This window comes from Thamnophis sirtalis, unplaced genomic scaffold (assembly GCF_051295495.1).
Source record: "Thamnophis sirtalis isolate CommonGarterSnake01/CBP01778 unplaced genomic scaffold, rThaSir2_p1.2 scaffold_8, whole genome shotgun sequence".
NCBI classification, from domain to species: Eukaryota; Metazoa; Chordata; class Lepidosauria; order Squamata; family Natricidae; genus Thamnophis; species Thamnophis sirtalis.
The window spans coordinates 35643089-35715177 of NW_028261388.1; the positions used below are offsets into that span (position 1 = coordinate 35643089).

Genomic DNA, 72089 nt, shown 5'->3' on the forward strand with positions numbered 1-72089 from the left:
AGTCTTGTCATAAGCCAAAGTAGGAGAGAAAAACATTAAACTTATAATTCTACTATTTGTGCACTGACTGACTGATGAACTAAATGGGTTTTTCCATCACCTTTAAAAAAATGTTGGCCTGAGGACCCAGATCAGTTTGTGTTCTGATACCAGTAAATTTGGAATTGAATCTGATTAGGTAATCTTTTTATAAAATCTATTGATATTACTGTCCATATAAAAAAGCTCCTTGTAATGGGTTTTATTCATTATAAAAACTACAAGTATACCTTGATCTGAAGTTTCATGAAATAGTAACTGTTTTCGGTGAATGCTGTTTCCTTTTTAAAAAGATATGCATTCAAAGTGGTCAGTCATAGAGGAGATCAACCCTGACTGGTCTTTAGAAGGCCAGATCCTGAAGATGAAACTCAAATACTTTGGCCACCTAATGAGAAGGAAGGACTCACTAGAGAAGAGTCTAATGCTGGGAAAGATTATGGGCAGAAGAAGAATGGGACAACAGAGAACGAGGTGGCTGCATATAGTCACTGAAGCAGGAGGCATGAGCTTAAATGGACTCCAGTGGATGGTAGAGGACAGGAAGGCCTGGAGGAACGTTGTCCATGGGGTCGCGATGGGTCAGGCATGACTTTGCAACTAACAACAACAACAACAACAACATGCATTTCCTCCTTTAAATGCATTATATTGTAAAGGAATTCTAAATTCTCAACAATCTTGAATTAGACCAAGTAACAATAGGTATCTAAAGATCTACCTGCTACTACTTTGTTTCCTATAATTCTTAATGGGAAGCTATGCTCGAGTAATATCTGGAACACATTATGTCACTTATGTGTAGCTTAAGGTGACCAGACGTCCCGCTTTTGGCGGGACACACCCGCCTTCCAATGCATTTTCCCGCGTCCCGCCCGCCTTTTTAAAAGGCACGCTTTTTTTGGCGCTCGCAGCTCCCGCCCATCAGCTGCTAGCTTGCTGGGCTGGCTCATCGTTCTGTTCTCTATCCTACCAGATGAGCCAGCCCAGCAAGCTAGCAGCTGATGGGCGGGAGCTGCGAGCGCCAAAAAAAGCGTGCTTTTAGCCTTTTACCTACTACCTACAAATTTAAGCCAGCCCAGCCTCCCGCTCACTGATTGGATTGGCCTGGACTCCAGCCAATCAGTGAGCTGGCTGGGATGGGAAATTTTCAGCACGCTTGCGCGAGTTTCCATTTCCTTTCTACAAAAGACGAAAGAGGTTGCAGCTGCGCTGACTGGTGAGTAATCTAATTCTAATCGAATTTTCCGCTCGCCGCAGCAGGAGGAGAGGGTGGGGGCAGCTGCAGCCGCCCGCGGCCGGTTCAGGGGCTCCCACCGCCCGGCAGAAGCCCCTGAACCGCGTGCGGGCGGCTGCCCCCTCCTCCTCCCTGTCCTCCTGCGGCCGCGAGGAGTAGTCCGTTCGTGCAGAAATTGCCCGCCCCGGCTGAGTGAATTGGGATCGCCTACGGCCGTGAGGAAACCTCGCGGCCGCAGGCGATCCCAATTGAATTCACTCAGCCGGGGCGGGCAATTTCTGCACGAACGGACTATTCCTCGTGGCCGCAGGCGATCCCAATTCACTCAGCCGGGGCGGGCAATTCGTGCAGAAATTGCCCGCCCTGGCTGAGTGAATTGGGATCGCCTGCGGCCGCGAGGAATCCATTTGTGCAGGGGTCCTCGCGGCCGCAGGCGATCCCAATTAAATTCACTCTGTGCGGGCGGCAGGCGCTGCGCCCACGAGGAGCTGCCTCTTCGTGAATGGGATCGCCGCCTCCGAGAGCATGGGCGCAGCGGCTGCCGCCCGCACAGAACGTCGTGCGGGGGTCCCGCTGCCCAGCAGAAGCCCCGGGACCCAGTGCAAATTCGCTGCGCGAGGTGAAACGGCCGGCAGCAGCCTCGCTCTCCTGCCGCGGCTTCTGTTTCAGTCGCGCAGAAAACTTCCATTCGCTTCCCGGGCTTGTGCCACCCGGCAGAAGCCCCGGGACCCAGTGGAAATTCTCTGCGTGAGGTGAAACGGCCGGCAGCAGCCTCGCTCTCCTGCCGCGGCTTCTGTTTCAGTCGCGCAGAAAACTTCCATTCGCTTCTCGGGCTTGTGCCACCCGGCAGAAGCCCCGGGACCCAGTGGAAATTCTCTGCGCGAGGTGAAACGGCCGGCAGCAGCCTCGCTCTCCTGCCGCGGCTTCTGTTTCAGTCGCGCAGAAAACTTCCATTCGCTTCCCGGGCTTGTGCCACCCGGCAGAAGCCCCGGGACCCAGTGGAAATTCTCTGTGCGAGGTGAAACGGCCGGCAGCAGCCTCGCTCTCCTGCCGCGGCTTCTGTTTCAGTCGCGCAGAAAACTTCCATTCGCTTCCCGGGCTTGTGCCACCCGGCAGAAGCCCCGGGACCCAGTGGAAATTCTCTGCGCGAGGTGAAACGGCCGGCAGCAGCCTCGCTCTCCTGCCGCGGCTTCTGTTTCAGTCGCGCAGAAAACTTCCATTCGCTTCCCGGGCTTGTGCCACCTGGCAGAAGCCCCGGGACCCAGTGGAAATTCTCTGCGCGAGGTGAAACGGCCGGCAGCAGCCTCGCTCTCCTGCCGCAGCTTCTGTTTCAGTCGCGCAGAAAACTTCCATTCGCTTCTCGGGCTTGTGCCACCCGGCAGAAGCCCCGGGACCCAGTGGAAATTCTCTGCGCGAGGTGAAACGGCCGGCAGCAGCCTCGCTCTCCTGCCGCGGCTTCTGTTTCAGTCGCGCAGAAAACTTCCATTCGCTTCCCGGGCTTGTGCCACCCGGCAGAAGCCCCGGGACCCAGTGGAAATTCTCTGCGCGAGGTGAAATGGCTGGCAGCAGCCTCGCTCTCCTGCCGCGGCTTCTGTTTCAGTCACGCAGAAAACTTCCATTCGCTTCCCGGGCTTGTGCCACCCGGCAGAAGCCCCGGGACCCAGTGGAAATTCTCTGCGCGAGGTGAAATGGCTGGCAGCAGCCTCGCTCTCCTGCCGCGGCTTCTGTTTCAGTCGCGCAGAAAACTTCCATTCGCTTCCCGGGCTTGTGCCACCCGGCAGAAGCCCCGGGACCCAGTGGAAATTCTCTGCGCGAGGTGAAACGGCCGGCAGCAGCCTCGCTCTCCTGCCGCGGCTTCTGTTTCAGTCGCGCAGAAAACTTCCATTCGCTTCCCGGGCTTGTGCCACCCGGCAGAAGCCCCGGGACCCAGTGGAAATTCTCTGCGCGAGGTGAAACGGCCGGCAGCAGCCTCGCTCTCCTGCCGCGGCTTCTGTTTCAGTCGCGCAGAAAACTTCCATTCGCTTCCCGGGCTTGTGCCGCCCGGGACCCAGTGGAAATTCTCTGTGCGAGGTGAAACGGCTGGCAGCAGCCTCGCTCTCCTGCGGCCAGCGTCCGTTTCAGTCGCTTCCCTTGTCCGTCTTGATTGCTGGAAGCAGTAACAAACGGCGCGTCCGCTTCGCATCGCCCTGACAACCACCCCAGCCGGCGGCTACCGGGCCTCGCTGGAGTCAATTGCAAAACTGCGTTCAGCGCTTTGAGGACCTGAGGCATCTTGGGAAATGTAGTTCCCTATCAGAAAGAATGGAGTACCTGCGAATTTGTAACAACATAATATAACTTCGCAGGTTACGAAAATCTCGTTTGATTTGCACACTGTTTTTTAAAAGTTAGATAAAGAAATTATGCTGTGAAAGCGACTAGATAGCCCCCCCTCCCCTTCCTGTGTGCGAGAAAGGGAAGGAGAGGAAGGAAGGAGGGAGGGGGGAGGAAAAGAAGAAGGGAGGGGGGGAGAAGATGGAAGGGGAAAAGATGGATGGAAGGAGAAAGAATGGAAGGAGAAGGAGGAAGATGGAAGAAGAAAGGAAGAAAAAGAAGAAGGGAGGGAGAAGGAAGGAGGTAGGAAGAAAAGGGGAAGAGAGGGAAAGAGCAGAAAGACAAAGAGGATGAAGTTGATAGGCAAGAGGAAGGGCGAAGGAAGGGAAAAAAGAGGGAGAGAGTGGAAAGAATAAAGGATGTAACTAGAAAGGAAAGAAGGAGGGAGGAAAGGGGAAGACAGGGAAAGAGCAGAAAGACAGAGAAGGTGAAGGTAGATAGGCAGAAGGAAGGAAGAAGCAAGAAATAGGAAAGGGAAGGAGAAAGGAACAAAAGCAAAGAGGAAGGGAGAAATGGAAAGAGCAGAAAGACAGAGAAGGTAGATAGGCAAAAGAAATGAAGCTGAAAGAATGGAAGGAGGAAGGAAGAGAAAAAAGGAAGAAGGGAGTGAGTGAGGAAAGGAGATGATGGAAGGAGAAAGGAAGGAAGAGAGGGAAAGAGCAGAAGATGGATATGTTGGCATGAAAGGGATCCGGGCACAATCTCACCTGTTCCAAGTAAAGTTGCCTTTTGCAATTGGCTACCGGTAATCCTCGACTTACGACCAGGATTGATCCCCCAATTTCTGTTGCTAAGGGAGACGTTTGTTAAATGATTTTTGCCTCATTTTGCGACCTTTTATTGCCACGTTAAGTGAATCATGGTGGTTGTTAAGTCAGGAACATGGCTGTTTAGTGACCAAAATTACAATGGCATTGAAAAAAGTGACTGATGACCATTTTTCACACTTAGCGACCATTTTCACACTTAGCGACCATTGTGGCATCCTCATGGTTACGCGATCAAAATGTTGATGTTTGGCAACAGATTCGTATTTCTGATGATAGTTTGAAATGGTGACAGTATAAATTATTGCTGGTGTAATACTTAACAATGGTTTTTAAGGATTTCTTTTATTTATAGAATACCTTTTTATTATTTTGGGGGGATTTTTACTTTTAAATTGTTTATAAAATGTATTTACTACAAGAAATGTTCCTTTTTGCAAATGTGATCTTTGCAAATCTTTGTGATGCAATATGTTCAAACCAGGTTTATGTGTCTCAAAGTGGCTGCTATTCTATGGGCAGGCCAGGTTGGTGCAAGGCAGCTTTGCCAGATTTTGTGTGTTTCACCCTCATTGAATTTTATATCGTATAAAGAATGGAAGGAGGAAGGAAGAGAAAAAAGGAGGAAGGGAGTGAGTGAGGAAAGAAGAGGATGGAAGGAGGGAGGAAGGAAGGAAGAGAGGGAAAGAGCAGAAGACAGATAAGGTGAAGGTAGATAAGCAAGAGGAATGAAGGAAGAAGTGAGGAGTCTCGAGGAGGGGGAAAACATTTAGTGACCAAAGTTACAATGGCATTGAAAAAAGTGACTGATGACCATTTTTCACACTTAGCGACCGTTGCGACCATTTTTCACACTTAGCGACCATTGCAGCATCCTCATGGTCATGTGATCCAAATTTTGTTTGGCAACAGATTCGTATTTATTCTGGTTTCAGTGTCCTGGGGTGACCTTTTGACAAAAAAAATTTTTTTAATCAACCCCCCCCCCCCCCCCCGGTCAAGGGTGTCCCTCTTTTCCAATCTGAAAATCTGGTCACCTTAGTGTAGCTGATTATACAAAGGTCACAATACTTCTAGGTAGTTAGATAGATAGTGAAAAAAAATGCCAGGTTTACATATTATTTAAACCAAAATTCATTATATCAGCCATAAATGATTAGCTAATCCCAGTCCCAAACCAAACAATCTATGGTACTTTACGAAAAAAACACACACATACCACCCTCTCTCTTTTTGATATTACAATCTGAACTCAAACTCTTCAGTCCAAATGAGAAAATATTAAAAGTGTATTTTAGAAATCAGGTAAGGGACAGCAGCAGAGGTGGGTCCTACCAGTTCGGACTGATTTGGCCAAACTGGTAGTAACTTGGCAGTCTGAGTCTCTGAAACCAGCAGTGACCCAGTCCTGCCACTCCCCAAACTGGTTCTCCTATGCCAGTGCCATCTTGTTTTTTGGTTCTGTGCATGCTCAGAACAATTTTAATTGCACAAATTAAAGTGAGCGCACACAGGCAAAAATTTTGCGCACACCAAATGGGCAGTAATGCCAGCAGCAACTCACCCCGGGACAGAAGAATATTTTTTAAAAAATAATTAACATATAACTGAACCCAGCACTTGGTAATAATGTATTTAATACTAGGGTTCACCTGTAAGTGAAACCAGTCAAGGCCCAAGAGAGATGGGAAGGGGTTCTGAACCACTAGGACTTGCAGGAAGCAACATTTTCCCCCGTACTGCACCCACACCCCATAGCAGCCCAGGGTTGGAATATTAGTCCCCTGGTAGTCCCTGAGCAACGTGTCCGTGGGAGAAAGCTGCGACTTGGGGACTCGTGGGCACAGACGGGAGAAAGTCGCCCAGGATAGGAGAGACCGGGAGGAGCCCGAGTCAACTTCCATAAGGCAGGGAGACCCTCAATGGAAAAGGTGATGGTGATTTTCCGCGTACCAGCCGAGGCCTGGCTGACCGACACTGCAGGAGTGGCAGGGATGTCTTCAGCCAGGGCGTAGCAGTCATAGCGGCGGGCTTGCTGGCGGTGGGGCGGCTGGTTTCTGAGCGGCGCAGGAGGACCGTAGACAGGGAGATGCTGGTTGGCTTGCACTGGAGGTGGCAGGTGGCCCGGCAGACCTGTGCCAGGTGGCCTTTCTTGCCGCAGTGGCGGCACACAGAGGTATTGAAAGGGCAGGATGCCTGGGCGTGGTTGCCTCTGCAACTGAGCCAGGCGGCGGCCGCCGCCGCAGTGCAAGCTGGAGAAGGCTGAGGATGCTGGGGAATGGCCCTCAGGCGATCGACCTAGTCATCACAGAACGGGTCAGGCAAGGGAACCAGTTCGTCAATGAGGCAGGTCGAAGGTGAAGGAGGTGGCGGAGGCGGAGGGGTTGGTGCAGGCAGAGCAGGCACTGGCGGCAGAGCAGGCACTGGTGGCAGGGCAGGCGTGGGAGGCAGGTAGCGGGCCATCTCCATGGTTGACAGCTCCGTGAGCTCTGCGGTCCGCACCTCTTCGACGGCTATCGTCAGCGTGATGTCTGTTTTTGCGAGGAGGCGCTGCCTGAGGAAGATGTCCTTCAGGCCGCAGATGAACTGCTCAGTCAGATTGTCTTCCAGGTCGGGAAAGTCGCATTGTAAAGCGGCGACCCGTAGCACCTGGAGGAACTGGTTGATCGAGTCAGCCGTCTTCTGGACACACCGGCGGAAGGCGAACCGGCGCATAATTTTGGAAGGCATTGGGGCGTAATGAGCCTTGAGCCCCGCCATCAGCTCGTCCCACGTCAAATTGTAGACGGGCCGCAGGGCCGCAAAGGAGCGAGCCATCGCAAATATTTCGGGCCCACAGACGCAGGAAGAACCTGCACTTTCTGGCCTGTGAATACCCTTGCCATTTGTTTGTGATTAAAAAACATTCGAACCGCTCCAAGAAAGCAGGCCAGGATTCACCAGCCGTCCCGAAGGGAGCAAAAGCGGGTATCCCAGCCATGGCGATATGCCGTTGAGGCATAGCGAGGCATGAAGAAGATTTCCCGGCAAGGCGGGGCACCTAATAGTTGTTTGCTTGCCCCGTAGGTTGAACTCAGAGCCCGTGATCCCAACGGCTCGTCGCCAGTGTTAAGTTCTCTGAAAGAACCAGGCGGGAGGCGTCTGAGGTAAATGGTAAGTCAACCAACGTTTATTAACAGGCAATGTGAAACAACAGAAGTAGACCGGCACCCCCTCCCTGTCTGACAGCTATTTATACGGAGCTGTCAGACAGGGAGCCAATAGCCGCGCGTTTGACAGCCCGGCAACCGCAGCTCACGCCTGATTGGCTCCGGCGCGCTTGCCTGTTGCCGAGCTGTCAGTCATAAGTCCGAGGACTTTACAGAACACATTTTATGTTTATTAGTATCACAAAATAAGATGCCAAGTAAAAAATAAATAGCTCAGATCTTTTTCTTTTGCTTCTCATCATTCTGACAAAAGGCTATTTACTTTGAAGAACTCTGTCAATGAAGAAGCAAATTTTGTGATAATCTCCTGAATAGAATGTAATAATCTTTATTTAGAGATACAAGATGAATGGAGTGTGGGTAAATGTTTTGGTTTTCTTTGTACAATTATCTTTCCAGGAATCAGCTGCTCTTTTGGCCTCCCTTTCTTTAATTAATACTCTAGGGAAGAAATCATGGGGGAATAACTCCTGTTGAGCTTTGTTCAGATTAGAAGTATAAGCATCCAGGGAAGTGTCAGAGTGATGGAAAAACTAAATAGTGATTCCAATGATATTGTCTTCCAGCACTTCCGTCAGTAAAGTTAAAAACATCAACAAGAACTTTTCAAGAAAAATTCTCAAGCATCTTGTGAGTAAAATCAACAAGCTGAAAATGGCTGGAGAACTACTCATACTGCATTTTTGAAGGAAGAACCTGATTCTTATTTTTTATTTTAGTTTATTTAGTTTGTCAAAACATGTACAAGATAACAGGTATAAGTATAAACATGGACATGAACAAAGGAAATGAGTACAAATAATAATACAAATGGGGCAGTAGGACAGGGATGGAAGGCACGCTGTTCCGCTTATGCATGCCTCTTTGACAGACCTCTTAAGAATCGGGTCAGGTCCACGGTAGACAGTTTAAGATTGAAGCAGTGGTGGTTTGAGGATGTAATAACAGAGTCAGGTAGAGTATTCTAGGCATTGACAACTCTGTTGCTGAAGTCGTATTTTCTGCAATCGAGTTTGGAATGGTTTACTTTGAGTTTATATCAATTGTTTGCTCTTGTATTATTAAAGTTGAAGCTAAAGTGGTCATTGACAGGTAATGTTGTAACAGACAATTTTGTGTACTGTGCTTAGATCATAGCACAGGCGGTGCAGTTCCAGATTGTCCAAGGCCAAAATTTTGAGCCTAGTGGCATAGGGAATTCTATTGTGAGTAGAGGAGTGGAATATTCTTCCTGTAAAGTATCTCTGGACCCGCTCAATCATATTAATGTCCGATATATAGTGTGGATTCCAGGCAGACCAGCTGTTTTCGAGAATTGGTCTGGCAAAGATTTTGTATGCCCTAGTTAACAGTACTGTGTTACCAGAGAAGAAGCTTCGCAAAATTAGGTTAACAACTCTTAATGCCTTTTTGGCAATGCTGTTACAATGAGCTCTGGGGCTTAGATCATTTGAGATGATCCTAGGTCCTTGACAGAGTGAGGGTTGTCTATGAGGTCATATCTGCCCAGCTTGTGTTTGGTGTTTTGATTTTTGTTGCCATTGTGTAGGACAGAGCATTTGTTAGATGAGATTTGGAGTTACCAATTGTTCAACTATTCTGACACATAGTCAAGATCACTTTGTAAGGTAGCAGCATTATCAGTTGTGTTAAACAGTTTTGCCTCATAGAACAATAGTATAGGACAATAGTAGCTACTATTAATTTGCCTTCCTTATGCTTTGAATCAAGAAATATGATCAATAAAATGGTTAATTTCATATTTAAAAATAGAAACGTTTCATGGGAAATCATAGTATGCACTAGGACTGAAATTACAATTTGGGCATAACATCTATGTAAAGTTGGTTTGAAAATCTAATAAAATCAGTCAATGCCAATATGGTGTTCTGGATTAGTTTTGCTACCATCTTTATTTATTTATTCAAATATCTGAGTGAATACTAACTATTGTTTCCTGTGTCACCAATCCAGTAAATTTTCTTTTGTTCTGAGTTAGACTCTCTTGTCTATTTCAGTGTTTCTGCATTTGCAATTAAAGTGAAAATATGTAAAATATTTTTAATATAGTTTTACAAATTTAATATTGCATTTCTCTGGTCCTACAACTGTTTGAAAAGAAAGATCCTGCATGTTTCTCTGCTCAAAATCCAATTTTAAGATTACAATACAGAAGCATATTAAGATTAATTTACCATATCATTGATTTTTCAAGGGTCCAGCACTAGCTTCCACAATTCCTGACAATCAAACAATTATACATTTCTGTTCTGAACCCACCCACCCACCCCCCCAGCCTGTGAATAAACCAGACACAGGGTTGGCTGTTTGCCACTGTTCAATTAGTGAGATAACGAATCCTTTGGCTGAGGGCCCAGGTAACTCACATTCAATAGAGTAGCTCTGCAGCAACCCAGATAGTTCAAACGAAGCAACACAGATAGTCCAAATGAACAGACACTACTAGAATACACAGATAGATTTTCTTAACTACTAATTCGAACGGTTGTTTCCTGCAAATGTCCCCTCCCAACGCTTCACCTATAATCTTGGGAGGAGCTAATCAACAACCACTTGTGCAACCACTCATCTTCTGTGAGTCTGCGTACGGAGTTGCTGCTTCTGTTTCTCCAGGGCAGACTCATATGGTTCCAAGTTATCTGAGTCCATCAGCAGCTCAACCGGATCCTGCTGGGCCACAACACACTTTCATGTTATCTAAACAATATATTAAATGAAGAGCAAATTAAAATCTCAAAATCAATTACTAATCTCTTAGCTGACATTGAACAAGGCTTTACTGCAATGGGAAATAGCAAATATTGATATGAATTCTAAATTGCTGCCATTGGGTCTGAAAATCAGTACAATAGAAATATGACTAATGTTTTCCTTCATAGGAAGAATGTGCATTCTAACAGTCTCCCTGATTTGGCAGATTCAGAAATATTATAATAAATGTTTAAAAGTTTATTGGAAAACATCTTGTGCAACATTAGAGACTGATCAGTGATGATTAACCTTTTCGTCACTGAGTGCCGAAACAGGAACACATTTACATGCCGGAGCACCGGAACCCAGTAGAGAGCAGCTGGCCAGTGCACATGCATGTGGTGGCCAGCTGCTCTTCCAGGTTCCAGCGCGCGCATGCCCACAGAGACATAGAACCCAGAAGGGCAGCTGGCGATGGCCCACATGCCACGTGTGCCATAGGTTTGCCATCACGTATCTATATCATTGCCCTGTGTGAATTACTCTTCAAATTCCAGAAAATATGTATAAAATTGTGGCTTTAGAAAATTAGCACTAATGAAGGGATCAGGCACCAAGCCCTAGTTTTAGTCACAGGAATGAGAGGGCATCAGAATTTACTCTGATCAGGCTTCAGTGTCTAAGGTTCATAATAAATCTTAGCCCACCTACTTCACATGATTACATTTAGTCCCTAGACCAGTTTCCATCAGAAGTGTCACAGTTTTGCAATATAAAGATCTACATTGTAATGAGAAAAAAGCCAAACAAAATTGTTTATTGTCAACAATACCATCTGTATGAGAATGCAAATGCCTCTTATTATGAGAGTTGGAGTTGACAAAGCAGGAAATAACCCTGGAATCAAACAGGATTAGTCTTTAAACACAAACCACAGATCAAATTTGAGCAGTGTGGAAAAAACAACAACCCAAAGTTGCAATTAATTAATTATAAAGCTTCGGAGAACATGGCAGAAAGAATTTTAGAATTTAAATCTTGGAATAAAACATGTAATGTATAGAACAGACTTGCTGTCTTGTTGAGATGGTTGCTCATCTTTTTTAAAGTTGATATTATTTCCAGTAAAGAAAGAGGACAGTGTCTTGACACTTATACATACAAGGATTTTTTCCATTTCTTTTCTTCCAATCATTTCCAAAAATTAATTAATTCTTCACCCAGACATTGAACTGACTGAATGTTTACATCACTACCAACTCCAGTTTGACAACTATTGACTTTTGGCTTAATTCTCACAGCTCCTTCTCCTGACTCTTGTGAATCAGACTTTCAAGTCAGTGAAAGTAGATATATTTGTGATTATGAAAACATGTTTAGGGTTCTAAGAAATGGTGCCATAGGAATTGGCTTATTGACAATGCATTGAATTACAATTCACTTGTATTAACTTAAACATTATTTGAAAGGCTTAAAATCTGTTTCTTACTGCTGAAGAAGCCACCCAGTGGTGCAGTGGCTTAATGGTGCTAGAACTGGCGGCCAGAAATGGTCTGTAACTCTGGCAATTCAAGCCTGGCTCTGCAAGATGGAATGAGCTGCTGTTGCTCGTTCCCTGGCTTCTGCCCACCCAGCAGTTTGAAAGCCTGCAATATGGTAAGTAGATAAATGGGTATCACTTTGGTGATGAAAACCTAAATGCACTTGTGTATGCAAGAGTGAGGAAACCAACACTGGATCTGGCTGGACACAAGGCAACATGAGGCGAGGCTAGGCAAGACCAGTGATGAACTCTGGAAGAGCCAGCATTTGAGTGCCACTAATTAGTTGATGTAAACTAGTTCACTCCCTGCAGGGCACCAAGGATAGGTGCACAAGTGCCGATCAGAATGAATAGTAATCTAGGCTGTCAGGACTGCATTGTGTAGATTTCCCTGATACTATATGACATACGCTAAATAAATAACTACTGAATACAACATCTTCAATGACCACAATATTCTTTCCAGATAATAGAGTAGCTTTTTCCATACAGGTTGGATATTAGTTTCAAAATATCCCAGTCATGGAAATTAGGCATGTTTGAATTAAATAATAGGTTGGAGAGAGATCTGGATGTACTCTATATTTAGGGCACCGAAAAGAATAAATTTCCCCCCTACTAAATAGTGAGAAAAAATGTATAGAAATAAACTGATTAAAAAAAACAGAAAATAGATATTATTCCCTGCCTTCTACTGAATCAAGATGTCAATAGAGAAGCAGAATTAACTTGCTTTTAGTCCAAGGAAGAGAAGGCTGACAACTTGTTGTCAGTTTGTTCAAAGCTGACTTAAAAGGACAATGGCAATCAGTGAATTAACCTGATCACATAGAGATCAAATAAAGGATTAATTTAAGAAATAAAATGCAGAGTTCAGGTGTAGAAGGAAACTGCATTGACAATTTGGGCAGAAAATCTTTTTTCCCTATCTGATCAACTATCATTACCATTCAGAATCTTATAGCCTTTTCTTTCACAGATAGAGATTGTTAAACCACCATTCTAATCAGCACTACCAGGATTGTCTGAGAAATAGAGTTAAGACACAATTTCACAAACTTTATCAGTTCATGGTACCTTTAGTGTCTTTGTAATTTTTTTCAGGGCACCCCACAGTTCCTAACCTGCACTATAGTGCCAGGGACCTGCAAGCAAACTCACAGGATATTTTAATTTTAAAGGGAAACACATTGACCCTTGATATCTGTCAGAAATTTTGGTGATCCTTTAATGCTGTTTTTTATCATTGGTTTGTCTAGCACTATAAAATAAAAATAAGACAGGTTAAGGGTCTGTGTTAAGACTCATAGTTATAGTCGAGGTGACTGACTTCCAAATAGATTGTGTTATTTTATAAATGTGATTTATATATGTTCTTTTTTATCATTAGTTGTAGATTAAAATTAGATGACTGTACGTATAAATTATACTAGGCCTGAACATATCATAATATATAGCGATTAGAATCTAAAGATGAATGTTAAACGAATTTAACTCAGTCATAATTTGCTTTCCAAAGGGTAGAGAAAATTATCAAATGTGCAGGAAATCCTCCAAAGTATCATATACTCTTATAAAGTGGACTACGCGACCCCTCCAGGTGGGATACCTGTAAAGTCAGCTACAATCCAGGGTACTTTTGAGAATCTTTTAGCTGACCGAATTAGTGGTGGGATAAAAAAAAAATCACTACTGGTTCTGTGGGCGTGGCTTGGTGGGTGTGGCTTGGTGTGCCTGGCAGGGGAAGGATACTGCAAAATTTCCATCCCTCCCTACTCCAGGGGAAGATTACTGCAAAATTCCCAATTTCCCCCGATCAGCTGGGACTCGGGAGGCAGTGAATAGATGGGGCAGGGTCAGTCAGAGGTGGTATTTACAGGTTCTTCGAACTATTCAAAATTTCCACTACTGGATCTCCAGAACTGGTCAGAACCTGCTGAGTACCACCTCTGGACCTCATGCAGAATAATGAATTAAAAAAACCTGTGGGACCCAGTGGAGAGAGAATTAGAGAAGAGAAGAAATTACCTAGAATTACTCTCTCTCTCTCTCTCTTTCTCTCTCTCCCTCCCTCCCTCCCTCTCTCCCCCTCTCTCTCTCTCTTTCTCTCCCTCTGCCTTGTTTTGCATATTCAGTTTCTAGTTAACTGCAGATATATGGTTATGTATTTTGGATGTATGATAGTGATTAAATAAATAGATGTAGGGAAAAAGAAGAATGCTCTATGAGTAGATGTTTAAGATAATAGAAGCTGTGAAATTCAACCTTTTTTTAAAAAAAAACACCTATCGTTTCATAGTATTTCCATTTCAAAGTATACTCCTTTCTCCCCCATTTCAGTGAGAAGCTGTGTTTCTGTCAAGCATGTTTAGAGCACATCTGTCTGCAAGGGAATAATTTCTTGCCTCAAGCAGGAACAGCTCTTGCCAAATTCTCAGAAAAAGCTTTCTTTGAAAACAGCTGAAACTGTCCCTGGAGTTCAAGATCTCTTTTATTGTGTTGCTATCTGACCTCCTGGGATCTTCTTAGATTCATCTTAACAAACTGTTCAAATAGAATTATATGACAATCAATGTAAGTATCCTTGTCCACCCAGCTCTAACCCATCCTCCCACTGCCCCTCATCTAGTTCCTAAATCGAAGATAAAATAGAAGAATTGGTAAGCATTTTTTTTCAAAAGCATTCATGGTTATTACTCTGGATGTAAAAGTATGTACAGAATATAAGTAAAGAAGTTCTGTTGTTATTCTCTAAAAGTGGGCAAAGTTAATATATACAGCCTGGCTTTTTTAGGATTTTCCCCCACCCCCTCCAGATGTAAAGTGGATGATATTATAGTGCCATCTATTGGCAATTCTTCAGTACTGTTTTCTGGGAAGCAGTGGCACATGCTGTGAATTTCAAAAGGTAATAAATACATTGTCGTGATATTGAATATTTGCAGGCTATTTTTGTTGTGGCATTTTAAAATGGCTTTAAATGCAGTGAATGGAGGAAAGCTTTAAAAAGTCCAATTACACACTGTTAACAATATATAGAGAAAAATAATGTTTTATGGTTAGAAACTACAGAATTGATTCTCAAATCCTCACGCTGTGGTTATAGTAGGACCACATGGCTATATGAAATAAAATTATAGCCACAATATACAAGTAGTCCTCAATTTACAACAGTTTGCTTAGTGATCATTTGAAATTACAACAGCACCGAAAAAGTGACATGACCATTTTTCACGCTTATGATTGTTGCAGCATTCCCATGGTCATGTGGTTTACATTCGGATCCTCGACAACTGGTTCATATTTATGAGGGTTGCAGTATCTTGGGGGTCGTGCTGCAACCTTCTGACCAGCAAAGTCAATGGGGAAGTCAGATTCACTTAACAACCGTGTTACTAATTTAACAATTGCAGTGATTCACTTAACAAATGTGGTAAAAAGTCATAAAATGGGTCAAAACTCTCTTAACTAATTTCTCACTTAGCAACATAAATTTTGGGCTCACTTGTGGTCATGAGTCGAGGACTACCTGTACAACCTAGTAAGATTTTTAAACAAAAGGAAATAAAGTTTTTTATTTATTTGTTTGTTTATTTATTTATTTATTTATTTATTTATTTATTGTCACTTCTTATACTTATACAGTAGGTATTAGAAAATGTTGTTATTAGAACATGTAGACATGAATGTTAGCAATAAACTCTGTTTACCAAAACACTAAATGCTGAATTAATGACTGAATAGGACCCACTGTAGGAGCCTACTGACTGTCCAGGTAATTTATTGTTAGTGGGGATCATCTAAATTATAATCTGAATAATTACTAGATCCTTCTTTCACAGAACATTTCCATATCAATTCCATTTTCACTCCCTAAATTTGCAGAACTAATGTAAAGGTGAACTCTGATTGTGAAGCCTTTCTAATTAGACAGATGAGAAAAGCTAATTCATGCCAAAAAATGTTAACATTGTTAAGGTTAGTTGCAGAATGCAGGAAATAAGAGATAGTTAGTCTTTGCCCTTAGCCATCCTTAAATCCGAAGTACATGAATAAAATGTCATGTTGTGGAGGAGGGATAAAATAAATGGAAATGAAAATAAATCTATTTTGGAGAGGAAACATAAACTAACCAAAATCACCAAAACTTCCATTTTTGACAAGGGAAGAGAGAGAGAGAGAGAGAGAGAGAGAGAGAGAGAGAGAGAGAGAGAGAGAGAGAGAGAGAGAGAGAGAGAGAGAGAAGGGGGTGGAGGAATGTGATGTTCTTCTGAGTTCTGTACATCAGAAATCCCCAGATGTTTTGGGAAGCAGATCTATTCCTTGTTACATCCTTTATTCCAGTGGCCCCCAACCCTTTGGACACCAGGGATTGGTTCCATGGAGAGAGGTTTTCCCCTGGACTGGGTATATGTGTGGTTTCACGTGCTGCCTGCATCCCATGGATGGGTTTCACTTGTTTGCATGAACCAATTTCTGGCATACCATGGCCCAGTGCCAATCCAGTGACCAGGGGTTGGGGGAGCCTACTTTATTCCATTACATGGAAACAATTAAACAAACTCTTGTTTCACTGATAATCAATTCATCATTTATAAGAAAGGGACAATAAAAAAGATCTTTTGGAACTTGAGATTTGCATAGATTTTGCAAGCTCATAAGGAAATGCAATGCCAAGAGAGAGAGGGAATTCACACAAAATCTGCATTCTCTCTTATATGACAGATACCGCTACACTTTCATGATTGTTGCAAAGAAATGTTGGACAAAAAGATAATCACTAGCACTGAGGTTGTCACCTAGTTTGAGTGATGAAACATTTGCAAAAAAAATAATAATCTGCAACCAAGCTCAGAGAGCACCAAGAACCACTCAAAAAGATAATACTGGCAATCCAAAATGTATTTTGCAAAATTCCCCTTTGCTCATTTCTTTTATCTCACATCCTCTGCCTTGTAGCTTAAGCAAGATAAATTATTCTTCTCTTATCTTCACTGACTTGTAAATTCCCAGTGGTATGACAAGTGTCAGCATATATGGTCCACTCAAAGCCAATGCAGAAGAATAATGGTTTTCAGCATGCCTCTCGGAGGATAGGAACTTGTGACCTCCGAACTACTGAGACTGATAGATCAAACCACTTGTGCTCATGGCATATATCATGTTGTGTGTATGCTGTCATGTCCAATTGTGATGAATAGTTATAGGATCAATAGAACTGTGATGAAGCTATTTTTCTAGTGAGTCATGTAGATAGGGTATATATGCTGACTTCTTGCTCTCTTCTAGATAAGAGAGAAGGGGTACGGGGAGGAGATCTGAAGAAAGCAATACAGAAAACAGACAATTGTGTCAAAGAATTAATACTAGTGATAATGGTTTAAAATAGGCCAGCAGGTCAAAGATTCCCTATTTCTTTGTAATAAGGCCTTAGATTGTTTAAAGCACTTCACACTTGCTATCTCAACTTTCTTTCAACAACTCATAAAAACAAAAGTTCTTCCAGATTTGATCCCAAACCTATGCAGTTGTTCAGGTATTATATTACCTCTGCTCCACAAAAGTAGATCAGTGTAAAGAGTAAAGAATCCCTAATAATCACGTTTGTACACTATTGATAAGACATCCTAAAACTTTGAAGAAAATGGACTTCATTATAGTTTCCTGGTAAAGTTTTGATTTAATTACTGCTATGAATAGTCAGATTCATCTACGCAAAGTTGTCTAGTTTAGATCTCACTGTAGAATCAGGTATCTAATGCTGAATTTCTAGCCCATAAATGAAGAATGAGGGAAGGAGCACCAATAATGATCAAACACCCACTGTTATCACACATATTATATCACTAATCAGTCTACATATTTTTCAATGAGTTTTAAATTCTACTGTCAATTGTCCGTGGTTGCTATGGAATGTTTTACGGAGAACTGAATTCTTAAACTCGGCATGCCCATAATATTTGGGCAGTAGGACAAGTTAATATAGCATGTTTTATTCTTTTTTTAAAGGCAAAATACATTTACATTTTTAAAACACCCTCTGTGGGTGGTTTCATTTCCTGTATGTATATTTCTTATAAACCCTGCGAAAAAGAAAGTATAAAAAGCGTACTCACTGTTGAAGGAATGAAACTGTCCGTTGTTGAATACTGAGACAGACTGTTATTAACAGTATTTATTTTTTTATACAATTGGAAGATGGGATTTCAGATGTCTTATTTACTCATCCTAGCATGTATCCTCAGTGGTAAGTTGTTTCCATAAACAACTGGTTTTATGAATCTGTTTTTTTTCAGTTCCTTGTTAGAGCACAAGGCAGTGTACATGGTTATTGCTTTTGTTTAAATACAAAATTATATTGGCTCAAAGTTGCTGGATCTTTGTTCTTATAAGGTGTTTGTTCTTCTAAGAACCAAAGTAGTTTACCGGTAGTTCCATTATGGGTTTTCTAAAAAGTGAAGAATTAAAAGTTTGTTGGTACTATGGGATTAAACTATAAATGTTCTTAATTAAAGATTGAAATCATTATCAGCTCATTAGTGGACAACCGAATAAGCGAAGGAAACCTAGACTCAAGAGACAATCAGGAAATCCTGTCTGTAGGCTTGTCTGGGAAATCTAAAGGAGTTTGGGAGAAAAAGAAACACACACACACACACACACACACACACACACACAAAATTACTTCACACACACACACACAGGCAAAATTACTTCTGAATTAAAAAGAAGCTACATGGAGAAGTTCAGGAAGTCATCAGAATCAAGCTTGATCTTGGGGAGTATTTACTTCAAGTATTCAAGTATTCAGTAAATACTTGAATTATTTGTTCTTTTTGGTGCCCCTCTCAATGCAGCTTCTGCCCTAAATGTTAGAGAACATGACTTTCAAAAGAATATGAACTGTCCATCTGTGTTAACTGCAATATTGTAGTGAAGCTTACATGATGTCTCCTTCCCGCAATACAGTTTAATTGAGCATGAACAGGATCTGACCTAAATCAATGCAAGAAAAATGTTTGTGATGCTAACAGTCTGACTATCTCCTGCTCATGTATGAGAAGACAAGCAGGTAGTGTAACCGGATGATTTTCTAAATAGGATATTAGCAGGGGTAGGCTTCAAAAATTTCAGCAATGGGTTCTCTGCCCGGTTGCTGGGTGGGCATGGACATTATGGCGATGGTGGGCGTGGCCTAGTTGCCTCCTGCACCATGATGTGGGGGGGCGTTTTCGTCTTCCCCAGGTTCCGGAGGCTTTCCTTGAGCATCTGGGAGAGCAAAATCTGCCTTCTCCAGGCTCTGGAGGCCCTCCAGAGGCTGCCTGATTCCAGCTTTCCGGAACTTTCAGGAGGCCCATTTTTCCCCTCTCTAGGCCTCTGCGCGGGCCCTGCACTTACCTCACACCCAAAATGGGCCGTGTGGAGACTCCTGGGAGGGGATGGGGGGGGGCAGCTAGGGGTAGGATTTGGAGGTTCTCCAAACCGGCCATAACATTATCTACAGGTTCTCCAAACCCTGGCAAACCTGTAGCAGCCCATCTCTGGATATTAGCCTAAATACAAACCAAACAGTCAGACGTCTGCCAGCCAGCATTAACAACTTTGGCCTGATAATAGAACATTCTAACTTGAAAAAGAAAGTGCAAAGAGTGGCAACACATTTTAAAATTTAAAAAGCTATTAAGAAAAGTTACCTATTAAAATATTTATTCTTAATGCCCTGTGTGTTGCACTTTGATCATCCCTATGAAGCAAAGATACTTACAAGGAAGAATTGCCTGTGCCAAACTTTGTCAAAAGTAGAGCAGCTTCCTAAAACAAAGATGCTGAACAAAAGACATCATTCTTTGAATTTCTAGGCCTCTATATACTGCTCTTTTTATATCTTTTTGTTTAGAAATATACACCTGCTTGTTTAAATTTCCAGTCAAGGTCTGGTCCCATCAAGTTAGAGCTCAGAATAAAGCAGAATTTTATATTAAGACTCCAAAGCCAGTTTGGTTTAATTAAAAGAGACTAGACTAGAAGGCAGGAGGTTGTGAGTTCTGGTCCTGATTTAGACTGTAGGCAGGTTGCGTGACTTTCAGCCACTGATTCTTTCTCAGTCTAAACTCACCTCCCAGGATTGTTGTTGTTTGGAAAATAAGAGGAAGAAGAAGTGTTAGGTAACTGCATTGATCTATTTATACAAATAACAAAGGTGGCATTAAAAAAAATATGGAGGAAAAATCCTATTATTCCAGGGCTGCATGCAATTCTTTCAAAGATCTTGGTTGTGGCTCCAGAGGGACTGCCATCAAAGTTAAAGTCTAATGTGATAGAACAGGGGGGTGGGGGGAGAGGATTTTAATGAATTGTACTGAATTTTTAATTTTCAGTTTTTGTCAGGTTTCCACCCATTGTTGTCAGTGCAATCTTTCATAACATGGGGTATTTTAGGTCCTGGATTAGAAGTAGGGTAATCCATGTTTAAAAGTATGTTTAAGGTACCCATGTTTAAAGATATGGGACGTGGTGGCTCAGTGGCTAAGACACTGAGCTTCTCGATCAGAAAGGTCAGCAGTTTGGCAGTTTGAATCCCTAGTGCTGCATAATGGAGTGAGCTCCCGTTACTTGTCCTAGCTTCTGTCAACCTAGCACATAAAAATGCAAGTAGAAAAATAGGGACTACTTTGGTGGGAAGGTAACAGTGCTCTGTGCCCCTTCGGCATTTAGTCATGCCGGCCACATGACCATGGAGATATCTTTGGACAGCACTGGCTCTTTGGCTTTGAAACGGAGATGAGCACTGCCCCCTAGAGTCGGGAACGACTAACACATATGTGCAAAGGGAACCTTTACCTTTAATCTATGTTTTGGTCACACTTTTACCTCGTAACTGGGTCATTGTAACTTTGGGCCATTGTCATTTATAGTTATTTTTTTCTATACAGAGCCAAAAACTTCAATATACTTACTTATAAATATTATATGATATTTACTTATAACTGTTTTAAATTATAAATCATAAACAAGGATATGGAGCATTTTTTTTCAATGAGAGCATCAAACAGGGGAAGGCTAAGTTAATGCAATGACTATTATACATGACTGCAATAATATTCCCACTGTATTGATTTGTAGGATGTTCTGCGGTTATAATTACAAATGAAGAAACTGTCTCTGCTTTGGCTGGTAGCAATGTGACTCTAAAATGCAGCATCTTGCAAGGAAAAGAAACCCATGTAACACAGATTCAGTGGTCTAAGACTGTTGATGGTCTATCAAGAATAATAGCTGTATATAACCCTCTCTATGGTACAAAATATTCTGAAGCGGCCTATAGCAATTCAGCAAGTTTTGAGAAAGGGTCCAATGATTGCTCAACCAACTTTGGCAGGACTTCCGAACAGGTTAATTCTGTAGGAAACAATCTAGAATGCAACCACTGGATTCTACAACTGAAGAATGTCACTCCTGAATTCTCTGGCTCCTATGAATGTATCTTTACCACATTTCCAATTGGAACAAGTAGCTCAAAAATACGCCTTTTAGTTAAGAAAAAAGGTAAGTACAGTAATAGATTTTTTTAAAATGAAAGAAAAATATAAACAAAAGCAATGTAGAGTAACTCTAAATTGTGAGGGAAAATCTGCATGTGGCCCTCAAAGTTGCCATTAGATAAGTCAAATTATCAATGTATTCTTAGCATTTTTTATTTTTTTATATATTTCATTGCTGCTGATTTTCATTTTCCTTAAAGTTCACTTGACGTCTTGTGACTGGTCTCAGTAAATGCAACACTTGGATACTAAAAAATTTCAAGCTCTACTCGTTTATTATTTTTATGGTCCTATTGCTTGCATGTGTGTTTGTGTTACAACTGTTTTGTTGTAAATGATATAAGCTGATAAGGATTGGAAATGATTCTTATGCAGAAACTATAGAAAAAATGCTACAAATGTGGTGGGACATTAAGACAAAACTGGGGCCAGGGGTCTAGTATTAAATAGTTAGAATGCAGTACTGCAGCATAATACAGCTGACTGCTGGTGCCTAGCAGTTCGGCAGTTCGATTTCCACTGGGTCAAGATTGACTCAGCCTTCCATCCTTCTGAGGACATAAAATGAAGGCCCAGATTGTTGGGGCAAAATGCTGACTCTGTAAACTGCTTAGAGGGGGCTCTAAAGTACGTATATAAGTCTAAGTGCTATTGCTATTAAGCAAAAGAGTTCTTACAGTCTGGCAATATCATGTGGTAGTGGGAATGTTGTAAAATTTAAGATCAAAATTTATAGTCATTATAACCAGGCATCCAATTAGATAATTGGGTAAAATGGCTATTACGAATATCCCCAGGAATATCAACTCTAGTTCTCACCTTCATGTCATCAGCAAAAAGATGAACCTTACCTCAAAATCCTTCTGTTATATATCACTTATAAACACACTGATCAGAACAGGACCTAGGACTGAGCCTTGTGGTACACTACTTGTGACTGGTCTCTGTTCAGACAGTGCCCCATTAAGTGCCCCACTGGGATTTACTCCTGACCTAACTGCTAGTGCTTATCCATTGGATCACCCAGTAGTTAAGCCCTAGGCTGTACAGCCTTTGTACGAACTCGTTATGTGGAACTGTATCAAAAGTTTTGCTAAAATAAAGACAGTTTAAGGCCACAGCACCACTTTCGTCCAATACATTTGGGACATAGTTAAAAAAGTCAATCAGATTAGTCTGACAATTTTAATTGAGGAACCATATACCATAACCAAGACAGTTCTACACACCAAATGGAAACAACACCTGTCTATCTCAGAGCTAAGGGTTTTTAAAAAAAATCTAAATATAGTAGAGCTGAGGTAATCTGAATACTATGGCAGATGTTTTTCCAGAAGTTACTTGCTACAACAGAGAAGACGTGCTCCCTAGTTAAATTTGCTTATGAAATGAGACACAAATGTAAAAAGTTTCCAGAAGTTGTGAATGCCCCAACACTGGAAGTCTTTAAGAAGAGCCATTTGTCTGAAATGGTATAGGGTTTCCTGTCTAGGCAGGGGGTTGGACTAGAAGACCTCCAAGGTCCCTTTCAACTCTGCTGTTGTATTTGTATAAGCTTTAGATTATTTAGGATAACCATAGAAGAATACATGGACTAGTCCAGAGTTGTTTTTCACACAACATTATTCTTTTGTGATAGGTCCTTTATTTGATATTGTTGTTGGTTTTCTAGACTTGGTTGTTCAGTTCTTCCACTGTGTTTGTGAGGTGGTATGTTTCTCTGCCATTTTTCTTTTGCTTTGTTCTGTCAATGTTAATTGTGTGCATAATTTATTAGAAGTATTGAGATAATTTGGTACATTTTTAATGTTTTTAGGATCTCTCTTTCTTCTACCCTGATGATTCTATGCTCATTTGACCAGGAGTGTAATACATTTTATTGCTTCTCATCAATTGGTCAGTTGTTTTGAGTGATGCTCTAAGTATACAAATAATTCTAGTGGTTGTCATTCTCTGTGTTGTAATTTAGTCCTCACTGGAGAATGTTCTGTTCTGAAGTAGTTAAGGGATGGCTGAAGATATTTACCTCCCAGTCTAGTTCAGTTTCATCTTTTCCTATTCAGGCTGGCTTCAAAAATTGATTTACAGTTTTGTTTTTCTTTATTTCAATTTGTTTTTGTATATTAGTTTTGATGGTGGCTGTTAATGTCTTGATGAGTTCTATAGATGTTCATTTTAATTTGTACTTTAAGTTATTGATAGTGTGCTGTTATTTATGCAGTCTAAGATGACCATCTGCTCTCAACGGATGTTCCGGTATTTAGTCTGTTTATTTTATTTCCTTTCATGCTGCTAGTTTATGAGAAGTCTGTTTCTTATGCTAGTAGGCAGGACTATGCTAATAGGCATTCATTTAGAAAAAAAAGATAAATGCAATTTTGTTTGTAATATGTATACATTATGCTGTGATTGCCAGAAACAGCTTGATTGATTAGTGTCTATGAAGATTTTCAGTCATCCAGGTCATGGTTGTCCCAAAGATGCTTTTTTAAGAGGCAACTGGACTTTCAGTCAGAGTTGAAGAAACTTCTTGGATGAGAAGCAAAACATCTTCAAAGAAAAACAAAAAAGTCCTCTTGAAAAAGCACCTTTGGGACAAGCTTGATAGATTATAAAAAAGAACATCAAGTTGATGCCAAAAGCTGGGCAAAGATTCTAGTGGGATTGATAAGTGCTCCAAATATACTGTTGTGGCCTACCAGCAGCCAGCAGAGTTGGCAGCAGACTCAGACAGTGATGAGGTTGGTGAGGAACATGGACCAGTCCTGGAGGCTGGGGAAGGCTCAGACGAAGGCTCTGTGTCGGAGGCAGAGATGTGGCTGAGGCTGTCTGGCAGTGATCAGGTGTCTACAGCGCTAGATGAGGCAGAGGAACAGCTAGAGCCTCTTCCCAGTGTGCACATACACAGAGCGGCCAGAAGAAAAGAACAACTCAGAAATCAGGGTAGACTTGGGAGTAAAGTCACAGGTAGAAGGTGATTGGCCCCTCCCATAGGAAATAAAAGAGGAGTGAAAGGGGAGTGGTCTTTTGCAGGAAACAATTCATTTGTTCAGTCATTAGATTCATTTCAGGAGTGTGATGATCTGTCCCTGAATCTCAGAGACTCTGTGCCCAGTCTTTCCTTGCACAGCACCTCATTTGGAAAATATTTACATGGCAGCTTTCCAAGATAGATAAGGTCTGTGGTCATAAATATTCTTTGAAAGAATCTGACTTCCCACTTGACTGCTTGTCAGAAGATCACAAACCCCAGAACACTGCAACTGTCATAAATACATGCCAGTTGCCAAGCATCCAAATTTTGATCAAGTGACCACAGGTTTGCTGCAATTGTCATACTTTTGAAAAATGGTCATAACTCATTCTTTTCAGTGCCATTATAACTTCAAACAATCCCTAAAGGAATGGTTGTAAATCAAGGACTACCTGTATGCCCATCTGGATTAATATCCATCACCAGATTTTTATGGACTGATAACTAGCCAAATGTAAAGGGAGAAAGCATTACTATAAAGTCAACAACAAATAAAGACAACCACAAGATTTATATGACATTATGAAAATGCAAGGCTTTTTAAATATTGAGTCATTTAAGCAAGCACTTCCTAACTTTAATGTAAGCCAGTGGTCTTCATTATTTTCCATTTGTCTGCCTGGAATGTTTACTAACTAGATGAGGTTTCTTTATAGGTTTCTAAACTTATTTTGCTTCCAAACCAGTTTAGCACAAAAGCTGGATCAAGCTTAAGTAGCTTTTCGATAATACTGTTAGGCATAGAAATTCTCTGATTATTATTTTTTAAATCATCTGTTTCTTATACAGTTTAATGAAAGAGAATTATCTTTGAAATTCCTTTGAAAGAGGACATGAATTTCAGAGGATACTACCTTTGCACTATTTTATTACTGTATGTAATAAGAATGTTTTCCCTTTTAGATGTATACACTCCCCTAGACTTTCCATTCAGTCCCAGGGGAAGACATTATAAGCAACATTACTGTCACCACAAAAGGGGAAATCCTACTTTTGATATCTTATTGAAGAAACTTTCTTTCCACTTAATTTCTTTAACTGCCAATTTGGTTGGGGGGGGTGAAATATTGTGTGTACTAACAACAAGAAGCATAAAATTGGAAGCAAATATTTCTTATAATTTTACAAATATGCTAGAGGAAGGGAAGGGATTTTTGACATTGCCCAAGTTCATTCCTATAATACTAACTAGACTCAAGGCCAGGGGCTGGATCCGGCTTGCAGGATACTTAGATCTGGCCAATGGGGCCAGGCTGGAAATAGCAAAGGACCAGCGTGCAGTGCTTCTGGCAGCAAAAACAGGCTCCTGGCCTCCTGCAACCTTCTTCCAGTGAAAATAGAGCTCGGGAGGGCAGAGAATTGCAGGAGGCCATGGCAGCAGAAAACGGAGCTTGGGAACCCCTTTTCACTGGCAGAGCGCTCAGGCCACCACGGGTGCCCCCAACAGTAGTGATGTCAAGCTGGCCATGTCGCCCTGGCCCACTCCCCCCCCCCAAGAACATACACAACCCCGATGCAGCTCTCAATGAAATCAAGTTTGACATCCATGAACTAGACAAAACTAGAGTTACTCTAAGTATAATATCTGAATAGTGTTTTGGGTTCTAATGCTGTTTAATAAACTCTGCCTTCTATGAACTGTTTTCCATCTCTCAAAAAAGATCTATTCTTATTTCAGAGAACTATTCTTTTATATTCCTAATGAAGATGAATGTATTAAATAATAGGACTTGCAGAATTTTACATGCACTGTACATTGGAATTGTGTACATATTCTTCTTATTTTTTTTCCTGCTTGATAAAGATTACAAGAATTCTGTGTTACAAGCTTTACATAACCAGACCTTAGAAATTCCATGTGTGAACAGTATGCCTCGTTATATAAACCTGACACATTCTTCTGTAACATGGTTATTGGTAAGTAACGATTTCTCAATTAAATAATAAGGGTAGACCTAAGACCAAAGTGGCTTCCCCAACCCTGTCAGAATATATGTTATTTATTATTTTGCTTTTTAAAATGGCTGGGAAATTATTATTAAAACTTAGTTTGCTCTGAAGGCTGTGACTTTGGAAATCTGTAATCTTGAGGATCTCATGTTCCTCACAGATTACCCATGTTCTGGTAACAGTAATTTTAAACTGCAGTTATGTGTTATGGCAGGAATAAATATGCTTACTGAAAATATTTTATATAAATTATCTAGCATGCATATTAAGTGCTATATGGACATGGCTGTTCCTAACAGATTTTTATTTTGAAATATCCAAATTTATATAACTTCTTCATTGAATCTGCTTGGAATTTAAGGGTTTTTTTTTAACCTTCCCAATTATTTAAATGGTCCAAAAAGTCCAGCTCCATTATTAGCATATAATCATACCACTGCCATGATCTAGTCATCCAAATGGGGAAGAGGATGCCAACAGCTTCAAAAAAAAAAAAAAAAAAACCCAGGGCAATAAAGTCCCATCCTTTGTTTTAATGTGCATCAAACATGCATCATACTTACATAAAAATGGATGGAACTTCAGTTACTTTGGTCATACCTGCTAATCTGACACATAATATTTGCCCCCTGCCCCAGATGCCCCTGTGCATGAGCTGGCAATTGTATAATTTCTGCCTTTCCCGGGTAAGTATTTTTGGGTGTAAACACTGGAATATTTTATTCTTGCATTGCAGTTCTGCAAATTTCCACTTTATCCCAATACAGTTTTAATATTTACATGAAATTGCTGAATCAAATCATTCTGGCATTAGGTTTGATTTGTCCTTTGAACTTTTAGAACTTTAGTAGTGCAAAATATGTCTGGGAACTTTCAAACTGGGGCCAAATATTAATATTAGTCATCACTTTGGCCTCTACAGCTTCTGAAGCTTGAGATTTTGGAAACTGTTAGATCACCACTGACTATTTTGTGTTTGTGTGGTCTCTGGGTTTGTGGGCACGCTCACAGAGATACTCACACTGAGACTCAGGTTCTCAAGGAAAAAATCTTTCTGCATTGCTTTAGTCAGAGATGGCACTATTGTTAGAGAAGCTTGCTATTTTATTTCTATTTCTAAGTAAACATTCTTTATAATTGCTGCTGAGAAGGAGATATTAAAAAGAAAAAAAATGTTTTCTTTTTTCATTCTGCAGTCCCAGATCTATTTTCTATCAGAATTAGGCAACAAAAGGGATATGAAATGAAATTTATAACAGAAAGGGACTGTTCTTGACACAGATTGTGAAATATACAGTAGATGATGGGAAAGAGAGATGGGCTACCTAATAGCCAGTAGCTCTTATAAGGAAGGAAGGAAGGAAGAATCAGTGATTCACCTATCCCAATTGTACAATTGCTATTACATCAGCATCTTCTATTACATTAAAAAGAAAGAAATGATGATAATTCATGCTTTTTCTTGGCAATGCATCATATCTCCCATTTCTAGCAGAAAGAAAATGGAAATGAAGAGATCCTAATCACGAAACCATCCTATTACCTTCAAGGCTATACAGCCCCTCTCACGGTGTACAAGGACAGAATCCAAATGAGTTCCAAAAATGCGTTATTGATTTCTCCGGTGACAATTATTGATGATGGCAAGAAGTTTGTCTGTTCGATTGCCGCTCTCTCCGGAAGAATTCAGGAAAGTGCCACTCAAGTGAAAATATTTGGTGAGGAGGGGCTACTGTAATGGACTAAAAACATAATCTAAAACCTTTTTTTTTCAAGTGTTACTTGAAAAAAAGTAACTTGATTCCTTTAAATGCTTATTTGCTTGAGTAACTATTTAACATTTTTTCTATTTTGTGCAAAGGAACTTCTGTGTCACAAATTGGTAGCAGACCACAACATGTTTCTTATTCATGATGTCATGTAATCACCTAAGACCACCGCCCTATATATCCATCTGTTAGGCTTCTTCTGAGGCCTAAAGACATCTTTTCTGAAAGGCTTCATAATTGGGATTGTAGCCTACACATGCATGTGTTCTCATAGAATACGATATAGATGCACAGGTTGTGACAAATGTACCACCTATGATCTTTCCCCAGCATTTCTAAGACTTCCAGAATTTCCACCAAGCATCCAACATTTTCTATTCATGGGGGGTGGGGGTGGGATTTATTAGCATTTTAAAGGTAAAACGAATGCCTCAAGAAAGGCCTTAAAGTACTCATTTGACTCCATAATGCCTTCTCTAAGTCGGCTAATCTTCTCCTTTTAAAATCAAGTTCTATTTTTAGGTGGCAGCTGATTGTATGAAATGTGTAGATCTGTGGCATAGTGTTTATACAGGTGTTTATAATCCACACAATAATTTTGTAAACAAGACAAGGGAGTAACTGTTTAGTGAACGGCCAGAAAGTATAAATCCACCTCAGCTTTTATGTATATATATATAAAAAAGCGTTTGAGCTATGTTGTCTGCTTCTAGAGATTTTCAGTTCTCGTGAATGACTTCATTCTCAGTGACAAAATAAACAATTAATTCCTATTCATAAAAGCAAAACAAAAAATATATTGGGTATAAAATTAAAGGTTTAATTTATCAATTTAATTTAATTTGTTTTTCAGGGCTCCATCCTAAGCCCAATGGTGCCAATGTCTTTAAAAATCAGCTGGTAGATGGGATGAAAAAGATGTTTATAAAATCTGCAGATGACACCAAGCTAGGGATACTGTCTAATAACTTAAGAACAAAATCACAATTCAAATGATTCTCAAAAGCTTGAATATTGGATCAAATGCAACAGGATTATGTTAGATTTGGCCCAATAATAGATTTAGGTTTTTGAATCACAAGTATAAAAAATGTACATAGTTCAAGTACATGAAAATCCATTGGTGGCAGTGCATATAATGAATATCTCATATGGACCACTAGCTTAATATGAGCTAGCTAAATAGGCCAAGTTAATCTGGGGATGTATTTATGGAAGCAGTGCATCCAGATTTTGTACAGTTCAGTTCTACTCTGCCTGCCCCCAAGTTAAGCAAGATGCCAGCTTTTAAGTGGAAAGAAAAAGTCAATCCTGGCACATTGCCCTGTTTTCCTAGGATACTAATTGCTGATAACTAATCTAGGACTTCAATAGGTTAGATCAGTGGTTCCCAAACTTGGCAACTTTAAGACTTGTGGACTTCAACTCCCAGTTGCCAAGTTTGGGAACCACTGGGTTAGATTACAATTGGATTACTGTGTCCAACTCTGGGCAAAAGCTGAAACAAGTTCCGAGGAAATCTACCAATATATTAAGAGATTTGGAAACCAAGCCTTATGAGAAACAGTTGAAAAAGGATTAGGGCATTTTTAACTTGTAATAAAACAAAATGAATAAGGAACATTACAGTGCTTTAGATAACTTTATCTAAAAAGCTTCCATGAGCAAGAGGATGCATATTATTTGTGTGCTATAAATGTCTTTTAATATTATTATCTATTTCTGATTTTATTCTCACAGTGATTAAGAACTTTATGTTGATTTTTATTGGTCCTATTACTTGTTTTTGTTTTCTGTTAGCCATCATTTGAATATTACAATGTTGCTCCATCTGATACACATCTTGAAGAATTTGATCGTGACAACAGTGTATCTTGATTAATTTACCCAGTAAATACAGATGCAACAGTTGGGGTTTTTTGAAGAGGGAAGTAATTTATTCATAGACAGAGAAGGATAAGCAGTACAGTGTTTTGATTATATCTTAACAATTCTTTCAATCGACTTCCAGAATGAATTCAATTAGCTCATACAAATTGAAACCAGAGGTTAATCATATAGATCACTACTAACAAATGGAGCTAAGCCTGTAGCCAAATTGAGCTTAGCTTTGTTTTTATGAACAATGATTGCACAGGTTAACCCCCCAAAAAATATATTAGGCAAATGGAGTGTTATGGTGTACCCGGGAACTTAGAGGAAGAAGGAAGAAATAGAAACAAACTGAAATTGGAAGGAAAAAAGGAAAAATGCTGTCAACACTTACCCCTTGTTGGTATTCTTCATTTTGAATTGAAAAATCATAGCTATATAAAAGAGGAAGGACAACCATGCAAATATCTGAGCCTTCCATAAAGGCTTTAGCAATATTAGGAATTTCATTTTTGGATAGTTCTTTCTTGGGACTGTTGACAGTGCAATCATTCAGATATAAAATTTGTAACATGTTTACTAACCTAAAGCATGTACCAAATATATTGAGTGGTTCTCCTTCCAAGGGGAGCAATAAATGGGCTTCCAGTTTACAAAAAATTGGGAAGCAACACACCAAGAAATATCCATTAGTGGGCAGCCACTAATTCAGCAATAACTTTCTAGTCCAATGCAGATGTCAACATATACTGTAGTTAACTCTAATAGATACTACAAATTCATTATAACTTTTATAACAACTTTTAGTGGAGGCTGAGATACAAGCTCTGGGAAATCTTGCAAAAGTATAGAAACCAATGGTCTTGATGAGCCATCAGGGTGGATTAATGTGGTTGGAAGTTAATAATATATAAACCATCTGCAGCTAAGAAGAATATGAGGCAATCATATTTATTGTGTGAAGTCATTTCGTTTCAGTTTGAACAGAGGCACTGTGATTTATAAATCATGGTTTATGGCCTAGAGATAGTATCTAAAGTTCTACAAGAGACATTTTTCCTCATAACTCCACAAAAACATGTAATGCAAACTTTAAACAGCTAGATCTTTTTTCCTCTCCTTGCAAGGTGGAGAGATTGGAGAGGAAGGGATTATAAGAAAGCAAGCATGCACATAATGGGAAAAACACTAGCTGGTTGCCTAGTGTGTTCACAGCTGCCTGTGCTAGCAAATTCCTTTCAGTATGTATTCCCCATTGTATGCTGCTTACTCTCTTCTTTCCTGCCCAATGAATGTAAATTAAACATTACTTTTTTAAAATTTTATTTATAGGCCGCCCAATCCAGGAGGACTCCGGGAGGCTTACAGAGAGGGGGAAAAAGGAAAATAAAATAAAATAAAAAATAAAATAGACAAGTTAAAAAACAACACAGATACATTCATTTCAGTCAGGGCTGGACCTCAACAATGAAGTCAACAGCCCCAGGCCTGCCGGAATAGCCAGGTCTTGACAGCTTTTCTGAAGGCCATGAGAGTGGGTGAGGTCCGGATTTCTGGGGGTAGTTCATTCCAGAGGGTCGGGGCAGCCACAGAGAAGGCTCTCCTCCGGGGATCCGCCAGCCGACATTGTCTGGCTGACAGCATATGAAGGAGGCCCACCCTGTGGGATCTTACTGGCCATTGGGAGGAGTGTGGCAGTAGGCGGTCTTGCAGGTATGCTGGTCCTAAGCCATGCAGGGCTTTAAAGGTAATAACCAACATCTTGAATTGCGTCCAGAGACCAATAGGTAGCCAGTGTAGCTCACTGAGGATAGATGTAACATGGGTGTATCTAGGTACACCCAATATCGCTTGTGCGGCTGCATTCTGGACTAGTTGCAGTCTCTGAATGCTTTTCAAGGGTAGCCCCATGTAGAGCGCGTTGCAGTAATCCAGCCTTGAGGTGACTAGGGCATGAGTGATGGTCTGGAGTGCCTCCCGATCCAAGTAGGGCCGCAATTGATGCACCAGGTGAACCTGGGCAAAGGCTCCCCTGGTCACAGCCAACAGATGGTGTTCCACTGTCAGCTGTGAATCCAGGAGGACCCCTAAATTGCGTGCCCTCTCTGAGGGGTGTAGGTTTTTGCCCCCAGGATCAAGGATGAACTAACTGGGCTGTCCTTCGTGGGGAACATCCATAGCCATTCGGTTTTGTCAGGATTGAGCACGAGTTTGTTTACCCCCATCCAGATCCTAACAGCCTACTTCCATTCTTGCTAATTATCTCAGAACTTGGGTGAGGATTCCAAAGGTAAAAAAGAAAAAAATTAAATAAAATAATAAGTACAATCACTGTCATGTGATTTCCACTTAGTAACTGCATCAATTATCAAATGCATTGAGGATTATCCGTATTGCTGTGCCTATATCACTCTTTTCACTTTTATGTTTTGTTCTTTTCTTTCTACCCCAATCTGTACAACCCAAAGTGGCCTACAGGATACTGCTAGCAAGAGTAGAAACATAAAACGTATCATTCAAGAGAGAGTCTTGAAAAAGCCAACAATCAATTAAATTACCAAAACATCCTACAAGAGGTCTACAACCCATTCTAAGCCAGGCCTCAGAATGGAGCCAGATTTTAAGGTCTCTTTTAAAAAGGACCAGAGCGATGATAATTTTTACATCATCATAGATAGCTGCAAATACCTATCTTGATTTAATATTCTCAGTACCAATTAATGCAAGCATTATAGTTTTGTGATCTCTCTCTCTCTCTCTTCTTTCTTTCTTTTTCTTTCTTTCCTTCTTCAAACTGGAAACATACTTAAATTTTTTTAAAAACCAAGATTAGGTTCTGAATGCCAGTTTTAATGTCACTGAATTCCCTTTAAGTTTGTGATATAAATAGGGGATAAATTGCAGACTAAAAAATGGCTGTATGAAAAGCAGACCCAATGGAATAAAGAGCTAAGAAGTAGACCAACAATTCATTAATTTCACTTTGGATAAAGAGAGTAATTGAGATCACCCAGAACAGCCTCAGACAGCTGCTCCTTGTGAGCAGATTACAAGACTGTGATTAGTGTCTTTGAAAGGATGCGAATCCCATCGAGCTATGGCTAGCTGATGAGAGCTAAATAGCTTGAAATAGATCTATACTTGTCTCCCTTTATTTATTTATCAGCACAAATAAAACACAAATATAACAAAGGCAACAGTAAAAATATTGTGTTTCTGTTGTGATGGACTCTTGTGACAAGCCGATTGACAGAGAATGGAAGCAGTTAGCTTCCTCCCATAATTGGAGCATACCAGGGGTTGTGTCTTTAAATAAATAATATATATATATATATATATATATATATATATATATATATATATATATATATATATATATATATATATATATATATATATATATATATATATATATATATATATATATATGTACAAATAGATTTAAAAGTACAAATAGATGCTAGGCATCCAAAGCAATAATACAATAAGACATGGAAACCACATGATAGACTGATTAGAGATATTTTTGAAATTTACTAAAATAATGTATATTAAATCAAACAGGATATGAAAGAAATCCAGATATCGCATACTCTTTAGTTATAGATTTCATCTATGTTCTATTATTTGGAACACAAATTGATATTTTCAACTATAAAATAAACTACTGTTTTTTGTACAGAAAGTCTTTGTGCTGAATTAAATCCTGTATAATTTGTCTTTTCCCCCCCTTCGGTGCTGCAGCAAAACCAGAAATCTCTATTGTGTTCCATACAGATTCCAAAGGAAAGGTGGGTTAATTTATCTAAATGTTTGTGTTATTTTATATTATGCCTTGAAAGAAGCAAAAATTAGTTTTAAAAGTTTTAAACGAATTTACAAGTAAATTGAGAATTTGTATATTTTGCATAATAATTTTTATGTTTTTCTGAAACTTGCCCTCTAATTTCTTAATAGTTTCTTCCATTGGGGGAAAAAGTTACTGTTTTTCTTTCTCAATCTTAGGATGTTTTTGAAATTTGATGTTTTGAAATTTGATGTGCAAGAAAAGTCAAGAATTTGTATTTGGCTGAGAAAAGAAAATAGGAAGAAATAGAAGTCCTTCATCTAGTAGTGCCCTAAAAAGAAAAAAGTGAAAGAGAGGACTCTTATAAGATGGTTGCAAAGCTTCCTTGAATATGTTTTCTTCCTATCTGAAAACAGCCTCTTTAAATGGCCACCAATGTATTTAAGAAATATTTTCTGAGTTTGAATAATAGCCAGAAAATAGTGGAAAATTATTTTTTTGTTTGCTTGTTTGCTTCCTAAAACAGACTTATAATGCTATAGGTAATCGGAAGAATGGTATAATATTCTTGGGAGATGTGTCCTATTTCTGATAGAATTGGGCTGATAAGAACTCTTTCTAATTTACCCCTAAATTCTTCTTTGTAGAATTCTGAGCTAAGCATCTATAAAATAATTCTCCAGAGGTAGCTGTGACTGATATTTTAAATTCTGCTTTAGTATCCAATGAAAGTTTGTTATTCTTTTCTCACACTCTTCTTAACCATTGTCTTCATGAAGAACTTCAGTATCTATGAAGATAAATGTAATTGTTTATATAGTCCAGGGATTGAAATGTGGTTTTAAATTATGTAAAACTAATGGAAGTATTTTTGTGCTCCAATAACTATATTTTGTACCTCATATATCTCAACAAAATATTGCACAGATTTAGTAAGCATGTCTGTTACAGTTTTCTTGATATTTCATCTTTACCTAAGCAGTAACATCTTACTTGATAAAGAACGAGACTCTTGTGATTTTAAGCTGTCAGCAGGAGCCAAACCACATGGTAGACAGAACCACAGTAATGTTTTTAATTTCCTTCCTGTTATAACTATTTAAATATGGTATTTATGTGGCTTGGTTATACATCCAATTCTGCATGCTATAGTCAAGAGGATTGTGGAACAGGTGTTCAGATTTAATATCTGCAAATTTTTGTGTCATTCTAACTAGTACTCTTCATTATTATATATTTATGTATGTCTGAAAACATTATACATTGTCATCAATCATTACAGCAGAATTGATTGTGGTGAATAAACTTCAGAAGGGAAATAGAAGTGGAGGTAACCAGATGGAGATGGATGAACAGGATAATAATATTCTAGCCTTCCAAACTTGTTGGGATTACAAACTACTTTTCATTGATTTTTTTTAAAAAAAAAGCAAGTCCATGTCTTGGATACAAACAATTTAAGCATTACAATAAAAGCTATTATGCAATGGTTAAAAAAATACCCTTTAAAAATCCTTAAAATAATAAAACAGCTCAAACTCCAATATCAAACAATTCCCAAAAAATCAAATAGTAGTTATAAGTACCCCGAATTAACCAAAGTGGTGTGACCATGAAGTCAGCTCAAATGAGATTTTCTTTATCAGGGGGATTAACCCAGATAATCAAATTTAAGACAAGGTGAAAACAATTATACTATTTGTTTGAACTGCTGATTCGATTTCTATTTATTTTCACTCAGGCACGCTTCACATGTGTGATAAAGAAGGCATATCCAAAGCCAAAACTTATGTGGTACATGGGTGGAAACATTCTGAATGAAAAATCTGAAGGTAATGCAAAATAAATGTTCTAACTGCAACTAGTATAAAACAAATGCCCAACATTAAATGTAGATGTCAAATTCTTCAGGAATAGTATGGGAAATTATAATCCTTCTATTGGTTATCTCTTCCAATCAGTGTGGTTATTGGAAGGGGCAAGGAATACTGTAATATAAAACCTTTTGAAAAGCTGAAATTTCCATACTTCTTTTTTAGAACATATCAATTTTTTTATTTGGGGGGATTATAAATTTCTAAATATTTGTAATCTTTGGATGCATTTGCTATATACTTCCTGCTTGTTAAGGCATTTTACAAATAAAAATAATATATTATCTTGATTATGTAATTAAGCATTTTACAGCTTGTTTTCAGGAACTTATTTACTTAAGAAGGAACATAAGGGAAAACCTGTCCTTTTTTATCATTTTTTTTCTTTCAAAGGTTTATTAATTGAAAATAAAAATATAAACCGGGTAGGAAGTTTTTATGAAAAAACATCATTTTTGTCACTATGGAATATAACTCATTCAACTGTTAATCAGCCCTTCAAATGCATGTCTGCATACTACTTCGCTAGAAATGACAGATGGACATTTTCTTCTAAAGAAATACTTATTCCTTATGGTAAGTCACTTTGGGAAATTAGGGGCCATTTATAATCCAAGTGGTGTCTCGTGCATATATGTTCAGTCAAACACACTTTTGGCAGTGTGAACTCTGCAGAAACAAATAAAAATGCATGCTTCATAGAAAGTATAGTGCATGTGTTTCATCCCATTAAGGGAATTGTTGCATATTCAGCAGCTCCACATTGTTCATTCTGTAACTGAACTGGCAACTATGTGAAGCTGAATTTGAAGAAAGTTTTAATTCTAGAGACCAACAGTCTACTGCAATTTATTTTGCAGTCACTAGCAATCTCAGTCATGCACTTTAAGCCATTGCTCATAGTTATTATTTCATCCCAGCACTTTGTGCAATATCTAAATGTTGAATAGTCTCAATATGTGCTATGTTTGAAAATGCAAATGCAGTTGAGGACATAAGAAAATTTCAAACTTTTCCCCATGTTCCCTAACCTCCGTATTTATAGCTGGAAATCTAAAGGAGGAATGATTAAGTAATTGGCTTGACTTTACATTCATCTCTTTATGTAGAAGTTTTATAGAATAACAGACTTGGAAGGGACCTTCAAGGTCTTCTAGTCCAACCCCCTGCTTAGGCAGGAAACCCTACACCACTTCAGACAAATGGATGTTCTTAAGAACATCCAGTGTTGGAGCATTCACAACTTCTGAAGGCAAGTTGTTCCATTGATGTAATCCAGGGCTTATAAATCAGGTTCTCTTAATTGCACGAGTAGCTGTAGCTACTGTATATTACAGCTTCTCTTCGGGTCTCTATCTGAATGCAAACAGATTGAATGCAAACAGATTGGGAAGAAAGAGCAGCTGTGCTATTGTGCACTTTCTTTTTTTCAAGCCCTTTTGAACTTTCCATGAGTTCAAGATCTGAATAGGTAATTTTTATGAATCTCGTGCATTATAAACTTCCTTGCTCATCTGGTGAGTTTCAAAGAAGGCAAAGTGAATTAGCAGTTGTCCCATTAGATAATTTTTAAAGACTGCCCAGATGGCTTTTACTTATAATTCAGCCTGACTTCAAATTAGGTTCCAATATACAATTTATTTAATTGCCATTCTCTTGTTTGAATACAGCTAAAGATAAATTTAAACAAATACAGTTGTTTTATCTGTAACTCAGGTGTTAGGCACTGGTCAAATGGTACTTGGTATCAATTTAAAAATATATGTAATGTTTTTAATATTTTGTCCTAGTAAGTTACACTACTCTGTGTAATAATAGTGTTTCCCGAAAAGCCATCAAGATTTTCTTATTGCCATAATTTAAAAATTCATAATATTTCTGGGTTTCTTTGAAGAGTAAAGTAATTCTCCATTCCTTCAATTCTATTTTCATTTCATTATCTTATCTATCAGTAGGAACATTATATTTGGAATGAAAGCCTATGATTTGTGATACTTTATTGGTTTCTATTATTTTATTTTATTTACTTAAAACATTTATATAAACACCCATCTTATTACCAACAATATCATGATGCTGTTGTTAAGGATTATCCATTCTCTCAACTGGTTATTTTAAACAGGAGTTCAGAATACATCACTGGCATATTCAGAATTCATTAGTCACATTACTGCCATTTCAGATTCAACCACAGAAAGTAAGTAGCTGTTTATAGATTTCTATGAAATATTATCTGTTCTTTAAACATTTGACAAAATAATGGTATAAATGTCAACACCAAAATAAAATGCGGTTATGAAAAGCATTTAAACAGTTGCAAGTATTATGTTGCATTATTTTATTTTAAAAAATCGAAAGAAAAAGTTGTGATATCTTTATTAAAAAAATGTGTAGAATATATCTATATATTTGCCTCATGTCTATATGGCAAATATACATATGTCTACAAATATGCAAAACATAGGCACATATGTTACTACTTGCATAATTAAAATGTTGGTATAAAGTCATGTTTATGTCATTGTTTTGTCAGTTTAAAGAATTTCCAAAGTTCATTTTTTAAAGCTGTTTTTAAAGCTCTTTTATTTCATCCACTGTATTTCAAGCCATGGTTATTTTAATCAGGGTTACAGCCTACGATTTCTGATGCCTCAGGAATAACGCTAGTACCAGATTCCGCTTCAGAAAGTAAGTTCAATATAAATATTATGTGGGGTTTTTTCTCCAACATACATCCACAATAAAAATTCAGTCATACGTGAATCTTGTTGTCTCAACACTTCTACTGTTCATTTATTCATTTTTGTTAGCTTTATTGCTTCAGGGGAAAGTATCTAACACTTTACTATTTATGGTGAAAATTCCCAAAAGCGCATAAAGAATGGGGCAATCTTTATATCGCTGGAATCTGTGAGACAAATCCTTATCTCACATAGGTCCTGTTTTCCAGGACTTGCATATAAGAGAAGGCAGGTACAACAAACATTTGTCCTCACTATGCCTCTTCTTTCATTTTTATATTACCACGTAGCACAGCATTTCTAGGCAAAAAATAGGAACTATATCTGTTGTTTTTATAATCCTTCCAAATACACTTATAGTACTTCTAAAGTAATTTTGTGTCATTATACAGCTTTTGGTAAATGAGCAATAATGATGCAATAACTAATAGTCACATCAAGTTTTATTATACCTTTCAAAGTTCTAAAAGAAAGTATAACTTGTTTTGTTTTTGTAATCTTTTTTTCCTTCCAGACAAGTCACAGAATCCACTTCTTTCTCAAATTTTCTAATATTTCTAATTGCTGTGTGGAGTGGAGTGAAATGAGGTGGGGTGGAGTAAGGTGGGGAGAAGAGAAGAGGGGTGGGGAGGGGAGGAGAGGAGACGAAAGGAAAAGAAAGGAGAACAGAATTTCTTGCAAGAACTGTCATGGTCCAGTTAGAGTATACAGTATAGTTATATAGTATGTTTGCTGACCATTTGCTTACGCTGGCTCAAACTTTCTTGTAGGGTAATCACTACTTAGCATAATTTAATTTGGTGGACAATGGAGACAAAGCTATTGAACAACCTCCTCCTCCTTCTAACTGTATTTTTAAAGGTTATAAATTAACCTTTATTAGAAACATAATGGGCATCAGTAAGATTCAAAACATACTTTTAACTGTGGATATTAAAATAAAATGTATAGAATATTATTATTTTTATTTAGTTTATATTCATCCTGCATGTGTAAAATGTTACGTATATGGATTAGATTTGATAAGAAGCGTATACTGTAGATTTCAAATCCAATCAAGCATAGTGGATTAGCTGTATCAAGAAGTAGAAAAAATAATTTTATATAATTTCATACTGTGTTCTCCTGTTAGAATCAAGCCAACAAAACATTGAATAAGAAATTTAAAGACAATTTGTCTTCTACAGAACACTCTCATTCTACTAAAACCTTGCGAAGTGATACTACTACAAAGTTATTCAGTGACTTCACAGTACCCCAAAGTAAGTGATGAACGGTTCTTAAATTATTTGTATTTGGCATGGAAAGTAGAAACATAAGAGATTTCAAAAATTGTGGCTGACTTATCAAAGATTTTATTTTTTAAAAAAATCAACTTTATATACTTCTATATGTCCTTTAACCACACCAAGAGCTGCCATGATGCAGTGGTTAGAATGCAGTATTGCAAGCTAATTCTGCTAATTACCAGCAGTTTGATTCTCACTGGCTCAAGGTTGACTCAGCCTTCCATTCTTCCAAGGTCAGTAAAATTAGGATCCAGATTGTTGGGGAAAATATGCTGACTCTGTAAACTGCATAGAGAAGATCATAAAGCACTCTGAAGGGTTATATAAGTCAAAGTAGTATTACTATTGCTATATATGAGAGTTATTAGGAGACCCTTTCTGAATAATGTGAAGTTGGCTCTTGTGTTTCTTTATAGTACTGAATATGAAGTCTGCATTTTAGTTTTACTTCTGCTAGTGGCCTCCTGGTCAATAAAACATTGAATATTCATATTGAACAGGGAATTTAAGGGCAATTTGTCTTCTACAGAAATCTTGCATTCTACCAAAACCCTGCAAAGTAGTACTACTACTATGTTGCTCCGTGACTCCACAGTACCACAAAGTAAGTTATAAGACTTTCTAAATTATTTGTATTTAGTGTGGGAAAGGTAGTGTCATATTTATTCAAAACAAAGGAATAATTATGGCTTAGAACATGCAGAAGTAGAAATATCATTTTATATAATTTCATATTATTCAATAGTTATTATGAGCCAGGGTGACAAAGTTGTTAGAGTGCAGTACTGCAGGCTACTTCTGCTGACTGCCATCTGACTGCAATTTGGCAATTCAAATCTCAGCCTCCCATCCTTCAGAGGTGGGTAAAATGAGGAGCCAGATTGTTGGGGACAATATGCTGACTCTGTGAACCACTTAAAGAGGGCTGCAAAGCAATGCGAAGCTGTATATAAGTCTAAGTGCTACTGCTATTACTATCAGGAAAAGCTTTCAAGAAAATAGGTTAAATTTCTTCCTTTAGTATTCCATTTATAATGTGAAATTTGCATTATCCAAATGAAGTCTACATTTTAGTTTTACTTCTTCTGGTAGCATCTAGCTAACAAAGCACTGAATCATCACATTTTACAAGGAATTTAAAGACAATATGTCTTCTACAGAATCCTTGCAACCCCGGCAAAATGATACTGTTATTACGTTGTTCGGTGAGACCATGGTACCTCAAAGTAAGTTTTAAACATTTAAAAAAATTATTTGTATTCAATGTGGGAAAAACAAAACCATATTTATTTCGAATCCTAGACATAATCGTAGTTTAGCTCCATAAAAAGTAGAAATATCCACTTTATATAGGAAAGTTATTCTCATTAGGAAAACTTTTCCAAATAATATGGAGTGCTAGATTTATTTCTTTACAGGTATTTCCTGCAAATGAAGGGTTCACTTTTTTGTGATCATCCAAGTATTGATCTATTGATTGCAACAGGAACTGGTCAACTATTACCCAAGCCTAACATTATGGGCTAAGAGAGTGTGACTGGCCCAAAATTATGCAGCTGGTTTTCATGACAAAAGCACGACTAGAACTCGTGGTCTCCTGGTTTCTAGCTGGCTATGATATTGAACTTAGAGTTCCCACTCAATGGATTCTTTAGCATCCATAATAAAATATATGTAGAAATTTGGTTAAATATCAGGATATTGAATTAATAAAAACAAGAATGTTCTTCAAGAGGATTTACTTGGAATGCAATTTACTTGAAGCAGAAAAGCAATATTAGCAATAAATAATCAATATAACTGTTAAACCCATGGACTGTTTATACCTGATCTCACTTTATCAAAGCAATTAGTTTGTTTCTTAACTTAATATAGTTTTTGAACCTGGATTACATATTGGGCTGCCTGAATGCTACCTAGTATAGAAGAATATAATGCTAATGCCAAATTATATATTGGAGTCTAGAGATTCCATAAATACATTTGACTGGGTAGCAACAAAAGTATCCATTCTATAATCAAGGAACAAACTCAGATTAGAAAAAGTTGTTTCTTGATATGCATCATCAACAACCACAACCACAACAACAACAACAACAACAATAATAATAATAATAATGATAGTTATAATGCCTTGGTTTGTCATAGTATCAGGGAAGCCTAGAGACAAAACTGCCTTTTCTTCCCAGGGCTAAATCTTCACCGACCATGGCATACAGCTATATTTCCTTAGATAATCTGATTTTTATTGCTGCTAAGAAAAGTTCTTATTGAGAAGCGTATAAGCAGTGACCTGAGGTTTCATGCCTTCTGCCCACAATTACCACCCTCTTAATGTGATCATTTCCCATGTCTAACATTTTTAAAGGGTTGCTGCTTGTTTAGACTGGAGAGGCTTACTTGATTTATAAGCTGTGAAAAGGTAGCCCCTGTGGCAAGTCATTCTGTTTTCACATGCATAGCACACACACACACACAACTAGAATCAAGCAAAGCAATATTGATTAATCATTTTCAAATTACTTTTGACATATATTTCTGAATCTTAAAGTTGTAGGAGGTAGCTCAAGGTTCTTGTGGGAATTTCTGGTAGGAATCCTACTCTTACCACAGTGCTGTCCATCAATCTGAAGCTGTGTGGGAAATCACCACCTGAAATAGAATTGCTATTCCACACACTCTCTGTGTGTATATATATATATGTGAGTCAAAATATTGCAATTGAATTTGAACTGGACAAATGTACCACCCTATCAAAATAGGGAGTGGGGGGAATAACGAAAATTGAAGGAATCAAGATTCTTATGGACATAACATCAAGAGTCTGAATGAAGATGGTTGCTACAAATATGAGAGCATCTTTCAAGGTGACAACATCAAGCACGTTGAAGTCAAAAGGAAGGATCAGAAGTAAATATGTCATGAAAATTAAAAAGATCTTAAGCCCAAATTCATGGAGGAAATACCTGAATAAGAAGACTAGAAAGTAATGACAATGAATTGAATTATGCCGGTCATGTAGCACCTGCTACATGATAAACCTCAGACTAAACAATTATCAATAAGAAAGACAAAATTTTTTGGATAGTGGAATTTACAGTACCTGGAGGTAGCAAAATTGAAGAGAACAAATTGGCAAAAAAAATCACAAAATACAAAGATCTGCACACTGAAGTACAACTGTTGTAGCATAAGAAAACAAAACACAATCAGCATTGACAAAATCATCATCAATCAATTGCAAAAGGCAGCTTTACTTGGAACAGCTTACATCCTGCAACAGTATATGCAACAACAAACAACACAGCTGCCTATCCTAAGTCTTTAGGAAGGACTCAATAGGTGAATAAAAACATCAAATTCAATCTAAACCTCTGATTGTGCGACCAATTATAATATCCCATCTTTTATTAATGGTTGATTGCACAGTCAGCCAGATGTATAGTAATCATTACTACTATAATAATACTGGTAAACTGGCTAAAATAATAAAGAATGCATGCTTGTCTGTTTTTAAGGAAACCTGTCCATCAGAAGAGTGACTGAACTAATCACAATGAATAGCCCTGCTCATTCATACACTGTAAAAGATGGCCTTAATACCAGTAAGTTATTGCTCCAATTGTAAAGGAGTCTTTATGAAAGGAGAAGCAGGGCAAAAAGGTTGCTGCAGATGGTTTTGGCAAGATTGATCTACAGGGAGGAAGGGAGGTACTGTATATTAATCAATTTCCATGTCATAATCAAGATTGAAAAGATTTATTTTGTAAGAGCTCTGACATGTATCACCCTACCTGTACCTGCCACTAAATAATGAAAAGCTAAAGATGTGGTTGTCCATATTCTGAACAGAATGATTGAGAGAATTTATGGTTGCCGTGGAAGCCGATGTGTTAATCCTTGTTAGGATCATTGCGAGATGTTCAGCATTGCTTATACAGCAGTTTAGAGTTTAGACACTTTCATGCTTGGAAATCATTTTCACATCTAAGCCAATGACTAAAGTCTTTAAGAAGGGAGGAGGATAGACGGGCTGTACTTCCAGAAATTATTTCAAAATCTGCATGAATATCATGAAAATAGTCCTCATTTAGTGACTGCCTCATTTAGCGACCATTCAGTTGTGATGGTTATGAAAAAGTAACTTTGTGACTAATCCTCACATTAATATGATTTGCAGGTCTGTAAAGCCAAGGAAAGCTGAAGCAAAATCATAGGCACAGTCATGGTTTCACTTGCGACTGCTTCGCTTATTGACAAAGTTGTCTAATTGTGGTTGCTAAATAAGGACTACCTGTATAAATGTATGCTCTGTTTAGGAGCATAAATAAATGAGGGCAAATTCTAAGTGCCTTTTTGTTTCTAATTCATCTTGTGTCAGTATCTTAGTCCTATTGTTGCTTAAATTGCAAATGCCAATGTGTTACAGTATAATTCTTGCTCCTATAAATGCCATCCAATGTCACACAGCATTGCAAAACTACAAATAAAAGGTTTTTTAAAATACCACGTCTCCTACCGCTGAAGTAGCATAAGCCATAATATATTATTGTAAGAGATATGAAGTGCAATAGGATAACAAGTTGGAAACTAGATCATGTGTTATGCTAGTAAGCTGGACATTAACAGTACCAGTAGGCATGAAATCCTCTTGTTTTCGCTACCAATTCGATAGTGGGAGTGCCCACACCTGCACTCTTGCTTTTCTTGCACACAGCATGTCTGGGCATGTGCAGAAAATTCTGTGCATGCGCAAAAGGTATGTGATAACATCAGGGTGGGTGAATGGGCAGAACCTTGCACCGCCGTCACTATCGGTTCGCGCAAACTGGTGCGAACCAGCAGAATACCACCTCTGAGTACAAGGTACCATAACTGTAGGTATCCTTTTTAAAGCTGCTGTGAACAAGACTGATGGTGAAATATCCTTTTACTGCTAACAATGTGTGTGGTCCCCTTGGTTGTTAAAGACTGCAACCAGCACAGAGAGCACAAGGCGGGTTGCATGGCATCCTGCCATCTCTCACAACATCCAGGGCCTGCCTCATAGTATCTGCCACTAGTATGGCTCCTGTCTAATGTTGACTCCACTTTAGTCAACTGCTTTGAATAAATCTTTCCATATGATAGTCCAAAAAAAAAAAACCCCTCTACACTCATAATTTAGAAATGTAGACATAATAATTGTTCAAACCTTGCTTATGGTTTTCATCATAATGATTTTGGTACTGTACCCTTTCCAGGTTCTGCAATAATTCCAAAACACAGTACATTTCCCTGGCCAGTTGTTGTGTCATTTTTGCTTTTTTTCTGCACGTGTTTAATCATTTGTGGAATCAGAAAATGGTGTCAGCACCAAAGAGAAATGTAAGTACACTGTATGCCCCTCAAAATCATGACTTCATTTTGGGTATCATTGTGAAATTACTCCCGTACAAAACAGCGAGATTAATTGCAAAAAGATTTCTTTATATTTAGAATGAAAGAAATCAACAGGCTTTTTTGTATTTTTAGAAAACTTATTAATAACATATAACCAAGAGTTACTATGACAACAAAATATGGCAGTGATTGCCCATTAAAAATCCTAGGTACTGTAACTTATAGTCATTTAAATGAATAAAAAACCCAGAATAAGGTCCATATAATATTAATTATCAGCATGAGAGTAAACATTATTGAAATCTGGTTCATATTAAACTATATTCTCATGTTTAAAAGACTGGCATATCTACATAAGAATTGCAACTGAACATACCATTACTGCAATACTTTATTCTTGGTTTACCTCATGACTTCATTATCAGAAATCAACCTGGTGGCTTTGTTTATGCCAGTGTTTCTCAACCTTGGCGACTTTAAGTCCTGTGGACTTCAACTCCCAGAATTCCCCAGCCAGTACAGCTGGCTGGGGAATTCTGGGAGTTGAAGTCCACAGGACTTAAAGTCGCCAAGGTTGAGAAACACTGGTTTATACATCGATTTGGTATTACTCAAAAGAACAAAAAGAAATGCAAGTACCTTAGCAATACTACTAATTTTAATAGTTCACCTTTCATCAAAGATATATTAGGTCCCTGCTTCAATGTAAATTAGTGGCAAGGTGGACCTATTTTTATGCCTAATTATGTTTTCATAGTGTTCATTTGCTTCTTAATTGTATCTAACTATTTTGATGCTTATTGTGGATGTTCATTTGCTGCACATTTTAAACAGGATTATTTTCATTCTAGTATGAATAAACCTCCATCGTTCAAGCCACCTCCTCCACCAGTTAAGTATTCCTCCATCCAAGTCTATAATGAAATTTACTCATCCAGTGATGAATTGGAAAATCTGAAATCCGCCTGAAAATCTATAATGATCCAGCATCAAACGGCATGCTTCTATTGTATGGCTTTTATAATAAATGGCAAGCATTCACTGGTAGTGACGCACATTCCCATTTGGACTGCTTAATGTTGTGATTGTGCTAAAGTGTATGACATTTAGCACATTCACAAACCCAGATTGCCTTTTGTAATTGGCACATAATGAAATCAAACATATGGCAAATCAGAGCTAGTGAGCCTTTGCAGTGGAACTTTGAGTCTGTATTCAATATACAAATGTCGTTCATTTGTTTGTTTAAAAGACAATGAATGCATGAGCTATATGCATGATATTGATAATCTCAACTATGTTTCTTTACATCTTATAGCTACATGTTTGCTAGAGTGGAGATGCTCACAAGAGTTACCTGTTTTTTCAGACAGTGGCCTAAAATGAGAAAGCCACGTTACTGTATATGAATAGAAAGCATCAATAATAAATTAGGCACAAATGCATATATTCCATTAAGGAATTCACTTCCACTGGCTGTATGGTCAAATAAATGGATTTACATAAAACTGAGAATGAAAGACACAAACTCCAATAGAAGAGAATATGTGTATCTCAGAGTTGAACTGTGGAGCCCTTGGTGCTATTTGAGCCTGATTATTTGCCTGGGGATGTTTCATTACCCTATTCCAGTGATGGTGAACCTTTTCGGCACCAAGTGCCAAAAAGGGAGAACTTTGTGCCTGCTCGTCTGGGCCGCAACCAGGACGAGGAGCTGGAAACAGGGCATGCGCGCACTGGAAAATGAACTTCCGGACAAAAAGTCTTCTGGATTCTGGAGCGCATGCGCATGTGATGATCAACTGACTGGCACGCATGCTCACACCGGAAAATGGAAGACCAGCTTTTCCAGCTTCCGGCACTGCCGCACACACCAAAGCCAGCTGATCATCACATGTGCATACTCGCCAGAATCCAGAAGAGGAACGGATGACACTGCACATGCCAGGTGAAATGGCTCCATGGCCCATTCTGGGCATGCATGCCATAGGTTTGCCATCATGGCCCTATTCGGTAACTTCAAGTAATCGTCAACTTATAACAATTCATTTAGTGACCATTCCAAGTTACAATAGCATTGAAAAAAGTAACATAACCATTTTTCACTTGATCGTTGCAGCAACCCCCCACCCTGCATGCACCCTCCATCCCCACACATGCACATATGACCCCCCCATGTGCCCCACCACCCTGCACATGCACACACATCTCCTGCATGCACCCCTGCCCCTGCGCATGCACGGCAGAGATTTAAAAAACTGGCCTGCGGGAGGCACGCGGGCATGTGCGGCGGAACTGAGCTGGGGCGACAGCTCGCATGCCCACAGAGAGGGCTCTTGTGTGCCACCTGTGGCACACGTGCCATAGGTTTGCCATCACAGCACTAGGTAGTTCACTATTTATTCAAATATGTTACAAAGGTGACATTTGCTGTCTTTCTGTCTTCTCAATTCTCACTTTGGATGCATTTCTTCTTAAAGTTTGGCCTTGTGCATTATCTTTTTCATAGCTTGGGGTGGCTGTGCTATAGAAGGTTCAGTGGTAAGCCACTTAGGTTGGGCATCTACTTAGTTGAAAGATGTTATTATAGGCAGTGTGTTTCCTTTTTCTGGTGTTCTAGGTTGCTGCAATATTTGTATTCATCCGAATAATGTTCTTACATAGCTCTCTTATGGGAGGTTGAGTTATTACTTGGGTAATGGAGCACTTGGCTACTGTGGTTTGTTTTTCAACAGGCTTGCATTTTTAATTTGCCATTGTATGTAAGCAGGAAGCAAACCACACACTAAGGTTGCTACTTAGTTGAGTAGTGAAACATCTGCAAACAAACCACCAAACTCAAAGAGCACTAAGACCTCCACAATTAAAGGTGTACATAATTTCTCAAGTCAAAGTTTTATCTTGACTAAAGATTGTTCATGAGAGCAGATTTCAGTTTTGGAGAAAAAAAATTGCAAGCACTGATTACCCTGCAAACTAGATATTTATTTTTTTAATGCTTAACTCTGTTAAACAGATTCATTTTTTCTAAACTAAAGACTAATTTATATTCAAAATGTTTCTATTGTATTGCTTTGTTTATGGCTGCTGTCATGCTGTAGTATATCCTTCTCCAACCGATTACTGAGACAATCTTATATTCACATAACACTTTCGAAAAAGATACTAATGCTGGAAAGGTAGAAGTAAAGAGAAGAAGACAACCAGCAAAGCAGATCAACTCATTCACTGTGGCAGTGTGGGAAGACCTCAAAGTGATAGATATATCATTATGGGGAAAATCTATCTAAATGGTTGCTAGGAGTCCAAAAGCCCAGTTTGTAAATGGTATTTTCTGTCTTATTCCATTACCATCCAAAGGCAACCTCAAGATGTATAAAATCTATTTGGCCTTGTGATCTATTATCTTGGGATGAAATCAAGGCACTAGAAATGACTAGGGACAGTTGCAGTGAAGGCAGAAGAGAGAGCAGCAGTAGTAGTAACAAATTTTAGACCAATATAATGTTGTCAACTCAAAAATAAGTGGATAAAACAGCTTTGCAACCATCCAAAGTTTGAAAGGGAAAGAGGATTGTGAGTGCACAAGATATATATGTCGCATTTGTTTTAAATCTAAGACATCTTTCTGTGAGGAAATGTGTCTTCTGCTGCATTTTACTTCCATAGCCTTAGCATACAATACTGACCACTCAGTAGGGAAAGCCTTAAAATTAGGTTTAAGTATTTGATCATGAATTAAGCTTTTAAAAAGATTCTTAGGCCAAGCATGTTAAGATCATAAATTTCCCTGCTTTTAGTGGGCCTGGCCTAAGTATGACTCACAGTGAAACCAATTCTTATTCCCTTCTTAGATGACTAAAAGGGAAAACTAGCAGTTTTTCCCACATGTCAAGGAGCCCACTTTTAGGGGAGAGGTCCGTCATGTATAAGCTCAGAAATTGCCCAGTTCTGTCCTGAATGGGATAAAGGTTACCATCCAATAATGACACAACATATTGTGGAATCACAATTATCATACTACAAAAAAGAACATGGAAATCAAGGTTAAGAATATCATTCCATTCTATTTGACTTTATTCTAAATTCAGTTCTCTGGTGCACATGGATATTCTCTCCAAAATGGAGAAATACAGTGACAAATAACTAAATGTTATAATAGCAGGACATGAAGAATATTACTATTTCATTGTTACCAAATCCTTGATTCATGTTCTAGTTATGATTTCGGGCATTTTGTTTTCTTTCAGTGTTCACATATGCTTCAAATTAGTATTGCATATCCTAAAAGGCATTTAGGAATTAATTTGACAGTTTATTATTTTGCTGTAACGTATAACTGTTATGTCATAATCACTTAATTTATATATATATATGTATATATATCCACATATACACATAAACTGAAGTATATATATATTTGGAACATGGATGGAAAAACTGTAATAAATTATGTTGTTGATGCGTGTGTAATAGTGCCTAATCGCCACAAGGTGGCTCTATAGTTCAACATTTTGTCTTGTTTCATGCATAACAAAAATAACATGTCTTTCAAAGATTTCTGGTGATTTTCATTTACAATCTATATAGTTTTCTTGCAACAATTTGGAAGTGATTTGCTATTGTGGTCTGCAATTTTTCCCCAGCTTCATGCACAACATGAACCTCTAGTCTACAGTCTAGTCCAGGGGTAGTCAATCTTTTTATACCTACCGCCCACTTTTGTATCTCTGTTAGTAGTAAAATTTTCTAACTGCCCACCGATTCCACAGTAATGGTGATTTATAAAGGAGGGAAGTCAATTAAATTAAAAAAAGGAACGCGCTTCAGTATCAGACAAAACCACCTACCGCCCACCGTGAAAGCTGGAACACCCACTAGTGGGAGGTAGGGACCAGGTTGACTACCAGTGGTCTAGTCTATTGTAATATATCTTGAAGATATTAAATCTAAATATTAATTAGGCCTACCTCAGAAATAGTCAACCACATGTTTTATGATAAGAACTCGGACTAATAGTAGCCACTAAGGTTGCTAATGCAGTAAAGGGAAAATGAATAGGTGAGGCTAAAAAGAGATAACCATATAGACAAAGTAAACTGAAAAATAGTATTTATCACAGGTTTTTTCAAGAGATTTGTGGGTGTTTTCAGATAGATGGTTTGAACAAAAAGTGGGGAATAATTATTCCGTCTTTCTTAGTAGAGTTCAGTAGAAAGCACAAAGATGGGAAAAGCTGTAGGAAACTCTTAAACTTTGTGAATTAACAAGACAGAACAATGGCATGATAAAAACTTCCTTGGGAAGCATTCTGTGTGGTATAGAGCAGGGGTGTCAAATTCAAGGCCCAGGGGCCGGATCTAGTGTGGGAGATGCTTAGATCTGGCCCGTGGGGCCACTCTGGAAACAGCGAAGGACCAACCCGAGGTGCCTCTGCCACAGAGGTGGGTTCCTACCTGTTTGGCTGAGTAGGTAGCAACTCAGCCAGCCACACCCCTGAAACAGTTCTATCAGCGGCGCCATAGGTGGTGCCATCTTGTTTTTTGCTTCTGCACATACACAGAAGCATTTTTATATACTGAGCCTAGCGCATATCAGGCACGCATAATTCACATCAAGTGCCCCCGTGCCTGAAGCACGTTCCTGAGCAAATCGGCAGTAGAAGCAGCCAGAACCCACCCCTGCTCTGCCAGTGAAAACTGAGCTTGGGAGGACCATGTGGGCCCTCCCAGACTCCATTTTTGACCCTGACAGCCTCCTGCGATCTTCTGCCAGTGAAAATGGAGCTCGAGGGCACCCCGTGCAGCCCCTTAAGGTCCGTTTTCACTGGCAGAGGACTGCAGGAGGCTGTTGCGGCTGAAAATGGAACTTGGGAGCCTGTTTTTGCTGGCAGAGCACTCAGGCCACCACAGACCACCCCCCCTTGACACAAGTGATGTTAAGTTGGCCATGCCCCCCCAGCCCCCCCAAGGTCAAATACATCCCTGATGCAGCCCTTACTGAAATCGATCTTGACACCCCTGATATAGAGCAACTTTTCCCAATGTGGTGTTTCCTTGTAATTTTGATAACTGGGACTTGGGGAGTTGGGCCAAGAGATCAGGAAGACCAAGCTTGAGGAAAAGTAATTCGACGAAAGAATCTGCCTGATTCTGTATATTCTTCTCAAGAACCTTCACACTCCTGAAAAGTTCATATTTCATCCATTCAGCTCTCTCAGCCTGTTGAACCCACAAGATGCCTTAGGAGTCATGGGTATGGCATTTCAACAAATAAAATGATCTCCCAATCTTTACAAAATTAAATTGGAGAAAGTATTTGGATGCTTGTGCAGGAGGACATCAAAGAATTGTTGCTGTCATCCTAACTTTCATTTTTCCAGAAGCAAATAATTGGTTCCTATGAGAAACAGGATACTGATAAACTGTTGACTTTATCCAACTGGCAACATCCTGTTTATATATTTGAGCCATGAAGTTGTATCTGGTATGACTAACCAGGCATAATTTCATGGCACAAATATATAATCTGGACATTGCTGTGTTATTATCAGTATGTTGTTTCATTTGAATTTAATAATTCAAAAGTAGAATATAAATGCCAAACAATTGAAATAGACAAATCCATAAAATTATCGGTGAAATGAAGCCAAACAGCAGCTATTGGAACACCTCTACTTTCAGTTGAATGTCCCACATAAGGGCCCATTTTTCTGTTATTTTACATGTCATTACCTAGATTTTTCTGTGCTTTAGTTTTTATTATGGATTTTCAAAAAAAAAATGCCCCAACAAATGAAATGGAAAAACATTCAGCTGAACTGCCTTAGAAGCTGCCTTACAAAATAGATTTTCAGTAAGTTAGCTTCTTAGATTTCAGAACCTGACTGAATTATGTGTGATACAAGTTTGCATTTTTATATAAAGGTGAAATAATAGTTTAGCCACCACTGCCAGTTGATTTTTATGTGCATGTTATTTCTGTATATATCTTAAATGCTACAAATCACACTTGTATTTGTATATTTGGCTCATGATGACAGTTTACTATAGTAGTAAACTTTAATGTCGATATTTTATTTATTTACTTACTTCAACCGGAATGGAAATCATTTGATGCTGAGTATTTACAATCGATACATAATAGAAACTCCCAAGAGTGGAACACTGAATTAAAATGCCATCTTGGTTTTCAACAGCAGTATTATTTCTTCAATGAATAAGAACTGATTACTATTCCCATGTAAAGGTCCCAAGTGGTTTATTGGCCATGAGATGAGAGGCTTGCTAATAAGTAATACAGGCAAAAGTGTATCATGTAAACTGGCATTGAATAATACATCTTGATGGGTTGCACACTGCAACCATCATAAATATGAACCAATTGCCAAGCATTTGAATTTTGATCATGCGACCATGGGGATATTACAATAGGCAGAAGTTTGAAAATGGTCATAAGTCATTTTTTTCAATTGGAGTACAAGACGCACCTTCCCCTCCCACCTCCAAAAGAGCGTGGAAATGTTGGTGCATCTTTTTTAAAAAATATATTTTTTATTTCCATTTTCATAACATACACTCACATGTATACTATACATAGCCAGTAACATATAGTATTAAATAATAATTACATCAGTTCCTCTTGTCAACAATGCTCAGAAAAATAAAAACCCATTATAGCTCTTCTGCTCTCCATACACCTCTTTCTTCTACCTCTCTCCAACTTTCTATCTTCCCTCCTTCATCCTTTCCTACTCTACTTCCCCTTCCTTTCTCCTTCTCCTCTCTCTACATTCCACTCCTCCTTATCCTCATCCTCCTCATCTTCCCCCCTTACCGTCTCTCCTATCCCTCTCTTCCCATCTTTCTTCTCCCTTCTGTTTCCCACTCCTCTCATTGGTGTATTTCCGCTTCATGTCAATATGCTTAACATATCCTAGTTTTAAAGAAATAATAATAATAATAATAATAATAATAATAATAATAGTAATTAAAATATAAGAGAAAACAGTATACATGTGGAGTCAAATTACATTAAAATCTAACACGTCTCATCAAACCTGATATATATCCCTTTTAGGATATATTTAGGATATCCTAAAAGGGATATATATCTTTAGGATCTTTATATATATTTAAGATCCAAATGCCATCTATAAAACATCTTATAAAATTTTTCTTTCAGGTTTTGGGCTTGTGTAAATTTTACATTTCTTACCCAAATTCTTTCCCATGTATGCAACATTATTGGTTCTTCAATATTTTGAGCCCACTTTATCATACAGTCTTTAACTAGTTCTGTTTCGGATTCCATCTGTACTAATACATTGTATATCCTCTTTATATGCATTAAACTTTGATGTCTTATTTGTTTAAATAAATTATCCTCGACTTGCATGAAACCAATTTTTTGATCTGTTTTCCAACTGGCCTGTAGCTGTCCATACTGGAACCATGTTTGAATTACCTTTTCCTCTTTTAATACATCTAAGGGTTTTAGTTGTAATACACCCCTTTCTAGGGTAAGAAGCTGTCTGTAAGTAATTATATCCTGTTTTTGTGCTATGTTCATATTTTCTATTGCGTGTCTAGGAATTGCCCACATGGGTATCTTATCATTTAACTTATATTGATATTTTTTCCAAACCCGCAGTAAAGCATTCCTTAAAATATGACTTTTAAAATTTTTGTCCACTTTTTTGTTGTGTAACAGGGTAAGCATGCCAGCCATATACCAGATCATGTCCCTCGATATTAAGTATCCTATCATTAGTTAAATCAATCCAATCACTAATTACAGATAATGCTACTGCATCATAATATAATTTTAGGTTGGGTAATTTCAAACCTCCCCTCTCACGCACATCTTGCATTATTTTTAGCTTTACTCTCGGCTTCTTTCCTGCCCATACAAATTTATTAATACCCTTCTGCCATTCTAGCAGGTTCACATCTTTTTTAAGTATAGGTAGCATTTGGAAAAGAAATAAAAATGTAGGTAAAATATTCATTTTCACTGCTGCTATTCTTCCCAGCAAAGATAACTGTAACTTGTCCCATTTTTTCATCTCTGTCTGTATACTATGCCAAAGTGGTTCATAATTATACTTATATAATTTCCCATTTGAGGTTGAAATATTAACTCCTAAGTATTTGACCTTCTTAACTGTTTCACATCCTATCATTCCTCCTAGTTCTTCCTTTTGTTTAGTATTCATATTTATAGCTAGTATTTTTGTTTTCCCTAGATTTATTTTAAAGCGTGATACTTGACCGTATTGGTTAATTGTATTCTTTAAGATCATACTAGATTCCTGCAGTTGGTCTAATATTATAACCAAGTCATCCGCAAAAGCACGCACTCTATATTCTTGCTGCCTAATCTTAATTCCCTTTAGACCTTCCAAGCCCCGTATTTTGTTCAGCAGCATTTCCAAAGTTATAATAAACAGTAATGGAGACAAGGAACAACCCTGTATTGTACTTTTTCAATTTGAAAATAGTCTGTTAAACTTCCATTAACTATAATTTGAGCTGTTTGCTGTTGATATATTGCTTTGATTGATTGTAAGAAACTTTCTCCTATTTGCATTTTTTGCAGTGTTTTCAACAGGAATTGCCAATTAACTCGATCAAAGGCTTTCTCAGCATACAGAAATATGAACGCGGCAGGAATTTGATTGTTCTTTCCCAAGTATTCTAGTGCATTAACAATTAATCTTACGTTACTTCTCATTTGTCTCCCTTGAATAAAGCCTGTTTGATCACTGTGAATCAATTGTTGAATAATCAACATTAACCTATTTGCTAGTATTTTAGTAAAGATTTTATAATCTACATTAAGTAATGAGATAGGTCTATAGTTTTTTGGCTGAGTAATATCTTGGTCTTTAGGTATCAGGGATATAAAAGCTGTCTTCCAAGATGGGGGTACCTTACCTTCCGTTTGAATCTTATTAAATAATTCCTTAAGAGGTTCTACCATTTCTAATTGTAGATTTTTATAGTAAGCCGCTGTCAAGCCATCTGTACCAGGTGCTTCCCTGCCTTTAACTGCTTAATTACCTGCAAACTTTCCCCCGAAGTTATTGGTTGATTCAGTCTTTGCCTCTGCTCTTCTTTAACTATGGGTATTTTTTCTTTGTCCAAGTATCTCTCTATATCTAGACCATTAATTTTGTCACCCTTGTATAGCTCTGTAAAAAATTCCCAGAAGACCTTTTGAATCTCACCCTGTTGGAACACTTCCTTCCCTCTATAGAGCAATTTAGCTATGTTGCAAGAATTTTGTTTTTTTCTAATCTGATATGCTAACCATCTGCCAGATTTATTTGCATTACAAAAAGTATTATGTTTTGCATATAACAGACTAGTGGCTACCTGGTCTGAGATCAACATATTAAATTGGTCTTTTAATATGGTAATTGCTTCTTTAATCTTTATATCTCCTGGTTTTAAAGTTAACTCTTGCTCTTTCTTCCTAATTTCATCTTCCAGTTCTGTTCGTTTTACCCCTTGTTTATGTCTATGTAATCTATTTAGATTTATCAAAGCTCCTCTCATATACGCTTTACTTGCATCCCATACAATTTCCATAGATGTGCCCTTATTCATATTAAAAACAAAGTATTCTGTTAACAATTTTTTACATTCATTAATGTATTTTTCATATCTGAATAAATTTTCATTCAATCTCCAAGACCTTCTTGCTTGTGTCACCCCTCCCAACTCCATCCAAACTGGATTATGATCTGATAAAACTCTGGCAGAAATCTTTGTCTTCTTCACCCTGGAAAGCAAGTCATTAGTAATTAATATAAAATCGATCCTAGAAAAGGATTGATGTCTATCAGAGAAAAAGGTAAAGTCATGTTCTTCTGCATTTCTTTCTCACCAAATATCTCTCAGTTCGAAGTCATCCATCATATTGAAAAAGGTCTTGGGTAGTTTTGCTCACATTTGAGTATTTGGACGAGAAACCTTCTTATCTTTCTTAGTGTCCATAACACCGTTCCAGTCACCCAGTAGTATGCAAGACCTATAATCCCACTGTACTAATTTGGCATGAAGTTTTCTATAAAATCCATCTTGTTGTTGATTGGGAGCATATATTCCCAGTATCAATGTCCTTTTTCCTTCTAATACCAGGTCTATTGCAATATATCTTCCGTGGGGATCTGCTTCGATTAATTCAGCTTTCATGTCTTTTCTTAAGTATATAACTATACCATTTTTCTTCTCCATAGCAGAAGCTATAAAGTGGTGTCCAAATCTTGTATTAATCAAATATTTAGGCCAAATGGTGTATCCCGTCTGAACTGTAGCTAACGATTTCTAAGCTCTTCAACTAAAAAGGCATAGTCTTTCCTGGATCTTAGCATTTGAGGTGGTATCTCTTTCAGAACAGTCAGTTCCTGACCCCCAATTTGAAGCTTGGTTTTATAGGACTCTTGCAATATCATATTCCTCATGTCTCTTGTAGTAAAGTATATCACAATGTCCCGTGGGAGCTGCTTCTGCTTCGCCAGCCAAGAATTAGCGCTGTAAACCTTATCAATTTGCCAATCAAATTTACCCCCTGGCCTTCCCATCAGGCTATCGAAAGCTTCTGAAAGAATCTGTTTCAAGTTTTCCTGATTGTTTTCATGCAAACCCCTTACTCTTAGTGCAAGTTCCATTTGTCTATACTGTATCATAATAATTTCCTTTTCAGCATTTTCGACTTTTTGTTGCACCACATCTGTTTTCAATACCAAATTAATATTGGCATCATTAAGATCATCTAGTCTGTCTTCAATTCCGGAAACATGTTCTGTCAATAAACTAACAACCCCCAGCATATCATCTCTGCTCTTCTGAACCCGGGTCTCAAGTTTATCAGACAGATCCTTACGCGCAACGAATATCTCTTCTTTGAATTTTGTTTCCATCATAACTGCCTGATTTTTAAAAGCATCAGCCAATTCCTTCAGAAAAAATTATTTTGTTAATGGCTCACCCATAGGGGGAGGAGGAAGCAGTGACTGCAGTTTTGTGCCAGGGGCGGGCGAGTTGCCAGAGCCTTTGGGAGCCGGGGGGAAATCTTTTGAGTGGGGTTTTGCTTAGAAGCCATTCCAAGTTTCTTCTTCAACCAATTAATAAAACTCTGCTGGCCAATTATACAGCTGTTAATTTAGTATTAAATCACTCCTTTCCTTTGAAGTTTTAAACTCCATAGAAATTCAAAACATGAACAGTGTTACAAAGCAGCTCGGCGCCATTTTAACTGTCTCTTTAGTAGGTAAGTTATCAGAAGGAGTTCTTGTAAAAATGAAGCTAAGATTTAATACAAACAATTAAAGGTTCACGTATACAGGTTCCGCTCACCTTGGACTCAGTAAATCAAATTTTGTTCTGAGGAAGAGAGAGTTTGCTTCGCACTGCAAATCGCAGCTGGAATTCCCAGCACAGAGATAATTCTGCCCTCAGCTGGCGTTCCCCCCCTCCCAGAAACAAACTGCGAGGGTCGGTTGGCACGTTGCTCAGCAGAATGGCTCACCTTATCTTCTTGCCCAAAGAAAAAGTAAACAAACTGTCAGACATCTGATGGATTGGTCATCCGACAGATAACGTGACCAGGGATTCGGGAGGTGTAATGATCAGCTCCCATCAGCAAGCCCCTCCCAGCGGAAGTCCCATGTTGGTGCATCTTATAGAGCAAATACAACCATTTTTGGCCTCCTGAAGCCCCACCCTGTGTCACATTTTTGTGAAAAACAAGCTGTTTTCGCAAAAACAGGGGCATTTTTGCCTTCCCCCACCCACCCCAGAATCACTCTGCAGGCTTCAGCAGGACTGGCGGAAAAATGGGGGTGTTTTTGCCTTTCCTCAGCCCTGCTGAAAACTTCAGAGTGCTCCTGGGGGCCAGGGAGGCCAAAAACTTTTTTTACTACTTACCTCTTCGAAATCTTGGTGCGTCTTATACACCGGTGCATCTTATAGTCTGAAAAATACAATATATATAAATTAAAAAGTATAGTTGCATTTGATAATTTTTTAAGGCCTGTTTTACAATTAGTCTAACACATTTCAAATCCTGTGGAGTTAATAATATTGAAGAATACTTTTAATATTCATACAGTTAGGAATTAATGGATTCTGGCAATTAGTAAGAGCATTTAGGTTGTTCTCTGATTTATTTCAAATACCACAGAGAGGCAATTTAACCTGCAAATTAACACTAAGTTGATTTCACACATTCTTGTGATGGAAGTAATAGGTGAGTTGTTAAATGTGTGCATTAATGTTCTTAAAAGTATAAAAAACAAGAGCTTTTATAGAACTATTTTCAGACATGCAAATATAACCCTGAGAAAACTTGTAGTTATGTCACATTGAGGACCAATGTGTTATTCTATTTATTTAGAGACACTGATATGTAGAAATAAATGCACACTTACAACTTTTACTGTTTGCTTCCTGATCCAAAAGTTCTACTCATATACCTCACATCATGAATATCAATCCCTCCTAATGACCAGCCTATCCTGCTAAGTTTGAGTTCCAGAAGAACAGGCCAAAGGTCAATACAGAACACTTTTCTCTATGGCCCAAGGATTAAAGTTCCCATACATGTTTATAACTTCCAGAAAATTTGACCAGTCCAGGGGTGGGCTCCTGCCAGTTCTAACCTCTTCTATAGAAGAGGTTCCACAAATCTACCATGCCATTTAGAACCAGTTCCAGCTCTCTCCCCCCGCCCATCCGAACATCATCAAGATGAAGAGCGAGAGGAGGAATTCTGGGAGTTGAAGTCCACAAGTCTTAAAGCTGTCAAGTTTGAACACTTGACAGTGTTTTGTTGGGGTTTGGGTTTTTTTTCGTAAAGGGTTAGGGATGCATGGGTCTTGTAACTTGACAGCTTTAAGACTTGTGTGCTTCAAATGCCAGAGTTTCTGAGCCAACATTTTGGTTGCTAAGCAAGAGTGTTGTTAAGTGAGTTTCACCACATTTTACAAGTTGGCCACATTCACCCAGTCACATGGCTGGCAAGCCACTTCTACCTGGTCACATGGCCAGCAAACCACTCCCACAAAGCAGGCCACACCTACAGAAGAGGTTCTAAAACAATTTGAAACCCACCACTGGACCAGTCCATTAAAGTTTGGCCAATCCCACCCTGCGAATTGCTATTTCACACTGGCAAATCATATGCTGAATATCTGTTTGTGAAATAAATGGAGGTAGCACAATATCTTATTTGTTCACTCAACTTCTTTATAAGTTGTAGGACCAACATGACGCTTATCAGATAACATTTAGTGACAAAGATAATGCACACATTCAGAAAATCTGAAAGGGTGTGTGCGAACATTTGTTTGCAAAACTATTCACCTGTTTGACAGCTGAGACCATTTGGAGTTGTAGAATTCAATATTGTTATATGCTGATACATTTGCACAACATATTCATGATTATTGAAATAAAGTTTATTCCACCAAATTTTCAAGGATTGCCATTACACAATAGATGGGACCACACAGTCTGGATACATGTAATAATGGCTCAAATATAGATGACATGGTTTATTTTGTATGAGTACATTAGCCCTGATTCTTTCAATAGAAAAAGGGAAAGTGATGGGATATGTAATGGCTGCCTGCCCAAAGTAATGCTATACATGGGAATGTATTCGACTGAATCACTTTTCAAATCAGGCAAAGGCACATTTGTGGGCTCTTATGTTAGAGAAATGTTATTCAGCTAATTCTGAATTCTCTGGATGGCTTAGTCTCCGTTCTGTCTCGTGGACAATATCAATCGGACTTTGTCCTCATGAACTTAAATTCTTTGCATGGTTATAATTATTATTCTATTGGTCTCCTTTCAGAGTACATTTAGTTAAACAATATGAGACTCTAATACTATCACAATTGAGGCCCAAATTTATGTTGTTAAGTGAAACATTTATTAAATGAGTTTTGCACCATTTAGCAACCTTTCTTGATGCAATTGTTAAGTGAATCACTGCGGTTGTTAAATTAGGAACACGGTTGTTAAGTGAACCTGGTTTCCCCACTGATTTTGCTTGTGAGAAAGTCACAAAGGGGATCACATAACCTTAGGATGCCACAACTGTCACAAATATGAACCACTTGCCAAGCATCTGAATTTTGATGACGTGACCATGGGGATGCTGCAATGTTGTGAGTGTGAAAAATGGTCATGTCACTTTTTTCAGCATCATTGTGACTTCAGTCACTGTTGTTAGTCGAGGACTACCTGTAGTAAATTTTGCTCCGCTTTTTAAATAGCAATATAATACAATCCAATTTACATCTGACATACGCTAGCTACATGTATTACAACCTTATGATAGATTTTAGTAGAGGCATAGTCCCTTGTATAAATACGAGTGCAGATACAAATCAGAATGCAATAATTTATTCCACTGACACTTGGAAGAGCGGGAGGAAGTTGCATGGAACTGGGTGAGATCAAATCAGAATGACTCAGGGGAACTTAAATAGCCTATCATTAGGAATAAGAGACTCCTTTTGATGCCTGGCGGATGAGATTTCATCTGAACAACAGCTGATAATTTATGGCATACCTGACTCTGTGAATCCACATTCATCTTGCTCTCATGCTTCCACAAACAGAGAGACTACTCAATATGCCTTTTTTGAAAGGTTTAACTGAAAACACTGTTATTCAGAATCAATAACACCACATGATAATGTATTTTCAAGGCTGTTTGATTTCGGGACTTCATTAACATAAAGGATTGATTATTTAAAACCCTCTGGAGATGTCAGGATATCACTGGTGTCTGGTACATTACAAATAAAACAATAAAACAATCCATAACACAGAGAGACAGCCCATAGATAATATTGTTTGTTAGGTTCAGCTAAAATGTTAGAAAAAAGTGTGTGGCTTTTTAGATCTCAGGAATCTTTATCACGCTGGAATAGAAACTCTACCAAGAAATGCCAATAATTAGGGAAGTTCCAATAATCATGTTAAAGTTGTAGAAAGCCACAGCTTACAGACAGACAATGGTACTTGATCTCTGACTATTATTGGCCAGCAGTGGCGCCAGAAGTGGGTTCCTACCAGTTCACACCTATTCAGTAGAACCGGTTCGTCAAATCTACCAAACCGGTTAGAAGAGGTTCCACCAGTGGACCTGGAAAGCAGGCCACACCTACAGAAGAGGTTCCAAAATTTTTTGAACCCCACCACTGGCAAGGATCTTGTAACTTGACAGCTTTAAGACTTGCATGCTTCAATGCCAGAGTTTCTGAATAGCTACTTGGACCGACCTAAGTACTAATTCATAATTTCATATCCGGTCACATGGGCAGCAAGCCACTCCCATTCGGTCACATGGGTGGTAAGCCACTCCCACAAAGGATGCCACACTCACAGAGTAGGTTCCAACAATTTTTGAAACCTACCACTGAGTGGCACAGTGGTTACAATGCAGTATTGCATGTTGATTTACCTCACTGCCAGAAGTTTGATCCTCACCAGATTAAGGTTTATTCAGCTTTTCATCCTTCCTAGGTCAGTAAAATGAGGACCCAGTTTATTGGAAGCTATATGCTGACTCTATAAATCACTTAGAGAGGGCTGTAAAGCACTATGAAGCACTATGAAGCCATATATGTCTAAGTGCTATTTCTATTATAATTGCCTCCCTTGAATTTTTCTGTGGAAAGGATAGAGATAATTAACTTTGTAGAGAAAGTTGCAATTCTGTGAAAATCTTAAATCCTATAGAAATTTGTGACTAGGCTTCGAACAAATTATATGCTATATAATATAATATATAATGTACAGAACTGCATAGAGAGAAAATGTTTCACAATTCATAATGCCAAACAAGATGGAACAGAACTAACTTCTTGAATAATAAAAAATATTTGGGGAATTCTATTGAAAAATATATTGAGTCATAAATTACAAGATTCTTGTAATTGATTGGAAAGAGAGAGAAGGAAGGAGAGAGAAAGTTAAAAACAGAAAGGAAAGGAAAAAAGGAAAAGAAAGGAAAGAGGGAAGGGAGGGGAAGATAACATATATGAAAGGTAAACTCATAACCAATTTTTTTATTATTTTTTCTTGTACATTCGTCACCAAAATTGGGTGCAAATGGCTGATTTTCTACACTTGGCCTGCTCAATCTAAATGTGTAGCTGTCATCAGCCACCATTCCACATAGTACAGTGTTTCATACAAATAGCAACTATACAACTCATAACACAAATATCCTTGCCCATTTTAAGTTGATTTCAATAGATGGAATAAAAATTGGTCATATGAATTAAACTTAATCAGAATCACTGCTAGTCACTTCAAAACTATCCAGCTTCATACAGTAGACAAAGTGGTCATTCAAGAATGAATGAAACTTAAATCTGTCAAATGTTTGATGAAGTACATGTACCCTAGTTCTACAGACAGTGGGCTCTTTTCCAAAGCATTGTGTCTGTCTATTAGTAAACTCTATTATCAGGTTGCAAGTGCAAGAGGATTTTTTTGAAGTGGTTATGAAACTATGTGGTACATCCTACGATGAAAAAGGTTATGAGTATCAAATAAAGCCACCAAGAATTCTCTGCATATTTCAGAATGTGGAATTTTCTGAATACATTATATATAAATATAATGTGGCTTCATCCCAGTGGCAAGACAGTGAGTGGGATTATACATAATACTAAGTCGTGGTTCATGGTTTGCTGAATGAAATATAATTGGTAGGTTCACACAACGTGCTAAACCATTAAGAAATTATTAAAGCCACAATGGTTGAATTCATATATTTTAGGGCTAACATCAGAATGGATTTAAGCAAGAGGTTTGGTTCCTGGTCACATCTTCATCTTCAGAACTTCAATCTTGACCATTTTTAAATCTTCAAAGATATTCTACTTACCTCCCACAAATCTATGTCTTTCCCTTCCTCCTTTTTTTACTTCTTTTTTTTTCTTTGATCAAAAGAAAGCTAGAATACAGTCTCCAATTTGGCTAACCTTAGCTGTGACTAAAGTCTGATTAAACTTGGCGAACTTATTGATTGCAGTTAACTTTAATTGCTTTTAAGGAAATATTACAGCATCATAGAATTGGAGCTTGCTCTGTGCAGAAGCCACAGTGGCATCTCTATCAGACGACCATCCAGCTTCTGCACGAAAACTCTTATGCAGGCTATTTTAGCCATTTCATGTGGCAGCCTGTTCCACTGGTTGCCAGCTTGTACTGTCAGGAAATTTCTCCTCATGTACAGTGTATCTTGAACATCTTTCACTGATTATTATCCTGTCATGTGGGTCAATAGAGAATTCCACTCCTTCTGAGTGACAACACTTCTTTGGCAGTCACAGAATTGTTTGTCTCCTCTGCTCTACTAATAACACTTGGCTTGAAAGCTATATCATATGGTTACTGTTGGCAATTTCCAGACATGGTGATTTCTTACCTACCTGAAATGTGTGCAGTGAAAGGTGGGAAACTGCAAACTTTCATTTTACCATTTAAATCTTGCAATTAAAAAAAAACCTGAACTCTGGTCTACACATAAGAAGAACTCAATTGTGGTGACATATGTGCAGGCAAAAATTCTTTTTTTTTTTTTTTAATTAAATGTTTTTTAAGTTTTAGTTTAAAACTGGTATAACATCTTTCTTAATATATCAATCAATTACAGATAATACAGAAAAAAAAAACAAAGACAACAATCAGAAAAACAAAACAAAACACAGGTATCTATTATGAAAAAATAAGAAGTATATCAACTGGTTACAACATGTTTGGTGCTTCTCTTCGATTGACTCCTATTAATTCAAGTATCTTAACTCAAATATTTGCCATATCAACATCATTATACCTCCGGTTTTAATTATTATAATTATTTAAACATCCTTCATCCTTAGTTATGCTAAGGAATTAGTCCATGACACATGCTGGCAGTTCATTTACTTATTTGTAAAATCCTCTATTATCATCAAATCCTCATGTTCTATTTTAACTAAACATCCATAATATTCAGTTATATCATATATCCTAACATTTTCCCAATATTGATTAACATTTAATTATATGGATTTTATTTAATTTTTTAATAGTGCTAATTATTATAGTTAATACTCTTTGTGTATACCCTAAAGGTGTTTTCTCATATCCAATTGTTAGTTATCATATCGACTCCACATTATATACATTACTATTAATATCAATTATTATTCAACTATATCTGTTACACAAAAAAGCAATTAGATTTAGCTAATTTTCAGTTATATTCATCAATCTATCAACCAATTCCAAATTATATATATTGCTATCTATATCAATCATTGTTCAACTATATCTATTACAAATTGAAGTAATCCGATCTAGATATTTTAGCTAAACATCCATAATATTCAATTATATCATATATCATAACATTTTCCCAGTATTAATTAACTTTTGATTGTATGGATTCTATTTAGTTTTTTAATAGTGCTAATTATTATAGTTAATACTCTTTATGTGTAATCTAAAAGTATTTTCTCATATCCAATTGTTAATTATCATGTCAACTCCACATTATATACATTGCTATCAATATCAATTATTATTCAACAATATTTGTTACACAGAAAAGCAATTAGATTTAACTAGTTTTCAATTGTATTCAACAGTCTATCAGCCAGTTCCAGATTATATATATTGCTATCCATATCAGTCATTATTCAGCTATATCTATTACATATTAATGTAATCCGATCTAGCTAATTTTAAATTTTTTGTCAGCCTGTGTCCCTCCAGCCACAAGGTTTCCTCCGTCCAGTAGCCATTCGTTGAATAGATTTACCAAATGTTTCCATAAGCAAGTCCAAACAAAAATATTTCGGCACCTTTGGATTCTGAATGTCAGTGATGAAGTAATAAAGTTGTTCTTGGTTTATAAAGCTTCCCAATTTAACTTTAATTCTCAAGGGTGGATTCTTCATTCCTTCTGCACACTGTCTCTTTAAATGAAACGTCTTTATGGCTTCCCCCTTCTCCTCTTCCTCTGAGATAGACCAGACACCATTTCTCACATTTTCCGTTTGTGTTTCAGGGACATTTAAGCATTCAACGTTCTCAGTTTTAGCTTCATATTTTAGAATAAATTGATCCAGTTTTCTTTCCAATCTTTGATAAGAATGAAAAAGTTCTCTACACGCAGAGAAAAGAGTCTGAAATGAAGTCTTGGGGGTATCTTGGGACGCCATGATGTGTCGTAGTTAAAATAAAAGTTCTCTTTTTTTTTCCCCAGAGGCTTCGAAGCACTCTTTTTTTTTTATATATAGTCTCTTACCGGCTGTCAATCTTATCTGATTGTAAACAGAGCTGGATAGTAAAGTAATAAAAATGTCGAATCGTGACGGGATAGTTAGTAGGAATTAAGTTTTATGATCCACTTAAGGAGATTCAGAGGGGGGAGGATATCGCGAAGTTTCTTGAAGCATTTAAGAGGTAAAGTAACCACCAGTCATAAAACCATTAGAAAAGCTAATTCGCCGCTGATCTTCTTATTGTTTGGTTTCCAATTAGCTTAATTTTTAACAGGAACAATCTCTCTTGGATAATAAAATCAGCTTACCAGATGATATCACTTCTTCCATTCTTAGGGGCGACCTGCAGTTTCAGTTAGCACACAGCTAATCCAAAAGGAATTGGCACGGGGAGTTAATACCCTCCCCCAGAGATTTGCGATTATCTCTGGGGTCCTGGGTCCCTCCCCACCTCCACTGTCGTCTTCGGGACAGCTGGGGTTCAAAGAACCCGTCCAAAAAGTCCTTTGGTATAGAGGAATTTCAGGAGTAGCCTAAAACTCCATCTTCTCACTGCTAAGCCCCGCCTTCTTCCCAGGCAAAAATTCTTAACTTATACTCAAGTATATATGGTATATATGGTACTCCTTGTAGAATCAGTGGCAGCCTAGAGCTGGACCTTAGGGATGAAAATTCAGGTTCTTTATTTAACTCTTTTTTTCATCCCACCTATTGGAAAGTGACAGGCAACTGGAGATTGAACAATGGCAAACACCTAGGCAACAAGGTATGACATTGTATTATTCACTTTTTATTTTAGGTACTTTCCAATCAAGGACTGGCAGACTTGTTCTTTTCACTTAAAACATAAATACTTCCATGCAAAAAAACACAGACACACCCTTATTGTTCTAAGCAACATAGAACACATGCTAAGTAGTGTTCACAGCAGAAAATACACATACATACTTATGGTTACCTCATTAGAAAAATACATACATTATTCAATAGCTAGCAAATTATAATTTTAGATGTATTATGGACATTCTTGCTTTTTTTAATTTTTTTTTTTACAAAAATTATTCTCTATCATAAGTCCAAGATGTTGCCGGAATAGGAACACTTAAAGCAACACTCTAGGATTCCAAGGAACTTTTTAATAATGTAGGAATGAACACATGTAGAAATAATTTTATGACACTTTTATTGTGGCATAAGCTTTTGTAGATTAAAACCAGTTTCATTAAATATTACACACACCAGTTTCATTAAATATTACACACACACACACACACACACACACACACACACACACATCCAAATATTCATTTTATATATATATGGATTGCGGTTGGATTGTAGTTTCTAGATGTTTTCCTTCACTGGTAAAGAATGTATACATTCTTTTTAAAGAAAATATAATTAAGAGTATCTCCATAGAAAAAGTTTGTTTTGCTCTGGAAATAGCTCTAGATTTGGTTGCTTGTATAATGCCAACTGATTTGAAACCCTTAATTTTTTTTCCTGATTCCACTATAGTTTATTTAAAGAGGATGAAAGTGATTTCTTTCTTTTTAACCTTACAGCTCTGTGGGTGGGTATTTCCCCTCTCTACAACTAGCAGGAAATCCTGGCTCATCCCCTTGCTTCTCAGAGAATAGATTGACGACAATCTCCTTCAACATCAACCATCTTGTTTAAAATTTAACGTCGTGTTTTTCAAAATGGCAACTATAAGATGGGTGGACTCAACTAACAGAATTTCCCAGTCGGCATAATGGCTGGGGAATTCTGTGAATCGAAATACATCCATCTTAAAGTTGCCAACTTTGAAAATCACTGATGTACTGTATGTCCTTTCTTCAGTATAGTTCAAATTATAGATCTGTGTTCTGGGGGTGACTGAACCCCCAGTACACAGATCTATAATTTGAACTGCGCTGAAGAAAGGACCTGATTGCTGGGCTGTTCTCCTTTCTAGGTTATCGTTCTCCTGGGCTGCAGAAGATAGATCACCTGACAACAGCAAAGCTCAGCAGTTTAGCAATCACTCAGATATTCAGTTGATGGTCTTAAAAGTGTGCAAAATGAACGCCAACCCCAGGGTGGAATGTAATAATTCATTTTATTTCTGTTTTGTGCTGCCTGTTGGCCATACAATGTTTCCTAGTTCCAGGAGCTTGACTAAATGCTTTTTCCCCCTAGCCAGATGTTGGAGGGAGGGAGGGAGGGGAGGAGACAAAGGAGTTGTGGACTCTGTGCATTATCAGGAAAACTGAATTGAATGGGACTACGTTTAGTAGGGCAAGAGAAACTACACGTAGCAAAAGAAAGTTTGAGTTTGAAAAAAAGATCCAATCTGGTTGGGGCTGTGGAGGGGAAAAAAAAACACATTCCAGAAAAACATCTCTCCAGAGCATCCCTTTTTCTATTCCAAGTTCCTTCTGTCTTCCTTCCCCAAGAATGACCTAGATCAGTGTTTCTCAACCTTGGCAACTTGAAGATGTCTGGACTTCAACTCCCAGAATTCCCCAGCCAGCGAATGCTGGCTGGGGAATTCTGGGAGTTGAAGTCCAGACATCTTCAAGTTGCCAAGGTTGAGAAACACTGACCTAGATTGTTGGAGAAGGTTAGGAAGAAGTCCTCAGAAGTCAATTCTGCAGCTTATTTGAACTCCCCTCAGGTCAGCTAGGCAGACTGCTTTCTCGCATTCCCTGCAGCTCCAGGATTTTAAGGCTAAAAGAGAGTAGGATCGCGGGCCAACTTCAAACTGCTTCGGTGGGATGAGATCAAAGAAGTTCAAAGTGGACTTGGCTCCATAGACTGATTTGGCGATTTTGATTTTTTTTAAGGGGTGATTGTTTTTAGAAAATTATAGTCCGATGAACCAATCAATCATATTTCGGTCAGGCAACTATAATTAATTGACAATAACGGCTGTGTTATCCTTTTTGGGACGATTCACCGCTTTCAAAACCGCACTAAACCAAAATTGAGACTTTCCGGAAGAAACAAGGCGACGCGCTAAGAGCTCAGCCGGCTCAACAGTCACGTCAGGCCAAATCGCCGTCCGCCACGGTTGTCACGAAAGCAGTGACGCCACGTCTGGACGGCCGCCTGGTGGCGCTGTCGATCAATCCCGCCGCCCAGCTTTGGACAGGCGCGCCAGGACTAGGGGCCGTTTCATGAAAGCCGGCGGGCGGCGGGAGCGGGGGAGGCGAGTCCCCCACGACCTGGCAGCTCTTCCCGCCGCCCGCGGAGCGAGGTCGGTGTCCTCATCAGCCTCCTTTGCCTTCGCCGTAGGGATGCAGGGGACTTTAAGAGCCGGGCAGGCGCGGCGTCCCAGGCAGGGCAAAGGCGCGGCAGTCGCTCTGCCGGTTTGGCAAGTTTCCCGGAGGATGACAGAAGAGGAGCCTCTGCCGGCGCTTACTCCAATGCGCTGCAGTTAAAGGAGTGCGAGCCGGCGAAGACGGGAGAAGCAGGCGCTCGGCGCGTCAGCGTTCCCGGAGCCGGAGCTGAAAGCGAGGAATGGCAAACCAACGCAGCCACGCAGACTGGATGGGCTCCTTGCCGCCCGTCCTCAGCGCCCTGCCGCTTTCCACGCTGGCCATTCCAGGTAACCGACGACCGAACCGACCTTGCCTGCCTTTGCGTCCCTCCTTTGAGGGAGGTTGCAATGCACACCTGGCGGCCGCAGCCTGCATCCTAATAATAGGAAACTTACTTGGCCCCAAAAAAAAACCCTCTCCAGATGTGCTGACCTGCGAGACCCGTGATGGGTAAGGCCTCTGTAGGACAACAGATTGAGGAAGAAGGCCAGCTGAGTTTTAAAGGATCAGGAAACCAGAGAGTTCTGAAAGTCGTAATTTAAACGTATCTGGAGGGGGGAAATGATTATGATAATTATGTGAATGCAGGTGCCATTGATCTAAGTGACATCCAAAAGTCAGGATGTGGGCTTGGGGCAGATTAAACACCTAGTTATTATCTTGAATTCGGCAGTTTTGCATTTAAGAGAAAAACAACAACTGGAATATGAAATGTCATTAGCGATTTGCATCTTACTAAATGGGTATCTTTGAAATGGCGCATAAAACATTTTGTAAACGCTTCCTTCACAAAATCAGAATATGTGTTTTATATATCATTAGCAGTCTTACGATTTACAGAATACATTGGTGGTGGGGGTGGGGGTTTTTTTTAGAAGCTTTATCCCAGAATAAAAATTTGAGATGTTTCATTGAGTGAATGAATGAAAAGTTTACTACAGTCAAAGGACCCAAGAGAAACATAATAGCTAAGAAAGAAAACGAGTCGCATGTTGACACGTCATAGAAAACAAAATAATTCAGGAAATCGTTTCAGGAAATAGCTTCTTCCTTTATGTAAATGCAGCAGCTAGAAATTCGGCTACAACCAGACTAAACTTAAATCTAAATTTGGATAAAAGGAAATTTGCACATATATGGTTTAAATTAGAGCCAGTTCGTTAAGGTACCAGGCTAGAAAACTAGAGACCTTGACACCTTAGCCATGAAAGTCAGTTGGGTGACCTTGGGCCACTCACACACACTCACCTTACCTCACCAGGTTGTTGTTGTTGGGAAAATAGGAAGAGAAAAGTGTGTTGGATATGTTCGCTGTCCTGAGCTATTGATAAAAATAATAAAAATTAATGAAGGGTGCATTTAATTTATTTTTTCTCAAAGTTAGAAAGCAGTTAAAAGATCAGCTCCTCCCCCCCCCCTTCCAAAAAAAAAAACCACCAACAGAGATTGCAGGTCTACTTGTGACAATGAAGATTCCTTCTCAATTGGCATACAAATAATAGATTTATTTATTGGTTTGTTTCTTTTACTAGATCCCAAGAAACAACAAGAAAGAGTTGTCTGTTATTTCAGAGGCCTGTTTGGACAAAACCTTTGTCCATTGCTTCCAAAGTCTGCTAATTTGAGAATCTGTTAAATCAAGTATACTATATCTAAATATTCAGTTATATATAGATAATATTAAATGTGGAGAATGCCTTTTCTACTTATTAAAATAAATAGATGTGGCTTAATAGTGCTATAAACATATTTACTGATGATAAAGTATTCAGCAATATTTGTATCTTTTTCATAAAAGCTGAGCTCAAACAACATTTAGCTGAGCTCAAACAACATTTAGCTCAACAACAATTAGCTGAGCTCAAACAACATTCCCATATTATATTAGATTGAAAGCATGCAATTGCAAATGTAAGCTCATTAGGAGAAATGACCTTTACTTAGCAATAACCATAGTTGACTCCAACTAATCTCAGAATACCAGATTAGATGAATCATTTGTTCTTCTTTAAGTCTAGTCACCTTAAACAACTGGAAAATCCATAGCTGGCACATGTTGATCTTTGATTTGTGTTTTATTTGTAATTAAAGAGAATGTTAGCAAAACCTGCCCTTTCGTCTTGGTGTTAAAGACATAAATGAGGAAATGGGCTAGTGAGTCATAACAGTAGCTAATACAAATGCTTTGTCAAATGTTTGCTCAAAAATCCCATTTTAAATATTATTGACAAACGAATGGGGCTAGAGAGTGTATTATGTTAAAAGTAATTTGCATTGTTACTATATAGAATCTATCTTATAGAGAATGAAGAGAGAGAGAAAAAATTCTTTTAAATTTTTATTTAAAATTCACATATAATTTTTTCCAGATTTAAATCGTTACTTTTTTCTCCCAAAGCCTTCGCATTTGAAATGAAATGTAAAACTACTTTTTCTGCAGAATTTTCTTTTACTTTTACTTTTTCTTTTACTTTTTCTTGCAGAATTCCAAGAAAGAATATTTATCTTTATCACAGATTGCAAAGAGTTTATCAGTCTACTTCATGTAGTTGTAAAGTCATTCAGACTATTGTTAGGGAAAGCTGCACATGGATGTAGCAGATGAAATGAGCATTAAGACTGAATATAGAATAAGCCAATTAGAATGTATCCTTCTATTTCATTCCTATAAGCATCTACTTAAATTTAATAATTACCATAAGAGCAAGAAGAGTATTTAAGTACTTGACACCAACTGTAATGCGTTTTAATAGGACAAGATATCATAGCATCTACATTCTCAATGTTCAAGCCATCAAAGGGATTAAACTGATAGGACACTAGAATCTGTTTTAAAAGTTATTGGCAAATCCCAGCACTTGGTTTTTAAAAACAATGATTTGTCTATCTACAATATCTCAAATATCAAAAAACATTTAATTTTTTTATAGTCTAAAAGATTCAAAATAAGCCAATGGTATGAATATGTCCAGTGCTGGTAAATAATATTTCTAATAAGCAGTACCTCTTTTAAAAAAATCTAATTTATTAATAAATAAAAAATAAAAAGAATGCATAAACTATAAGTACAATACATTTCTTTCTACTCCAAATTCTCTATGTACTGTTTTATTTATTTAGGAACAAAACTTCTTATTGGCTGTTCTTCCTGTTCTAAAGGAAGGCTGATAGTATCCACTATTTTTATCTCTTTTTTTTTTCTAGTAAAGGTAGTGTGTGTGTGTGTGTGTAATTCTAATGTACTCAAAACAGAAATAAACTTCCTGATGTAATATTAAGAGTTCATAGTGTGTAATTCTATGTGTGTTTAAGAAATACTGCACATTATGAACTCTTAATATTACATCAGGAAG

General features: G+C 38.3%; 2 protein-coding genes across 2 annotated transcripts in view; both read left to right on the forward strand.

Moving 5' to 3' along the window:
• Nucleotides 1-18059: 18059 nt before the first annotated feature.
• CD96 (CD96 molecule) lies at nucleotides 18060-46846 on the forward strand. Its single transcript, XM_087722095.1, has 15 exons — nucleotides 18060-18127; nucleotides 21004-21426; nucleotides 26261-26373; nucleotides 27899-28124; nucleotides 33792-33838; nucleotides 35576-35666; nucleotides 36102-36284; nucleotides 37831-37905; nucleotides 38334-38396; nucleotides 39637-39711; nucleotides 40268-40342; nucleotides 40899-40964; nucleotides 43257-43343; nucleotides 44982-45105; nucleotides 45972-46846. The coding sequence occupies exons 1-15, from the start codon at nucleotides 18079-18081 to the stop codon at nucleotides 46087-46089; spliced, it is 1815 nt and encodes a 604-aa protein (XP_087578221.1). The 5' UTR covers nucleotides 18060-18078; the 3' UTR covers nucleotides 46090-46846.
• A 21856-nt stretch (nucleotides 46847-68702) lies between these two features.
• PLCXD2 (phosphatidylinositol specific phospholipase C X domain containing 2) overlaps nucleotides 68703-72089 on the forward strand; it is a 13606-nt gene continuing 10219 nt past the window's right edge. The window contains exon 1 of the mRNA XM_087721441.1: nucleotides 68703-69023. Coding sequence (XP_087577567.1) covers nucleotides 68936-69023 — 88 coding nt within the window. The 5' untranslated portion in view covers nucleotides 68703-68935. The remainder of the gene's footprint in view (nucleotides 69024-72089) is intronic.

What these genes read in the sequence shown, in the direction of transcription:
- CD96 (XM_087722095.1), top strand. Translation starts at nt 18,079, where the DNA reads ATGGGATTTCAGATGTCTTATTTACTCATCCTAGCATGTATCCTCAGT. An exon ending in CTTCTGTAACATGGTTATTG is followed by an intron (nt 26,374 to 27,898) that starts GTAAGTAACGAT and finishes TCCCATTTCTAG; the next exon opens with CAGAAAGAAAATGGAAATGA. An exon ending in AAAAGATGGCCTTAATACCA is followed by an intron (nt 43,344 to 44,981) that starts GTAAGTTATTGC and finishes TACCCTTTCCAG; the next exon opens with GTTCTGCAATAATTCCAAAA.